The sequence below is a fragment of the Liolophura sinensis genome, chromosome 11 (genome assembly GCF_032854445.1).
Source record: "Liolophura sinensis isolate JHLJ2023 chromosome 11, CUHK_Ljap_v2, whole genome shotgun sequence".
Taxonomy (NCBI): Eukaryota; Metazoa; Mollusca; class Polyplacophora; order Chitonida; family Chitonidae; genus Liolophura; species Liolophura sinensis.
This window is the reverse complement of record NC_088305.1, coordinates 16,576,956-16,649,044: the sequence shown is the minus strand read 5'-3', so window position 1 is coordinate 16,649,044 and position 72,089 is coordinate 16,576,956. Positions and strand designations below refer to the sequence as shown.

The 72,089-nt window shown below is 40.8% G+C and overlaps 1 protein-coding gene across 1 annotated transcript; it reads right to left on the bottom strand.

Moving 5' to 3' along the window:
• Positions 1 to 26,780: 26,780 nt before the first annotated feature.
• LOC135477885 (uncharacterized) lies at positions 26,781 to 63,200 on the bottom strand. Its single transcript, XM_064758096.1, has 5 exons — positions 63,067 to 63,200; positions 33,280 to 33,334; positions 32,199 to 32,342; positions 30,763 to 31,020; positions 26,781 to 29,536 (listed from the first exon to the last, which is right to left on the bottom strand). The coding sequence occupies exons 1-5, from the start codon at positions 63,067 to 63,069 to the stop codon at positions 29,502 to 29,504; spliced, it is 495 nt and encodes a 164-aa protein (XP_064614166.1). The 5' UTR covers positions 63,070 to 63,200; the 3' UTR covers positions 26,781 to 29,501.
• Between the last annotated feature and the right edge of the window lie 8,889 nt (positions 63,201 to 72,089).

Sequence of the window (72,089 nt, the reverse complement as noted above, 5' to 3'; positions counted from 1 at the left end):
TGTACCGGCCCCGATAGCTCAGTTGGTAGAGCTCAGCTGGTTAGCGCGCTAGCGCATCGTGATGACCCAGCAGTCTCTCACCAATGCGGTCGTTGTGAGTTCAAGTCCAGATCATGCTGGCTTCCTCTCCGGCCGTACGTGGGAAGGTCTGTTAGCAAACTATGGATGGTAGTGGGTTTCCGCCCGGGCACTGCCCGGTTTCCACACACCATAATGCTGGCCGCCGTCGTATAAGTGAAATATTATTGAGTACGGCGTAAAATACCAATCAAATAAATAAATAAATCAGTTTGTCAATTCAGCGTCGGGGGAGGTTGATCAACAGTCAATCCTGGGTAGGGTCACACCTAAGGCCTTAAAAGGGGAAGTTGTGACTTCCTCGCTTTGAGTTCAGCTCCAACAGGATAGTGCAACCGCTGGTTGAAAGGTATCATTATAATGGCTCGGGTGAGGTGGTTTATTTGTCGTCGGGGATCTTTCCTGTAATTTGCCGGTGGTTTAGCATCCCCAGCCCCGGTCCCTTTCTGTTGTTTTCAGGTGATTGTTTTCTAGATCAGTGGCATGTAACAAATTGCTTTTAAATCATGCACATGACAAATGAAGTTAAGCTACGTCCGAATGATGCCATCGTACATGTGATTTGCTACATTTTACATGAACAGTTAAAAACTAAAACCCTAACTGAAGTATAGTGACAAGACATCGTATTTCATTACCGGATGTCGTGCATGACCGCAGTAATAAACATCCATTGTCCCTCATTTCCCCAATAGATGGGACATGACCACAGTGATTCACATCCCCTGTACCCTTCATTTCTTCAATAGTTCGTACATGACCGCAGTAATTCACATCTTGTACCCCTCAATTCCCCAACAGATCGTATATGACCGCACTAATTCACTTCCCCTCTCCCTCATTTCCCAAACAGATAGTACATGACCTCAGTAATCCACATCCCCTACCCCTCATGTCACCGATAGATTGCACATGACCGCAGTAATCCACATCCCCTACCCCTCATGTCAACGATAGATCGTACATGACCGCAGTAATCCACATCCCCTACCCCTCATGTCAACGATAGATCGTACATGACCGCAGTAATCCACATCCCCTACCCCTCATGTCAACGATAGATCGTACATGACCGCAGTAATCCACATCCCCTACCCCTCATGTCAACGATAGATCGTACATGACCGCAGTAATCCACATCCCCTACCCCTCATGTCAACGATAGATTGCACATGACCGCAGTAATCCACATCCCCTACCCCTCATGTCAACTATAGATCGTACATGACCGCAGTAATCCACATCCCCTACCCCTCATGTCAACGATAGATTGCACATGACCGCAGTAATCCACATCCCCTACCCTTCATGTCAACGATAGATCGTCCCTACCCCTCATGTCACCGATAGATCGTATATGACCGCAGTAATCCACATCCCCTACCCCTCATGTCACCGAAAGATTGCACATGACCGCAGTAATCCACATCCCCTACCCCTCATATCAACGATAGATCGTACATGACCGCAGTAATCCACATCCCCTACCCCTCATGTCAACGATAGATTGTACATGACCGCAGTAATCTACATGCCCTACCCCTCATGTCAACGATAGATCGTACATGACCGCAGTAATCCACATCCCCTACCCTTCATGTCAACGATAGATCGTACATGACCGCAGTAATCCACATCCCCTACCCCGTACATGACCGCAGTAATCCACATCCCCTACCCCTCATGTCAACGATAGATCGTACATGACCGCAGTAATCCACATCCCCTACCCCTCATGTCAACGATAGATTGCACATGACCGCAGTAATCCACATCCCCTACCCCTCATGTCAACGATAGAGATCGTACATGACCGCAGTAATCCACATCCCCTACCCCTCATGTCACCGATAGATTGCACATGACCGCAGTAATCCACATCCCCTACCCCTCATGTCAACGATAGATCGTACATGACCGCAGAAATCCACATCCCCTGCCCCTCATGTCACCGATAGATCGTACATGACCGCAGTAATCCACATCCCCTACCCCTCATGTCAACGATAGATTACACATGACCGCAGTAATCCACATCCCCTACCCCTCATGTCAACGATAGATCGTACATGACCGCAGTAATCCACATTCCCTACCTTTCATGTCAACGATAGATTACACATGACCGCAGTAATCCACATCCCCTACCCCTCATGTCAACTATAGATCGTACATGACCGCAGTAATCCACATCCCCTACCCCTCATGTCACCGATAGATCGTACATGACCGCAGTAATCCACATCCCCTGCCCCTCATGTCAACTATAGATTGTACATAACCGCAGTAATCCACATCCTCTACTCCTCATATCGAACACACGTCAGTTATCCACATCTCCTAACCCTCACTTCCGCAACAGATCGTACTTAACCGCAGTAATCCACATCCCCTCTCCCCCATTTCTCCAACAGATCGTACATGACCGCACTTATTCACATTTCCTGCCCCTCATTTCCCCAACAGATCGTACATAACTGCAGTAATCCACATCCCCTGTCCCCCATTTCTCCAACAGATCGTACATGACCGCACTTATTCACATTTCCTGCCCCTCATTTCTCCAACAGATCGTACATGACCGCAGTAATCCACATGCCCTGATCCTTATTTCCCCAATAGATCGTATATGACCGCAGTAACCCACATCTCCTGTCCCTTATTTCACCAATAGAGCGTACATGACAGCAGTAATCCACATTTCCTTAGTTCTCCAACAGATCACACATCACCGCAGTAAACCACATCTCCTGCCCCTTGTGTCCCCAAAAGATCGTACATGGTCACAGTAATCCACATCCCCTGCCCCTCACTTTCTCGTGTCCTCAGCATTGTTATAGATCCAAACATGTACCAGGTTTTGTTACAATAAATCTCCATCAATTCCCCATAGCATAGCATGTTTTGTAAATTTCCCCTCTCAAACAAACGGTAACTCTTAAAATCCAAGCTATTTAAGATGTTTAAAACATTAAGACTTTGACATTATGCACAAATAATTGAATTGATATTAGATACCTTTAATAAAAACATTCGTTCCAATTAAATGTGTCAAATATTCTTTAAAAATCTTACGTTTTAATCATATTGAATAATGGCATTTCTTAAGGAGTTGTCTTTTTTTATGACCACCACATCGGTCTTTCCGAAAAACACCACTGGAATAGAAAGTGTAAAATGTAAGAGAAGGGAGGACTATCGGACAACAAAAGTTCATATATAGTTCTCATGAGCATTAGATGATAAAATCTTCTTAAAACAATCACCTACCTACAGAATATTCGAATATTTGATGCCAGACAATTAATCTGTCTCTCTTTCCTATTGGATGGATGCGACCACAGATAGCTCCTAGGGTGCGGTCCTGATTGCACCAGTTCAGGGCTTGAACCACGGAATCCGGCTGGAATTCTGTATCGGCGTCAGTTGCCAGAATGTATGTCTGATCGTCCAGCCACACAGGATCTTCGAAGGCCAGTGTCCCAGATTCCACTGTGTCAGTGGTCTTTAGCACGTGGTTGCTACTGTTAGATTTGCTCATTGACGAGATGTCTGTACCTTTCTCACAACTATCTACCTTTTCGGAGCTGACAATATCCGTAGATCCATTGAAGGATAAACGTAGGTTATGCGTTTCAAAGCGACTGCCCGCCATTTGGGTACTATTTTCAATTTGGTGATTATTTTCTTTCAGCGTCGTGATGTCGTGTGGGACCGCAATGGCACTTTCCACCGTACGGTCAGGAAAACTTTTCTCAGATGCATAAAAATATGTTTCGCCTTCAAAACCTTTGTTATCTATACCCTTAATTCCGGACGGGCCACTAGCGTTGAAGACTTGATTTGCGGCTTCATCGTTTGCGCTTTCACTGTGAATGCAACCGGAAGCTGACGTTGTGGGCATTGAATTTAAAACCTCCTCGTCTTTATCCCGATGTCTTGACATGGTCCAGGCTTCTCGAAAATTTGTTCTTACTTTTTCTATGGCCGTGAAAGCACGATCTAAGCTAATAGTGGAATTTTTTATGTCATTGTTGGAGCTCTCGGTGATGATGCTATTCGCATAATCCGTGTCTATCGACTTCGAGTCAGATCCTTCAAGGTCTTGATGTGCCATGTCTAGGGTTATGGATGAATTGGTGTGGGGGAATGGCGCTTTACATATATTACTATTGGAGTGTATATTTAGTGAAGACGGCGTGGGTGGTCGACTAAAGAGTTCTTCATCTACATCTTTGTGTGTTTCGTCGAATCTGCTATTCGTCGTATCCATGGTTGCACCTGAGCGGCTTGCGCTACTCGAAAATGTCTCTGTGTTACTGTTCCCCATTTCGTCAACGAAACCGCTTGTACCAGATGATGTCGGCACTGAATGTATTTGTTTTTCATCATCAGATACAGACAGCTTTTTTGCATCTAATACTTCCGATTCGTCCCAGTCTACTAGATTCCATGTATGTCTCTTATTTAACAGTTTTGTTCTGTGGTAAATAATGTAGTTCATGTACATAGCCTGAGACCAGCGCTTTTTAGATTTTACTAGTTCTGGGTCCTTCAAATGTACAAATAAAGGGAGGCCGCCACGTAAAGTCCATCGAAACTGAATCCCGTAAGGCGTCAAGTAACACAGAGCGTTTCCCAAAGTGCCGCCTAAGGTCGTTCTGATGAGATCAAGGAGCTGCCGAGCAAACGGTTGCACTTCAGTTCCCGAGCACCCGCTGTCCATGAATACATGCACTTCAAGATGGACGCTGTGAAACTGATCACTGTAAGAAAGACGTTGATAACTTTCCAAAGCCCGCTCCATTTCATAGCTAGCCTCTCGAAACATCGTTGTGCACAGGAACACTTTGCTTTCAGACTTATCTGTCATCAACTGTGCTTTAGGAATTCTGCCAAAACCGTCACTCTTGTATCCAAGGAGTAGGAACTGATCGAAAAACACACTGTTCCACCCGTGGCTCAGAAACAGAACGTCGTAAGGAGTGCTTAGCACACGAGGACTGCGCCCAAAGTCCGAGCATTTTATTAAGAAAAGAGCTAGCCAGATAAGGGAAGCAATCGTTGCTGCAACGTAAACGTAGGGCCCTGAGCCGCTCAAGTGAAGTTCGTTTTTTAAATTAACACTAGATGATAACACTGCGCATATGAAAACAGCAATTGGTGTGGACGCAGCGACGGGGATACTGATGCCAACGAGAGGAAGACAAAGGGCTAGAGCAGCGTACGAGAGACCGTGCGCTATCAACCCACTCGCGAGATTCAGTGAGAATGGAACGATTACATCTTTTGAAGCAATTGCCAGTAAACTTGACAAAATGTGAACACTTTGGTTCTCGCTGGTCCAGAACAGATTGGCGTAAATCATTAGAGAAACCAAAAGAGCCAGAATCTTGAAACTCAGATATAGACTTTGAATTCTTCTCGATGTGTTGCCCAGGCCACACGATGAGGTCAGACATCGTATGATGAGTTTAGGAGACCACGCCAACGACACTCCCCAAACGGATAACACCAACGAAACTGTTTGAGGCAGGGTGATGTCACCCTCGATGTTAAGCAGGATTCCTAATAACAGTGGAGATAGTAAAGCTGCAAAACTGAAAACCAGTTTGTTAGAATCCGTATTGCAGGCGGCCGGGGTGCCGGACCAATGTCTACTGTCCTGGGAGCAGCTCCCTAACGAGGGCTGTGTTTCCTGAAACACAACGAGATACACTGTAAGAAAAATCTGTTTATTTGATTTGTATTTAACGCCGTAGTGAACAATATTTCTTTTATTCGTGACAATAAACCGGTCAGAGCCCGGTGGGAACCCACAGCCGTCCACTGGGATACTGACAGACCTCATGTAAGATCGAAAAGTCAGGAAGCCAGCATGAGCTGATCTTGAACTCACAGTGATCGTATTTGTGAGAAAGCATGGGCATTTCTAATTGACTGATTCACTGATTGATGCTTAACGAGACTGCTGAAGAACAACCACCAAGGACTTTATACAGAAAAAAAACCTATGATATGTAAAGGGAAGAAACAGCTTTCAACGGCAGAATGATTCAAGGAGTGTTCCAGGCACGCAAATTTAATCCAATTCACATAATTAATCTTGTTAGTTCATAAGTTGTTAATTAATCAGAATATGTAAAACTGCATGTAATTTGTATCTTAGCAACTGTTTATGTATCCAGCATGGTGATTTTCGTTAACTGGATACAGCCCCTCTAACCCTGAGACATTATGGTCACTTCGTCTATGCTGTCCCACGGCAATCGTTGGATAGTGGTCCATCGCTCACATTTTTCTTATGTTAAGCAAATACTGAAATACCCTTTGTGCGGTTTGTAGCTTTGAAAAACCACACCACCCAGACAAACCACGTGACGAACACGTAGGCTCAATGTATAAAACTTGTATTGTAACTGGTATATCGTAAACAATAAACTGTTTCATGTCCAATAAAGCAGTGGGACACAAATCAATTGCATAAATAAATAAATATCATTATTACCACAGCTACAATTAAAATGGTTTACTCTAGAAAATTTAAAATTTGAACACACCTTTCGTTACTAAAGAACAATGTTCCAACCACAATTTGAGGTCTTTCCTGTTCTGACGGTGCCTTTCTAAGTACTTGTAATTTATGACTTAAGTCTTACGTTACATAACAAAATACGAGCCCATATCCCCACGTCCTCCTTCAGTCACAAACAGATAAGGTACGACTAATGAATGGTATGGCTCTTTAATATACGATATAACTGGCACCTTGTTCCATGGTAAAAGATCCAGAAGAATGGGAAATCCAAATACGGCGTTGCGAAGAGGTAGGAAAATGTACTCTGGAAGATTTGCAGCGACCTCTACAGTGAACACAAATACACACAAGCCTTCCAGAATGCTGATGGTTATACCCTGTGAGTACAATAAAAACAATGTTACATAGTGTGTTTTTTACGACTTGAATATTGTCAGTGGGGATATTTATTTATTTATTTATTTCTTTATTTAATTTAGGGAGCTGCATTGTGTCTATAACTAACTATGTCACTTGGTAGACACAATGGAATGTTAAGTAGAAAGCGCACAAAGCACATTACCATTTATATACTTATTTTTTTATCTGTACGCCGCTCTCAGTAATAAAGAGGATAAGATACTCCTAAATGACCTACGAGTAACGACTGACGTCATCGTTATCTGTGAATGACGTCACGCTTGGCAGACCTAGGTCGCACCGTCTGCTCGTTTTGCACGAGACGAGTGGTTCTTACTCGTAATACATTTCCGAATTTATATTTGGAGGTTGAATCTGCTTGGATGTGAAATGAAATGGAAAATGAATGCATTTCCACCGCTGTTTTATCTAGTTCTGCTTTACTGAGACGACTTCCCGAAGGCAAGTAAGCCACCATTGTCCGCCATTGTATTAGTATACTATTGTGAGTAAGGCGCTAAACAACAATCAGCTGATTAAATCGTCGTAGTATTTTTATGTGAGGGTATGATAACTAAGATCATACCGCTTTGTGTTTGAGGGGAGAGGGGGCAATATTCTATCTTTTTTAACGTGTAAGCTGGTAACCCATTATATAACACTCCAGGAAGCTGGTAATTGCGATCAAATAAATGGTGAAAACAACACTACTGAGTTTGTCAGCAGAAATGAGTATAAAATGTACCCACACACACACAAATGCATGGTAAATAACACAAACAGATGTACTCACACACGTATACATGTGCTCACGCATTCATAAATGGTAAATACCACAAACAGATGTGCTCACACACATACACCTGTACTCACGCACTCATAAATGGCAAATAACACAAACAGATGTACTAACACACATACACCTGTACTCACGCACTCATAAATGGTAAATAACACAAACAGACGTACTCACACACATGCACCTGTATTAACGCATTCATAAATGGTAAATAACACAAACGCATCTACTAACACACATACACCTGTACTCACGCACTCATAAATGGTAAATAACACAAACAGACGTACTCACACACATGCACCTGTATTAACGCATTCATAAATGGTAAATAACACAAACGCATGTACTCAGACACATACACCTGTACTCACGCACTCATAAATGGCAAATAACACAAACAGATGTACTAACACACATACACCTGTACTCACGCACTCATAAATGGTAAATAACACAAACGCATGTACTCACACACATACACCTGTACTCACGCACTCATAAATGGTAAATAACACAAACAGATGTACTTACACACATACACTTGTACTCACGCATTCATAAATGGTAAATAACACAAACAGATGTACTCACACACATACACCTGTACTCACGCACTCATAAATGGTAAATAACACAAACAGATGTACTCACACGCATACACCGGTACTCACGCACTCATAAATGGTAAATAACACAAACAGATGTACTCACACACATACACCTGTACTCACGCACTCATAAATGGTTAATAACACAAACAAAAGTACTCACACACAAACCACGGCATAAATATTTAAAACCGTTTTCTCCCTAACACACACACACACACACACACACACACACACACACACACACACACACACACACACATTTACCCATACTCCACGTATCACCGTACTCAGGCATTATGACCACACTTATTCGCAAATAACTCACACAAGTATAACCGTATTCACACAAGTATAACCGTACTTACACAAGTATAACTGTACTCACACAAGTATAATCATGTTAACAAAAGTATAACCGTATTCATACAGTTATAACCATATTCACCGGAGGAGTGGGGGGGTCCCTCCGTGGCTCAGTTGATTAGCGCGCTAGCGCAGCGTAATGACCCAGGAGCCTCTCACCAATGCGGTCGCTGTGAGTTCAAGTCCAGCTCATGCTGTCATGCCTTCAGCAACCTGCGCATAGTCGTGGATTTCTCCAGGGCTCCCCAGGGTTTCCATAATGCTGGCCGCCGTCGTATAAGTGAAATACTCTTGAGAACGGCGTAAAACACAAATCAAATAAATAAATAAAATAACCGTACTCATACAAGCATAACCGTACTCATATAAGCATAACCTTACTCACACAAATATGACCGTATTCACACAAGTATAACCGTACTCACACAAGTATTACCGTACTCATACAAAAATAACAATACTCGCACAAGTATAACCGTATTCACACAAGTATAGCTTACTCCTACCAGTATAAACATACTCACACAGTAAAACTGAAATCAGTTAAATGCAGATGTATTTGTACTTGAGATTCAGAATGAAACCAAAGATATGTACGAACCAGTAAAATATGTTTCCAGTTGGGCATATGTGCACGGTTGGAGCTGCTAATGAAGGACGTGTTCCAAACCAGCTGTACGCCCGCGAATAGGTAAGGGACAAGGATAAGGATGAAAGCTGCCAGGTGCCTGCAAACCGAGAAGAAAGCCGTGCCCTGAGGCTGATTGTACAAAGGCGTCATAAGCCCAAGTAGACTGTACATGACCCCCTAACTCAAACATGTAAGGCTACTATTTTTGATAACATTTACTATAATAGGGGCATCTGAAAAAGTTTGATAAAACGTCAAGAGTAGACGAACGATGAGAAACTGAACGTTGTGAGGGAGAAGGCTCTGAAGGAAAGAGGTGCTTGGTAGGCCCTACCTCTAGAAGTCACCAGTCTGATTCCCTGATGTATTCTGCGTAACTTGAATGCAACAAAGTTTTACGCCGCACTCAAGAAAATTACACGTGCGACGACGGCCAGCATTCGGGCGGGAGGAAACCGGGCAGTTTTAATAGTCCTTCTGGTGATACTCAATTATCCCAACCTTAACTACACAACAAATTGGATGCTTCGCCATTAAATATTGGGTCTATTAAAACAAAGTAATCTTGCCAGCCACTTGCAACACCTGACACAGTGAGATTTGAGGCACGAACTCTTATGATCAAGAGCGGTCCGTCTACGACGAGAGCGACCCTGTAAAACGCTGAACCAATCAGGGCCAAGACAATTTAAATAATGTTTAGTGGGTGATTTAAAAGGACTGTGCTGTAAAATAACAAGTTAAAAAGAAGAAGAAAAATGTACACATAGATATATTTTGGGTTCCAATCTTTTGGTCGTGAAATGATACATCCACAAAATGGTTCTTAAGAACAGTCCCACAAAAATTACCTTTTCACCTCAAACTAAATTATCAACCTACCTGGTTTCTGTGGTAACGTGTGCTTGATGCAGAACTCTTAACAGCCATACGAACGACACGTGTTGTGACGTCACGCCTAGTAACATCAGGACAAAAAGTATAGCTGAAACTAGCGCCTGTAACCAAGGAAAATACACGTGACAAATTATGTTAATCTGATTACCTGTTTGATTTTTGTTTCATACCATACTCAAGATTTTTTCAGTTATACCATGGTGGTCAGTTGTAGTGGGTGGAGGAAGTCCGATCGACTGAGGTGGTCAGATGTAATGAGTGGATGAAGTCCGATCGACTGAGGTGGTCAGTTATAATGGGTGGAGGAAGTCCGAACGACTGAGGTGGTCAGTTGTAATAGGTGGAGGAAGTCCGATCGACTGAGTGGTCAATTGTAATCTATGTGGCATTGCACAGGTGAAAGACAAACGATCTTAAGTCGAAAGTTAGACGCCACCAAAAAGTCGACCACTTATTGTCGGCAAGGCCTGACAAGCAGCAAGAGCATGGGAATCCACAAACTCCCTGTCCGCGGCTGAGAGTGCACACGTACCCTGTGGGCCACAAACAGGCGTTTTAAGCACACCAACACCCCCAGAAGAACAATTGCCAAGACTGTCAATGTTAAATCAAGGCATTATAATAGATTTACGTCCACCAGTCATCCAAAATTGATGTTCCAGGTCAATAATTGCAGTTATACTAATTGTCAGACTTGGTTCAACACAAACCACCAAATAACTATGAAATTATTTGCAGTACGTCCTGTAAAAAGAACCAGTCAACAATTTTCAATGATGCCTATTTAAGCCGGATGAGGACATCTCGTTGCGCAGCCCGGTACCGTTCTCATGACGCAGCCCGCGACTCGCGGGGCGCGACCACGTGATGTTGGGCTACGTGCTTTAGATCAATAGTAGTAATCTGGAGGGCAACCCCCTGACAGAAACTGACGTGTCTGTCGGGGTCATTCTTAAACCCTGTACTAGACTTATAAAATGGACAAACTTGTAGAAGCTACCAGTAAAAGTTATACATGTACACTAGTTCTTAACTATCGTCTTAGTAGAAAATGCTTAGAAACTGTGTATAAATGTTTTATAACAGCAGCAGTGGAATATGGAAAATATAACTGGGGACAATATCACTGAAGGCCATATAAATAACATAGAAAATATCCAAAAGGACGTTCTGTGTTATCACCAGCTAAAAGCGTTGTTGCTCTCTAACGTAGTGTATGAAGACTCAGGTTTCATACAAATGCTTAAGCGACACTAGCATCGGCTGCTATTCCTTCAAAATCATATCATTGATGCATATGCAATGTGTATGAAAATAAACTACCACCATGCAACAATATATCAGCCTAACTCGCACCAAATCAGAACAACAAACCACTAGCAAACTACCACCATGCAACTAACTCGCACGTAGCTCGCAACTAACTCAGCGTAACTCGCACCAAATCAAAACAACAAACCACTAGCAAACTACCACCATACAACAATATATCAGCCTAACTCGCACCAAATCAGAACAACAAACCAATAGCAAACTACCACCATACAACAATATATCAGCCTAACTCGCACCAAATCAGAACAACAAACCACTAGCTAACTACCACCATGTAACAATATATCAGCCTAACTCGCACCAAATCAGAAAACAAACCACTAGCAAACTACCACCATGCAACAATATATCAGCCTAACTCGCACCAAATCAGAAAACAAATCAATAGCAAACTACCACCATGCAACAACATATCAGCGCAACTCGCACCAAATCAGAACAATTCAGAACAACAAACCACTAGCAAGCTTCTAAGAAAAAACAGCCAGCATTTGTTATGCCGACCTCCGCTGTATAAATGTTCCTGAGTACAGCGTAAAACAACAATCAAATAAATGAATAAATAATAAATCGATGAGAAAACCTAGCACACGAGGACGGCCATGTTGGTACAGCTATGATACATCTTTGTGAGTAAGTAGATGCGTGCACTGTTCACATGAGGTTCGTGGTCAATATTTCACTGACGAGGAACATCAGTACAGGGGTTACTGAACTACGTGTACTTTGATCTAATGGCCGCCCCTTCTCAGCACTGATTTCCCTCTTCATAGAATGAATGAATGAATGCTTAAGATTTTACCTCGCATTTAACAATTTTTCAGTCATATGACGACGACTTCATGTATATGTTTTTCCCTGTATCTTTCTATATCCTCCTATATCTATGTAATATCTATCCATCCATGTCTACGTGTCCATGTGATATCGTTCGATCTGCAACTACAATGTATGTTAATAATGAGATAAACCCAGAATCGTAATGTTTACAAACAAATGGCAAAGGTTTTTGCTTGCTATTTGCACGTGTCGTGCAATACGCATGGGTTGCCATTCTTTTAATATGAAATTAAACAGGATGTGTGCGTTGAACAAACATTCGTATACCATATGTTAACCAATAAGGACATTCAAGGTCTATAATTACAAGGATAATTCCCAAAAACGACACATAACACAAAACATAACTAAGAAAGTATATAAATTACGAAAATATGGCGGAAGCATGCAAAGGGAAGTAGTGAGCAGTTATCAGTGATGTGGGAGAGCGGCAAGGTATGTTGTAGGTGACTTAGTGAGATCAGTATTCAGCTCGTGTACCATAGTAGGATATTAGTTGTCGATAACAAAATATGTCTCACTATGTTCGATAACAAAATATGCCTCACTATGTTCATTTCATTATCCTGAGGATGCTCATTGCACACCACAGGACCACTTCCCAGCCATACGCGAAATGAACAATTCTCGTTTGGTTCGCAGATTCAACACTCGGCATATATCGTGTGTGACATCTAACGTAATGGAGAGCTAGGAAACGCCTGGCGGCACGACTTGGGATGGCTTGAGAATTTGCTTCAGACTAGTGCAAACCTATGGGATTAGAAAATATACGTCCCCCGCCCCTCCAACACAACCTGCACGGTATTAATATCAGTATAATAAAACACTTATTAACCTGCAGCTTAGTATATACTATTAATTCGGACCTGATGTTAGTCTGGGCCAAACTGGCCTGACCGAGACCTCACACACACACACACATGCATAGTATGCGTGATAGCGTATGTGCTTTTATTTATTTATTTGATTGTTGTTTTACGCCATACCCACAAATATTTCACTTACACGACGGTGGTCGGCATTGTGGTGGGAAAAAACGGACAGAGCCCGTGGGAATCCCACGAGCATCCTCAGGTTCCTGACAGACCTTCCCACATATGTACGATGTAGGGGAAAGACAGCATGAGCTGGAAGTGAACTCACAGCGACAGCATTGGCGAGGCACGCCGTTGTCACTATGCTGCGCTGACATGCTAACCAATCGGCTTGCCTGATCGAGAACTAGTAATATATAATGAAGATAAAATCGGAGAATATCGGGATACCCAAGGAAGATTCAGAGGAAATGGACATGAACTAAAATCTTTGGTATCACTAAATGCAAATGCAGACCTCTAAACAAACTGATACATTTATGGAGATGAAATTATATTAAATTGTCATTGAACGAGCTCCATCACTTTCTTAAACTAGAGAAGATTATACTTGATTTATTTATTTATTTATTTGATTGGTGTTTTACGCCGTACTCAGGATTATTTCACTTATACGACATCGGCCAGCATTATGGTGGGAGGAAACCGGGCAGAGCCCGGAGGAAACCCACGACCATCCGCAGGTTGCTGACAGACCTTCCCACTTAAAGTCGGAAAGGAAGCCAGCATGAGCTGGACTTGAACTGACAGCGACCACATTGGTGAGAGACTCCTGGGTCATTACGCTGTGCTAGCGCGCTAACCAACTGAGCCACAGAGGCCCCAGATTATACTTGAATATCGGCTACCAACATTATACCATATATAGTATACACAGTGTCTGCATATTCCATTGGTGATGTTATAAAACATTTATACATGGTTTCTCAGTATTTTCTTCTCACACGGTATTTGATAACTCTCTACATGTATATTTTTTACTTGTAGCCTCTACAAGTTCGTCCATTTCCTAAGTCTAGTGCAAGGCTTATGATAATCCCAACAAGCATATATCAGTCTCTGTTAACGGGTCGCCCTCCAGATTAGTACTACTGATTATAGAACGTAGGGGGAAAATTCTCTATTTTTCGCTAGCGGGAACGGTACCGTCCTTGTTCCCTCATGTCGCGACCCGCGAGTATCGGGTCGCGGCACGAGAACCGTACCATTCGCCAAAGATTTACTCCGTCCTCGTGCCGCTTCCACCGATCAAAGACATAAGCAATCAAGGAGCAACTGATATACATATTATATTGTCGTTATCTTATATACTAGACACAAGACACAAGCACGTTCACAGGCCCAGAGCTCCACTCTTCTTGGAACCTGTTTTGTCACGGCACCAGTGTAATGGTTGAAGGATTTCACTACGTGGGTCACACAAAGATTTGAACTCGGGGTCTCTGTAGTCGAAGTCCAGCGCTTTACCAACTGAATTAAAGTAAAATTTCTACTAGTTACTGCTAGTATAAGCACTGGAAAGCCGACCCCGTTACATACGTATACATACCCTTGAAATACAGCCCATGATTGGTCAGTTGTATCTGCCTCTGAGCCTCGTTCTGGGATGACCGTGAAGTCACCTGATCTGGAAATATATGCAATAGGTTTTTATCCCAGATCAGACAAATACTTGAATCTCCATTGAACAATAACGGTCAACTTGGGGGCGTATATATTCCCGTATCCTGCAGCCGATGTTAAATGGGTGACACATTTAGTTATCTCATTTTGCACCGTTGCGAAACCGTTGCACTGATGGGTCTTTTGCAGATTCACTTCGTAACATGGGTACTTAGTGTCAGCATACGGAAATATATTGTTTTAGCAGCCCTCATACTGGGCCAAAAAAGCAAAAAAAAAAAAAAAAATGATACTAAACCCGCTAAAAGTTCTAGAACAACACCATCGACAATATTCAGTCTGATGTTACAACAAGCAGCAAGATTATTTTCTGGCGTCGTCATCCATTGGTCAGTGGCATGACAAATTCACAGAAACTTAGTTTACTCTGCACAGGGGGCCTCCGCGGCTCATTTGGATAGCGTGCCAGCGCAGGAGCCTCTCAAGTCTGTGAGTTCAAGTCCAGCCCATGCTGGCTTCCTCTCCAGCCGTAAGAGGGAAGGTCTGCCATCAACCTGCGTGTTGATCGTGGGTTTTCTCCCACCTTAATGCTGGCCGCTGTCGTATAAGCGAAAATATTCTTGAATTCGGCGTAAAACACCGATCAAATAAATAAATTAAGTACTGTACTCAGTGAGAGCGGGGAAATTTTTTGTCCACATGCCGGTTGTGAACTCGTGTCTCCTGTATGCTAGGGATTAATAGGCAAGCGCCTTACCCAACTCAGCCACAACCAGCTCCCAGGACCATTAACCTTACTCCTCAAATTACAACCCTCTTTACAAATTTTTCTACCGCTGGTTGAAGAGTTGCGGACGGTGAAGTAAGTAGCACTGTACACCTATCCATGCCTCCTGTATCGAATTATTCCATTTAGTTGACTCATTTGATTGCTGTTTTACGCTGTACTCAAGAATATTTTCCTTGCAGGCCTAAGACGGCGGACAACATTATTGTGGGAGGAAACCGGGAAACCATTGATCATCCAGACGTTATGTAATATTGTTACTGAAGGAAATATATCAAGGAAATATAGTTTAGTTCAGAACATTTACTACCGTTTAGTCTCAATATGTAACATACTCACCAAAACAAAGTTAATTTTAGTTAATTTTATAGGGATATTCTGGAAAAAAAATTGAGAAATCGTTCAAAAATATAATACCCGCCCACCAAGACAATAGAATTTTACATTAACAATGAATTAAGTTGAGATATACAGGGCTGCTGCACCTAAACGATGAAATAGTTTTCAGGAATCTGACGTTTTTACGCTAGTTTCTGTGAGACTTTCCTCTAGAGTTGAATGTAAACGATGTCGTATACATGTAAGTATTGTAGATATTGTATCCCAGCAACAATAACGAGAATAATAATGAATTTAACTGTCAGAAATTAATAATACTTTGCCAATGGTGTAGTTACCCTACTTGAAGCAAATCGAAGGGAACTGTCCTTTGATTCTTGTTGCATTTTGTCGATTACAAGTCACAATTGCTGCTCTTACCTAAAAAAAAAATACGCCAGATTCAAGTCAGACTTCGTTCATCTGATTGACGATCGGTTTACGCCTGTAAACTCACACACACCAATGACAGCAACACAACATTTTGTGCAATTTGTTTACTCATAGTCCCGAGTACTGTATAGCTCTAGCTCCAATTAAGGTCCCCTTTATCCGTGTAAAGAGTGAACGCGGTTGAGCCCCAATCTTGAAATCTGTTCCCACGACAAAGTATTCACTCTTGTCCAACTGATCAAGGTTTGTCGCGATTCACAGCTTGTCGCAGATTATATTTGTGGCCTTCTGGCGTGCGCATTGGCAACTGGTTCAGGGTCAATTCCATGATCAGTGGAGCGTAAGTCTTGAGAGTCGCTTTCTCTACTCTAACACACAAGTTCTTAGTGCTCAGAGAACGATCCTCTCAAAACTGAGGTGTAGAACCCGGAAATGTCTAATTAACCTTCCACGTGAAAGCCAAAGCTAATGTAGAAATTTTACTGCAATGTAATATCATTTTAATATCAAAACTTTAAGCATATATGCCAATAAACCACCTTAGCACCCCACAAGTAAGATAATTACAGATCTTATCTTTTTGTTAAAGTTTAGCAGCTGAATCTGAACGAAACGAATCCCTCTTTTTCTCCGCAAGTTAGTGTCAAGTTCGATGATTTCATATTTAACGGCGGTCCAATAGGCCTATATTACTTAGGGGATACCGCTGCAGGCACAGCCCGTAGTCTCCCTGAAATACCTTGCTCTGTCGAAGGCTGAAATGTCGCAAAGCCCATCATTTTATGATTTAATCTGCAATATTCTTTTTTCAAATGTTCAGACTTGAATACTTTACGTGCAGCCTTAAGGTTACCAAAACCTCTCATGCTCAAAATTGAGCCATTTTACCATATGATTCTTCATTTTCTTGTCTATCCTCTGGGTTAAAGATGGAAATCAAATTCGAATTATATATACCATAAATTTGTATAACTTGTTGCGAACCAAAGCAGTCATGTTTTCGCAGTTCCCCATCATTAAAATGAAATTAACTCATTGAAGGGGATTTCTTGTTGTGAATGAGGTGCCTCTTCTTGCATTTGTCTGTAAAGTTTTTTTTTAACAACATTGTATTATTCTTTCTAGTTTTAAACATATTACGCAAAAATATCACAGTTTCCAAACCTTATTGAACTTATTTAAGTATTAACTTTATTAAATATAAATACGATCGATTAAGTCGATTAAATGTTGGTGTCATTGGTTATTTTTTTATTATTTCTGATTTCATTACACATCAGTGATAATAACCCCTACATTCACATTGGGCTAATATACACTGTTAATTTAACAATACAAATCTCCCAAAACAGTTTTCCAGAAACATCTAACGTATAATAAAAACCTCCAGGTGATCTTAAGTGCTCTGCCCTCACTTAGTTTTTACACTCGGTGTTCTAATGAGGGAGGTCAGCGTAAGTTTGATATAGCAGGTTCTGCATGGACTTGTTATAAAAACTCACACTGTTGACAACAACGCCTTGACAATTTGTTTCGGTAATTGTCTTGGTTATTGTGTTGGCTTTCAACCCTGGTGAGAAATCTCGACATTGTATGAGGGCAGGCCACTGAACTCTCCACCAGTTTGGTACAGAGGTGTAAGCAGCGTTTAGTATAATACAACACAGACCAGCGACGACAGTGTCACAGCTGGTAAATGGTCACACGTAACCGATGAAAAACAGCCTTCTGTCAATTTGCCTCAGTTATGGTTTTATTTCAGTTTTTTCTAACTGTTCTGGTTATTCTAAATGCAAAATGCTTATACATTAGCAAATTACACACCTCCAGGCACCATGGCTTTAGCGAAATTAGGTACAAAAATGCAGTAATGGTAATTGCAACGTATTAGACGTCAAACATTGGTCAAGGATTACTCAAAATGATGTGTTTTCATCACATTTAACATACAAAAACGCTACAACAATGCAAAGGGACAAAGACTAGACATGTTATCTATGTCTGACGGTTTGTTATCTAAGGCTGCCTCCACAAGTCACGTCACCACCTGACAGTTTGTTATCTAAGTCTGTCTCCACAAGTCACGTCAACCGTTAACAGTTTGTTATCCAAGGCTGTCTCCACAAGTCACGTCACCACCTGACAGTTTGTTATCTAAGGCTGTCTTCACAAGTCACGTCACCACCTGACAGTTTGTTATGTAAGGCTTTCTCCACAAGTCATGTCACCACCTGACAGTTTGCTATCTAAGGCTGTCTCCACAAGTCACGTCACCACCTGATAGTTTGTTATCTAAGGCTGTCTCCACAAGTCACGTCAACCGTTAACAGTTTGTTATCCAGGGCTGTCTTCACAAGTCACGTCACCACCTGACAGTTTGTTATTTAAGGCTGTCTTCACAAGTCACCAGTTGGCAGTTTGTTATGTAAGGCTGTCTCCACAAGTCACGTCACCACCTGACAGTTTGTTATGTAAGGCTGTCTCCACAAGTGACATCACCACCTGACAGTTTTTTATCTAAGGCTGTCTCCACAAGTCACGTCACCAGTTGACAGTTTGTTATGTAATGCTGTCTCCACTTGACGTTACCAGTTGACAGTTTGTTATCTGAGGCTGTCTCCACAAGACATTGTCATCAGATAACGAGACTATGTTTGCCTTAGTGGACTTTGTGGCCGTTAAATCCTCATTTGGGAAAAGCGGGAAAAAAAATAAAATATTTACACTGTTTATGTTATACACTGTTTATGTTATTAACATTTAAAGCATATGGAAAATACTATTTGGGATGACAATTACAAGAAATAGGCTACTGTGAAATCATTTCACCAGTACTTTAATTGTGTGTAAACCTGCGGATAGTCGTGGGTTTCCCTTGTTTCGTCCCACCATAATGCTGGTGGCCATTGTATAAGTGAAATATTATTGAGTCCGACGTAAAACACCAATCCAAGAAATAAATAAATAATTGTGTGTAGAACTTGAGCCGTTTTAATCAAATATAAACGTTTGTGGCTTGTCAACGATAAAAGGCCTACGTAAATGAATCTAAGTAAATTATTTTTCAACGTGTTTTAAGATCCCGCTTCTCCAAGACGTTTTCACATAATTGTTTACGATGGAGAAAATTCTGTTGGAATGTCCGTTTGGTTCATTGCTCACTGAGTGACTATAAATAACAGAAATAAAGAATATGTGAAAAGCAAATAATACTCGCCTTTAGTACCTTTCATATCATAGGCCGTTAATTCTGTATTTAGTAACACTTAACTGCTTTTATGTGCATTTTATGCATGATAAACGGTCGAGACCACAGTACATAAGCGCGGCTTCCACATGCCCTCTCCATGCGTCGTCCAGTCTTAAGCGCACTATTCCTAAAGAATGCACTCATCTACCCAATCAGCGGCAATCTTGGACATTCTTTGTCAGTCAGAGCATGCATATGAGTCGATAAATGTTGGTTTGACGTGCTTTCCACACTCTCCCTTTGTGGACGGCTTTTCGGTTGACTTGTTCCTCAGGAAAAAGACAACTGAGACCTATGACGCCATTAACCCCATGTTGAATCTCTATAACCACTGTCACAGCGACTCTTACAGGTTTACTCTCCCTGTTCAAAGCGAGACTTTTTGCGTGTCCAAGCAAGGAACCAGCTAGACAATCAGGTATCTCTCACGAAAAGACACCACTTTCTGCCATTTGAGTACAAAAAGACTTTTTTATATATTGTTCAACACCAGGACAGCGTGACGATTTTTTGTAAATCATAGCCAAGGCATGGCGAAGTATTATAGCTATAAATAAATATGGAAAGAATACAGCATGGGATAAGGGAAAGCTGTCACCTTGATTCAGGGAAGCCAGTACCCATGTGTATAACAGGGAAAATAATCTCTCCTTCCCACCGAGATGCGAGGAAAACACACCTTTGTGTGTATGTGAGGGAAAATCTCTCCTCCCTACCGAGATGTGGGAGGAAAACATGCCTTGTGTGTATGTCAGGGAAAATCTCTCCTCCCTACCGAGATGTGGGAGGAAAACATGCCTTGTGTGTATGTCGGGGAAAATCTTTCCTCCCTCCCGGGATCCGGGAGGAAAACATGCCTTGTGTGTATGTCAGGGAAAATCTCTCCTCCCCACCGAGATGCGGGAGCAAAACATGCATTGTGTGTATGTCGGGGAAAATCTCTCTTCCCCCCCCCCCAACCGAGATGAGAGGAAAACATGCCGTGTGTGGATGTCAGGCAATATCCCTCCTCTCCACCAAGCCGCGGAGAAAGTCCCCGTGTGCATGACAGGGGAAGTCTCTCTCTTCCAGCTTGCCCCCACCCCCAGAACGTTATCCAGCAAAATACACCATTTTGAGGAAAATGCCATCGGCTAGAGGAAACAAGCTGCAGCGAAACAGGGGAAAGCAGATCAAGTTATTCTGGGAAAACCTTGTTCAGAGGGATACCAGTTATCCCGGGAAACTAGACTTTGTTATTCTGGGAAACAAGACCGTTATTCTGGGAAACTAGACTTTCGTATTCAGGGCAAAATCAACCCCAGTTATTCGGGGCAAAACCAGCCACAGTTAATCTGAACAAAAACAGCGCACTGCGTGAAATAATTAGGTTTCCGAAAACGGAAAGGGTCGGAAGTATGTGTATACACTGTATAGCAGTAAAAGTTACACTTTTCACTACGTTTCCAGTACATTTCCAATACAATTAGGCCCTACATGCGACAGTTTCTATAACGTTTCAGAAACAATTCCGAAACGGCTTTTCTAATTATGCAATAACTATAACATGATCGCATGATTATTACAGATAGTTGTTGAAGGACAGGGCATATATTCCCATGCCTTTTTCGAAATATTTTTTAAACCATGGTGCATTTTGACTGTTATCATCAATGTTTTCTGAAGCCCTATTTAACAGGTTTCAGTTTCGTTAGCTGCAGTAAACAGTGGGACAATTATATGTGGCGTGCTAAAGCTAATTTATTATTAGCAGAGTCCCTGCTTCATTTGTCACAATTAACTTCATATTTCTAATCAAAGACAATATTTTCATATGATTCTAGTAAACGGAAGTCATGTAGTCTTGGTTAGATTAGGGACATCGGGCTTCGGAAGGGGGGAGTGTATTCGCGTGTACAACAGCAAGTACCCCAGATTGCCCTGTGCGGTGTGCTTCTCATTATAGAGTATCTAATTAATAGACGAGCGCAGATTTCAACGAGAGCATGCAAAGGTGTTTTAACCATGAGTCAAGGATTACAATATTTGTGCTTCTCTGCATGCAGTCAAGGTAAAATATCTCAAATATAATACAATGCAACTCGATAATGCAACACATTATACGTGAAATTAACCTTCGTATTGTGGCAATAGCTTCTGTGTGCCAGACAAATACTTTCTGCTGCTTTGAGCAGTGTTCAAAGCACATTTTTAGAGTAACACAGTTGCTCCGCTCTGCTACTGTATTGGAGATATTAGTCGCCTAATCGTTGAATACTTACTATAACCAATCGTGGGGGGGGGGAACCGTTTATTATTATTTTACATTTTGATTCTCCATTTTCTTATCTTTTCTATTGGTTAAACCATATTCAAATTATATATCTGACAAACGAATAACATACTGTTAAGCATGCCTGTTATCTTAATACTCACTGATCAGCGGGATTAACTTTCAGAGGATTATCTTCCTTGAGTACACATACTTCTGCTGGATGTTTACAGTCTCCTGCTAACATTTGCCCACAACCTGTGCACCACTGATTGTACCGATCTCTGCTCATGGAGGCATGTCTATCTTTATCCATATGTTGTGAAAAGCAACAGCATTATTCATCGGAGCGGTGGTCTGAGGGAGAGCCTAATAAACACATTCCAGCAGGTGTTTTCCACAACTATCAAGAGTTGTATCAAAAGGGAGAGGAGTGAGTGTACTTTTTGAACTAGTGTAGGGAAACTCTGTGGCAGAGTGGGTTAGCACACCTGTACGGCCCTTTATCAATGCGGTCGCTGTGAGTATATGTCCAGCTCATGCTGGCTTCCTCTGCGGCCGTAAGTAGGAAGGTCTGCCAGCAACCAGCGGATGGTCGTGGGTTTCCCCCGGCTCTGCCCAGTCCCCCCCCCCCCCCCCCACCATAATGCTGGCCGCCGTCGTATAAGTTAAAAATTCTTGAGTACGGCATAAAACATCAATGAAATAAATAAATAAATATGATGTTGTAACTTTCGTGCAAGGAGAGAGGGTGCCCTGTGGCCTTTAACAGACGGAGATATTATGTGTACGTTAACCGTAGTTCTAAAACCAGTTGTCTAACACTTTACAGTAACTTTTCAGCCCACTGCGACGGCTATGCTAGGACGCATTTGTTTTGATGAGGTCTTAAGGTAACACACTATCTCAGACACTCAGTTTGTGTGTATATTTAATACGGTATTACAATAAATTTACCAAATGTGAGAGAAACTAAATTGTTCCCAAGTGACTTGTTTTATTTTCATACGTAATGAAAAAAGCCTCTCCATCCGATGGTGGCCTCTCCACCAGAAGTGTGCACTTCTCGAGTTAACTGAACTAACACGATGCATGATGACAGAGATAATCACATCTGAACGCGAGATACCATATTAAACCATTCTGACACCTAGTTTCGCTTTATAACCTTGTAACATTTACAGTAACATTTACAGTAACAGAGATGTAGAAAATTTACTTATTCTTCGTAAGTTTCTGACCATGAAACGTAACATAAACGCTTGTTTGGTGTCCAATTCACGGAGACGTATCATAAAGCATAATAAAGATTACGCCGACCAGAAACCTGTTATAAGCACTGCGTTGAGTATCCGGAAGTCACGTAAACCTGTCTGAAACGGGGTGTTACATTTGCAATATTTATCTACGTTGTGATTCAAAGGAAGCTTAACCTTGTGAGTGCTACGTTCATAAGAATGTATTTGCACCATTTTGAGCGCTACATGTAGCGAGTGTATTAATTTACATACTATAAAACATTCCCATTGCCTCCCTATAAACACGCAATTTTGAAAAGCTTGCATTTGTTGCGTGAAGACTTAAATCAGCGTAAAGCGAAAAGGTGTGCAAACCCATGGCATATAAGATATGATTAATTAATTGCGATTTTATGGCTTTCTCGAGAATACTTAACCTTTAAGCATTTACGTTAGCATTCTATATTCTATAGTCATAAACATGACTTCTTTCAGTCGATTTTAGAGTGAGTGAGTGCTTGGGGTTTAACGTCGTACTTAACAATTTTTCAGTCATATGACGACGAATGGCATTTAGAAGTACGGTATTACTGAGCACGGTATTAGTGCCTATACCGAAACGTAGCTCACTGAATAAACAGAAGTTGTTATTCATAAATTCGTTCTGTTAGTCATAAACATGAAAATAAGTCACCGTTGTATATAAGGGAGATAACTGTTTCGACTGCACATGGCCACAGGGCAAACTAACCGACGCGGTTGGCCTGCATCCATGTTAAATCATTATAACCCTTAGCAGTCGCACACAATTCGGCAAATGTAGTGCTTTTTGAAGTAATGAATTGTGACACCTGAAATTTTACATGGTCTCGACTACACCTTCTCATCGAAAATTTAGAAAATTACACAAACTTGAGCTACTGTAAAAGTTTTCGATGCCGTGGCATTGTTGTTTGTCCCAGAGCGTGAAATAATCTTCTGAATACCCTCAATGCTATATATTCTATTTTTATACCGTGAAATGAAAGCCTTTATAATTGAATAGAAGGATAAGTGTTTCCGGTACGACTGAACTGATATATTCATTGTCAGACATAATGAGAAAGGTCCAGTAAAGTTACAGGAGATGAAAACTTAAATATCAAACGAATACCATTGAATAAAGTATGCATTTCGTAGCAGGTGCATACCATAAAAAAACTCTACTATGTACCTCAATTTGAAAAATTATAAATACATTCAGCGTCAAAATCCGCTGCGGGCGACTCCATTTTGCCTAAGATCTAGTCCTGAAGTCTTCTGTGTTAGGAGAAGAATTCCCTTAGGAAACCGCCGAACTGCATTTCGTACATTTCCGGTAGAACTCTTCTTCCCAAAAGGTAGCGAACAGTACAGTTCGTTTTCCGTTTGACGATCGGGAAACCGGAATGTTGGAACTAGGATCCGAGTTTACACGAACAAGCCGGCAGTTTTATCGACTCCAATGGCTGAGAGGCAATACACCCCCACCATAAATTACAGAGTGTTAAAGATGGAGGACGCCATGGACTTAGCGATTTATGTCAGCTTTGCCGTATTTAGGCTTTACGTGTATGGCGAGGACAAATCGCAAAATATATTCAGCAGACACAACAAGATAGAAAAAAATGTGCTCTTTTCAGCGTATAGTGCCATTTTAAAAAGTTTTCTTCTCCTCTAAGAATCATAATTTAAGCGGTAAAACAGCGTGACACTGGGATTTACGTAATATATACATTTATTAATGATCAACAATATAGTCATCACACGAAATACCCAGAGTGATTAAACGAATGCACAGAGATGCGCACGCGCACTACGTCAGAAGAACGATAATGGACATGACTAATCGAACTAGGGATAATACCTTTATACGTTGCAGTACACCATCCACCATTTCTGATATCGATTAGCTTACATTGCCTCACAAACCTCTGTATACCTTAATTAAAGAAAGAGATCCATGCATTTCTCAATATGAAGTAGCCTTATTCCTGGTTATCCTTGCATATTTTTTCTTTTCTTGTATAAGTGTCACTAGTGTAACTTTCACCGTAACTTCTAGTGTTGAGCATTTTGCATTTTAGAAGCATTTATTTCTAGTTTCATGATGTAAGAGATCGAACAAACCAGAATACTACCAATATATAAGACCACGGCGTGGAAAAAAAACAGAACAGCGACGATAGTGTGATAATTGCTAATTCATTTACCTCAGTTAAGGTTTTCCTCTTACTGTTCGTGTAAATAATGAATAGCTTTATGTCAAGGAATAAATAACAAGCTATCTGTCTAAACGGAGTACTCCAATGTAGCAGCAATATTCTGCTCATATAAACCACAAATAATTCTATTCCGAAAAGCGACACCGTTTTATTAATGATGTTTCACAGCGTAATCTATGTGATTTGACAAAATGCTATTCCGTCTTACACCTTGTAAAAACGCGACATTTTTGTTGCTTGTCATGTATCTCTTTGCTTTCTAATCTCAATGCAAAAAGTAAATTAACAGTGACATATTAAGAAAACTAACAAGAGTACATATATCACTTGGGCCGACTTGTTTCACCCGGTTTACATTTCCCATACGGTAACATAAATGGAATAATGAGCTATTGAGAGAAAACTTCTTACTGTACAATACTGTCGCGGAAACAAACTAATTAAGCATGTGTTCTCTCATATTGTTTTCATCCGACTGGTGAATAGCTATGCAGGTAAACATTTAGTATAATACAAACAAACACTACACACCAACACATCAACCAAATTGGGCTTTGAAAGTAATGTTGTAATGTTTACAATAACTTCTGTAATACACCTTTAAACATAGGTAAAGTTACACATTTAGTATACATGGTATTTACGCACTCAAAAATTGATAATGATAGTCGTTAAAACACAGAAATGTGCTTGGTTGTTACACGTTTCAAGATATATGCATAATAATGACGTTGGACCAGGGGACAGTTAAATGCAAATATATGTTGTCATTACCGCACAACGATCCTTGCGCACGCGCATTAGAGACACAGGACACTCTGGCACACTTAATGGGGGATTACTTCACACACAAGAAAATTCTCCGGAGTTAACTCCCTTCCTTTCAATACCTGGATCTGGGTGAGGATAGTCGAGCATTCCTTTCTTTCTTTTTCTTTTTAAACTGAAATAGACCTTTTTTCCTTTAAAACTCAGTACACGAGATCTTCTCTTATAAATATACAATATTCTCCCGGTCAACGTTAAAAATTAGAAAACAAATTTATGGAAACACCTTGGGGATTCACCTGCAGTCATGTCTCATTTCCCATTATATGCATAAGCTATACGTATATCGTCTGCATTTTCTGCATCATACAGCCGACAACGTGAATAAGCACATGGTGTATAGCGATGTTTGACATTACAAAAAGTAGCACAGAAGAAGATCTACTGACAAGCAATAATAATTTACATATCTTATTTTATCCCACCAAAATTTCAGTCGTTTAAAAAGCTCAAAACTAACTATCCAGAATGATGAAAAGTTCAACAGTTTCTGTTAAATCTCAAAAAATTCACCTTGGTTGAGACGTCGCATCATTTACGCCACATGCATATTTTTTCTGAGAAATGGCTGTTCACGCTCAACTTTATCATCAGACTTGGTCATTTTGGTGCAGTTTAAAGTTTATTTGTAAGTCCCGTTACCATAGAAACAATACATCAAATTCATAAAGCTGGAATACATCGATACAATTTCTACGATGAGGTTTGTTTTTCATTTTAAACCAACTGGCAAGTCAAGATTTTTTCGATCATTGTGTTTATAAAATATAACCTCTGCATAGGCTTCAGGCGACGATTTTCACGATGTTATATCTTAAGCCAAACCTTAAATCTTTGCTTTCTGCGTTTTTTTCGGGAACCAGTGAACCCAGTGAAGGTAGAATCCAGCATCAGTAATTGGGGGAAACTTTGACATCATGAACGAAGAATCATATTGCCGTACTCTTAGAGAAAATGTCATATTTTCCCTAGGCGTCAAATGGTTGTCCCAAAACCAAAGGCATGAAGTGATTATTTACAATAGTTTTGTGCGTGTGCAATAACCAACTTATTCCTAGCAGAACTCTGGTGCTAATATGGTACAAAAACAAACGGGTTATTTTAAAAGTCCCACATGAACTGCACATCAGCTGCGTCTATACGGCAAACCACCTGACATTTATTCCAAAAACAGGAGTTAAAATAAGTGATGAATTCAAACTTTTTAACGTTGTATGGTTTTTCTTGGATTGTGACATTTAACCTCCCCCCCCCCCAAAAAAAACAACAAAACAAATCAATACTTGTCAGTAATCCTCATCGGATAGCGTCTAAAAATATAGGTTAGTTTACCTTTCAGAATATGTATCACTAAAGTGAATAAAGATTCAATATCCCAACCTGGGCCAGAAGAAGATGTATTCGTATTTAAATCTAAATTAATCACACGATTCAAGACTAAGTCTTTGATATTGCACACACACCCTTTAATAGACAATAGACAACTTTTTAATAGACAATAGGCAACTTTCATGGAACTTTCAGCATCTTAAGTCAAATACTGTTAAAACAGTAACCGAATTAACCGCGCATGACTGAAATGTACAGTCAGACAGATTGACATCAAGTGTTTGCAATATGGATGTCAGATTTTCAAATTTGTTGATCTTTTGGTACTATTTTGCCTTTTGGGAATTTTCGTGAAATTTATCCAATATCAAGTGGATAATTTGTGTGTGAAATATCTAAGACTAACGATCAAAAAAATGGGGAAAATTGCATACATAAGAATATAAGAGTGCTGTTGTTTCTGACCCACATTATCTGTCAACTTCTTTCCAAAAACGAGGACTCAAAAATGTTTCCGGGTAAAGTTTAATAGTTCTACGGCATGGTTATGTGTAAAATTTAAGTACTTTTATCCGAAGATTATATTCCCTTTGGTTTTTACTTTATGCCATCTGTAAAACGAGAATTTCTCGTTATCACAGTTAAGAATTTTAACAACAACCGCATTACTCAAGTATTACATTATGGATTCTGGCTTTTACATTTGTTGGAACAGTACAAGCTCTTAAACCCGTCGCATGTCATTGATTGGTATTGCTAACACTATAATAGTGTCCCTGTTCAGGCGGGCTACTGTTTTATGAGAAGATATAAAATCTTAAGACCTCAGTTCCGACTGAAAATGTACCAGCAGATTAACAATATATCATCGATTATTTCGTAAAAAAACTAAACGCAAATTCTAAATAGCTTCGACCAAATCATCCAAACCCGCCAATACAACCATCATCCGCCATTGGGTTTCATCTTGTGTTGTACACAAGGGTTTTGTACCTAGTTGAAAGAAACAGCCGATACAAAAAATAGCATTCCCATGTTAAAAGGTCAAATGTGAAAAAACTTTTACCAGACGATCGGCTTCTACAGCTGCTTAGTCTCTTTTAGATTACGCAGCCCCTCTTCCCGAAAAGACTGACGCAGGCTCATCGCTGAAAATGTTCAGGACGATAATATGCCGATAGGCATAGCTGATTTGAATTCATCTCTATCTCCAACCGTGAAAATAAATAACCACAGATGCATTCTTTGAGACAGGGATATGTGTTAAGGCAGAAATAAAGCTGGGTCCAATTTCACAAAGCTTCACCAATCAATTCCTTGTAACTTTTTTCGTAAATCACGTGACTTCATAGCTCTATTACCTACATGTAGACAACGCGTTTCACGAAAAAAAGATACGAGAAGTATGACTGACTAAGTTTTGCGAAAATGACCCTTCATGTTAGAAGACGGTAAAATGGAATTCACAGCAGGACATCAAAGTCATACTGGCTTAAATGCCCCATTTTTGTTGAAAGGCGATATCCATAGAGGGTCAAAGGTCACATGGGGTGGGGCGGGGTTATCAGAGCAGTCGTTTATACACAGTCATGGACGTAAAGGGTTCCTCTTGGTCACAGCCCCATCCTGCGATATCACAAAATTTATCCGTCTTACGCTCTGCATCCTTCATACATGATGACACAGTGTTCATGCCGGTATCCAGGCTCAGGACTCAAGAGTTCACACAGGGTTAGGCCTGTCACAGAACGTACACGGATTGGCTGATGCGGTACGAGGGATTGGACAGCCTCTTCCGGCAGCTAACGATTATAGCTTGTCCGACAAAAATACCTCAGCGTATTCTGAAAGGAAGAAAATGCATAAATGAATGTTTACTCCGAAGCATTTTAATATATTTATTTATCTATTTGACCCTGGCCAAAGATTTACATAAACTACAAACTACGCTTACAAAACGCATAATTCTCACATCGATATATCCATATTATTACAACAGCGTAATGACCCAGAAGCCTGTGAGTTCAAGTTCAGCTCATGCTGGCTTCCTCTCCGGCTGTAAGTGGGAAGTTCTGCCAGCAACCTGCGGATGGTCGGTTTTCTTCCACCATAATGCTGGCCGCCGTCGTATACGTGAAATATTCTTGAGTACGGCGTAAAACACTAATCAAATAAATAAATAAATAAATATTATTGCAAGGAAAATGAACTTTTTCTTATTCCTAATGCTAAACTCCATAAGCTCGTTTTCGATACCAGGAGCTCATTGCCTCGAGTGACGTCATCATTATTCAAATACAAGTTGCATGCTCCGGTTATCTCCTCTTACAAATCTGACGACTGTCATATAAGTTGAAAAGCTTTCATAACGGCGTTAAGCACCAATCAACTAAATAAATAATGACAGCAGCGTAGATTTAAACCACCATGGGATGTTTCCATACATACATCAAATTTTGAAGAGAGCCCAAAACGCGATTAACTGGAAACCTACATCTGCTGATACAAAATGATCCACGAACTCAATCAAACTGGTGTTTCCTGCGAGAAGGTTTAAGTCTGAAGTCTTTAAAATGCGTGGCATTTTAGAGAGGCAGGAAAATCTGTCTGGACACTAGTGAATTCCTCTTAGCCGGGAGCCAATGACGGGGAACTCTTAACGTATGTATGTATGTATGTATGTATGTATGTATGTATGTATGCTTGGGGTTTAACGTCGGACTTAAAAATTTTTCAGTCATATGACGACGAGGAGCTCTAAGGTGAATGTATACATATATTGTGGTAGAGCGAGTCCATCCCATCAAAGTGCCGCCGCCACTGAAACATTATGCCGGCGATACCAGACATGACACTCCACCCAGTCACATTATACTGGCACCGAACCAACCAGTTCTGCTTCCTGGCTCTAACCATCTCAGTGCTGAGTGCCAAGCGAGGCAGACACAAGTACCATTATTAAAGTCTTTGGTAATGACCCGATCCGGGTTTGATCCGGGTCTCCCGACTCCGCTGCTGACGCTGGAACTCATAATGCAAATCTTCGGACGGTACATTGTCATGAACGCACCTTCAAAGCTGATTTTACCGTCACAATTTGTGTCGGCCATTTTGAAAAACTCTTCCAAGTCTTCGTCTGAGATTGTCTCCCCTTGGCACTCCACCATCTGCTTCAGTTCACTCGTGTCGATGAAGCCGTCTTTGTTGGCATCAAACCGGTTAAACTCGGCCAAAATCTCCGATCGAACGTTTCGGCAAGCCGCGGAGTGTGCAGCCAGCGACTTCAGCCAGATGTTCCTGAAATCGTCGAAGGACAGTGGGACGTTTTCTGTGGAAAGGAAGTTACTCTGTTAGGATAGCACAACAGTCCTTTCCAACAAGGTGAATTGGTGAACTTCAGATTGCAGTTTGTTTCTACATAACTGAATACGACTTTCACCACATATGCGCTATGACTACACATACACTACCTCAACAGGTAAACTATGTCAACTTTTGATCAATGACAGCACCTACATTACGTTAATCATACAATCGCCCGCAAACACAAGCACTAAACCGAGGCGTGTAAACATATGTATGAATTGTTCTTATTGGTGGCAGAAAAATGTGTACAAAGCATGGCGTTGTGGAATAATGTATAATAACTGGAAGAAATGTCTAGCTGTCGGTAATTTATTTTCATCATCGATATGCTATTCACAAAACTCATTAGCAAAGAGACCGCCGGCGTCACCAATAAAACACCAGCCAAATGAATAAATAAAGAATGAAAAAAGACCAGTGGAAATACTGGCCGACCTTGGGTGCTTCGAACTGAGTCAGTGATGAAAATCCATGCACTGCATTTCTTTTCATCACGAATACAGATATTTTTTTTTTTTTTGATTGGTGTTTTACGCCGTACTCAAGAATATTTCACTTATACGACGGCAGCCAGCATTATGGTGGGCGGAAAACGGGCAGAGCCCGGGGGAAACCCACGACCATCCGCAGAGAGGAAGAGGAAGCCAGCATGAGCTGGACTTGAACTCACAGCGACCGCATTGGTGAGAGGCTCCTGGGTCATTACGCTGCGCTAGCGCGCTAACCAACTGAGCCACGGAGGCCCCTAGAATACAGATTTTTAAATTCATGGCTAGCATATCGGAGTGCACCGTTGATGCTCTTCTAGAGAGCAAAAATAATGACTTGCTGACTACGAATAAAAAAAAATATCTGGAAATACACGTACGTCACTATCAGGCTTAATGTTTATGATCGAAATGATCAAGATGGCCCCAGTCCTATCCCTAAAAGACTGGTTATCAACAAGCTTATGGGTGTTGAAAGTCTGCAAAGTGTGTAACCCTTAAATGAAGCGGTTCTGGAGAGAGTGCTAAGTCCAAGAAGCTTACGGACGGACAAACGAACATACAGATGGACAATACCATACGCTACGATATTTCATTAACGATGGAAGTACAAAAAAGGTCAGGCGACCAAATGTATACAATCATATCTGACCATTGATGTTCATTTTCTCAAAGGTTGAGTTGATGTAGTCGACGGCTGGACACGTGATCATCTGACGCCACATGTTGATGACGTCCTTCCGGCATATCCTGCCTTCCGTCTCCTTCGTCAGAGAGTCATACTTGTCACGCAATTCTGAGGGGGAAACGAAATGACAGTAAACAGCCAAACAGTGACGAATACATATTTCTACGACATCTGCACGTTTTGCTCGCGCCAACATGATTTACTTGCCCAGGCACAGGCACGGCGGTGAAAGCATTAGTATTAGTTAAATGTTCAACCACAGATGAGCTTTGCCTAAAGCAACCCAAGTTTAACTCCAAATATTGTCATTTTTCGGTAATCTGTATTTAAGCACACTTTGTTGCTGTTGTCTGAAATAAATACTTTATTGGTGTCTGACCCGCGGATGGTCCTGGATTTCCCACGTACGTGTCCTCCCATCCATAATTTAGACACCATCGCCGTATAAGTGAAATATTCTTGAGTATGGCGTAAAACACCAAATTAATAATCATTCGTGTCTGTACAATAAAACAATTTATACTCTGCAAACCCCTTGTACATTTCTCACCAAGCCTTCGCTAATGTCTACCATGATAGGATTTTGTGAAATGTCTATAGGCCTATAGTTAGTATATATACACTTTCATTGGTATATATACCATTGTATAATGTATGGTGCGGCGAATTTTAGATAAAGAAAACGTGATCTCAGTATTGGAAGTTTCCATAATTTTGTTAACTGTTTAGCAGGTAACTGATTTCTGAACACTATTTATTTTTTGTAAGCTAAATATAGGTATAAAGACTGCGTACCTATAGTGTATATAAGTAGTAGCAAATAAAGTAATGATTGTCAAATTTCACTATGTACAACGACAGCTTGCCTACATGTCATTGTCCCGAAGGCGTTAAATCTACTTTAGGCGAGATCACGTCCAGCGTGAGATTTGCATGTTATCATGTGCTCACAAAATCCAATAATTTTGAAGAAAAATAAGATGCGAAATTTCCCGTTAAAAGAAGTAAATGCCAAGAACTGTATTTCCCTCGTACTACGTTTTACCTTTTTCTTCCTCTACAGATCTCACTTCAAAATGTTCTTCCTCCGTTTTGGATTCCTGAAAGCAAAGAAAAAGAAATGAAATATTACTACATTTGCAGTACATGCTTATGGATTTGTTGCCATCGATAACAACAGGTCTTAGCCAATAAAACATCGCCCCCAACAAAAGCGTATCTAACAAATTATTTCAAGATTATTTTTCAAAATTAGACGTCAACTTCCACTCAGATTTTTGTACTGAACACCTTTAAAGATAGCTTCTTTCGAATTTAATTTTCATATTTAAACATATTTTCATATGTATGTATGTATGTATGTATGTATGTATGTATGTATGTATGTATGTAAGTATGTATGTATGTATGTATGTATGTATGTATGTATGTATGTATGTATGTATGTATGTATGTATGTATGTATGTATGTATGTATGCATGCTTGGGGTTTTACGTCGTACTTAACAATTTTTCAATCATATGATGACGAGGGGTCAATATGAGCGTGTGCATACGTATGCACTGAAGTACCGTGCCAAAGACCCAGACTCCCCACCTTACACTACACTGACACCGCGCCAACCTGTCCTGTTCCCTGTTCTAACCTCTCAATGCTGAGCCCCAAGATCGGCGGCAAAAAGTGCCATTTTTGAAGTCTTTGGTGTTACCCGACTTCGAGACGGACGCTCTCACCGTTAGATCACCGAAGGGGTCTATTGTGGGGGGGAATGAAATTTTACAAAAATTAATCATTAAACAATTTAGAGACTTAGCATAGTGACATTTTCTGCAATCTGGACAAATATATTTGAATGTAGAGATCAAATTGTGGTGTTTTTTTAACACAAAGTATAAAATGATAAAAAAGCAAATGTCAACCCCCTCGCATCATCCAAACCAAATGTCAACCTCCAAAGCTTATAGGCCCATTTCCACTAGAAACAGACTGAACCATAAACCAAAACAGGAATCACCTGCATATTCCCAGTCGACGCCATTAACAAAGATTGTCAGAAAGGTTTATTACGCTTTTACTGGGACTAACAGATTAGGTTCTGATTGTTTACAATATATATCTGGCATCTCTACACCAAGAGTTAAAATCAGTCAGATGCAGGCCTCAGCTTCACGAGGCTCTCAACGTTACGCTCGCAACTACCTTGACAACGTAATGCCTACAGTACTGGTTGCCGTGGTAGTTCAATGAAGGTTGAGAGTGGTTGGGGAAAATGGACTCTGGTCTTGAAACCATCAAGGCATTATTTAGTGATGTGAGTTCGAACTCCACAACAGCCAGTATTTTCATTGCCCCACATTTAAAACTAAACAATTTCACTACCAGTTTTACACGTTTTGTTGTAGAAAGAATGGGTGTTTTTTGTGAAATTTCATATTACAGGTGATGTCTGATAAATATAAATGAACCGAATTTCCTGTCATGACAAGTAAGGGTCTTCAAATGACACGCAGTCTGATGTAAATAAGACGTGAATATCTGTAAATGAGTCGTGACAATCTGCAAATAACGCATCAGGTCTTGGAAATAGAATCTTATGTCGGGTAAATCACATATAATGTCATTTTCCTTTAAGATTTCCCGACACCGTGTTTGTTTGGTTAAAATAGACGGTAACATATTAAATACGTTTGCTTGGGATCACATTCTTTCCACTAAGATGATGTACAAATTGAGTTCGCTCTTCGGTTAAAAGTCAGTGCGCCATGGGTTTTAGGTTCAGTTACATTCCAAATATCGCTGATTTAATCCTGCTCGAACTTGTCCGCCGTGGCAGAAATACCAATCAATCAATCAATCAGTCTACTATTTCTTTGATTGGTGTGTTTATCTGTCCTCAGAAATTGTTGACTTATGGTGACGACGGTTTATGGTGATATCATAGCATTGCCACTCCTCTCCATATAGATTCCGTACATTCCGTACAAACCACATGACTTAAGGCCGCTGCCGGGATAGATCTGTCGATAGGAGTTATCCCAGGTCCACTTACACGCCATTAACCATGTGTGCATAGGTCATGCTAAGTCAAGGCAAATCTTGATTATCATAAATGAGCACGTCCTGAGTAGTGGGTAACCTGACATAGAGCTTTCACGCGATCTGCACGTGGTTCACCCTGTAGGACTTTTTCTGCCCTTGAACAAAAGCTCCAAAATCACTATCCTAATAGTACTTTCACTTCATTCAGGCCTTTTTCATTTAAACAATCATCTCTGTTCTGTACTTTTGTAACTACAACGCAGTGTTTTCCACAGAAATATAGTAATAGGAGCGGTTAGGCTAGTGGCCTCAGTAAATTGATAAGCTGAATGAAAGATGTGAGGTACACTTTGCAGAATCTCCTACGTCTGCACTTATTGACAGGGCATTCAGGATATTGAGCTCTGTATAAGATTTGCAGATATGATCATTTTGACTCTTACATGGCCGTTTTTGGCGTCTTGAAATCGATACTTACATTAATATGCACTAATTTGAGTAACTGCAACCGCTGTAACGGCCATGTCTCTGGACATCCTCAAGGGAAATTCATGAAAATTTGCAGAGATGCTCATACAAGATACATGGACTATGCAGGAACTGAGAGTGCAGTGGTTCTGTTACTACCTTGTTTCTATAACCATAATTGGATGACACAAGCAAGTGAAGTAGTGTTTATTTAATGTAAATGTTGAGTATACACTGGAAGACTCGAGAACGAGCTTCGTGTGCACAAAAAGGTCCAAATCACACTAGAAGGAATCATTTTCTTCTGTGATGTTGCTGTGCGTATGTATTTCACATGTGTTTTATGAGCACGCATACACCAGTGCTTGTGACGTAATACCGGAAAAAACAAAAGAGTTCATAGCTTTGGGCAGTCTATCTACAGACTAGAAGGAGTTTGACAAGTTTCCCATGGGACACGTCAGAATATCTGAAACTGAAACATAAAGTTCTGATTGGAAAACTTAAAGACAAACAACGTAGAGGTAGTTAAAATGTAAATGTGTTTGATGATATGGTGATAAATCAAGTCACCACAGCAATGTTCTATTTTATGCGCCTGTATAGAGTGAATGAATGAAAGTGGCTTAACACCATTTAAGCAATATTGCAGGTGTCTATCGAGGCGAATGCATAAGTAGATGGAGCTGGAACCGGCTGCGGTGACGTAGTTTCTAGCGCGTCTGTCCGGAAAACGGTAAGTCTGAGATGAAATCCCCATTAGAGTCACGTCTAAGGCTTTTACATCGGTAATTTTGGCACGCACTCAGCATGAGAGGAATGGACCTATTAAGCGCAAGTCGTCATGATGTCAGTATAGTTCGAGAGGGTGGGACGTCGTTCCTGGTGCTTTGAATACAGCGATGAGTTATGTTTCCTTTATAGAATCCGTTCCTGATCCCTGCTTGTTAACACTGACGCCAGAAAGGAAGCTTGACAGTCACACAGCAGAGGATTATCGCTTTGATGTTTTCAGGTTGTGTTGTTTTATCTCCAATTTTCTTCTTCGTGATTTAAGAATATGAAAATACAGGTTAGCGTGTCATTCGCTGGAGATGGTGTATGTCCCATTTATACCTCAAAGGTAAAAATAAGTCCCGGAAGAAACAAATGTCCTGGGGGGAGGCCGGATCGCTGTATAGAACCGATCATGTCCGATTTTCTTTCACGCGAGAGGGCATTGATTTTTGTTACTATTTAAGTAGACAATTTGTCTTCAACTTCAACTCCAAAATTATGCATCCCAAAACCATTTATGCCCCAAAAGTTTAACAAAGCATGACTTCCGTTTAATTAAGAGTTGCAGTTCCAAGTGAATAAAGTCAAAAAACTTTATGACCGAGCTTGAGGTCGCCTCTAGATCGGGAGGACGTTTTATGTTTTGCCCAAAACAGACGAAATTCTAATATATTTTAACTATAGGAGTAAAACATCAATATAGAATTCTATAGGTAAAACAGTACCTATAAACAATAATAAGTAATACTCATTGGATAAACAATATCCAATCAGTGACCACACATTTCAACACAGAGGCAAATGTTGAGCCTATAATTTCATGAATGGCGACTTGAGTAACTCATAGATTAGCATCTTTTATCCGTACATGAAATGAAACAATAAAACTGCCCGACGTGAGTTGTTGTGTGGTTGTTTATATGACAATCTCTGGGGCTATGGGCCTTGTGTAGAATATTAGACGTTATTAGAGATTAACGGTACATATACTCGAGAATTCTTCCCCAGGGATACGTAAGTGGTAAAATTAACAGGTGGTGGAAACGGGAGTGACCACAAAGAAACACGAACCTTTAGCAAAGGAACAGACATTCGAGGACTGGTAATAGTTAATGGACATTAAAAGTACACAGAACAATGGAGGCAGAGACATAAGCCCGGTCGGCATTTGAGAGCCTCGCGAAACTCAGTTGAATATACATATACCAATAACACCGTTGACACCTACCGTAAAATCACGTTCTTTAGCCACGGTAGTTGACTAGAGCCCCCCCCCCCCCCCAACCCAACCGTATCGCCTAAATCTCCTTGAACTCCCGAGACCCCTGAAATACCAAATGGGCTGATTTCCGAAATTTCCTGTCGATTTTATGATTGGACCAATAATGTGTTCAAGTATGTCGTATTCACCATGTGAATGCATGTATTAACATATACTTAGTGCGAGCCTTTGTTTTAAAGCATAAAAGAACTCTGTTTGACAGAATGAATAGTTTCGTATAACACAAAAGACCTCTTGGGCCGCCATATAATGGCTTGTGATCATTGCTGTCAATTGGTTGTTATCACCGTTAATAATTTATGGTAACCATTGTGATAATTACTGATTGTCACATTTCCCAGTGCTCTTCCAGATAAAGCATTGTTTGGCGTCTGATCTGTTTAGAACTATTAATTAGTTGGTCTCCCGTAGGTTAAAGGTCATGAAACGGGCATCGGGACGTTATTGAAACATAGCGGTCATTATCTGCGAAGCGCGGTACATTGATAATTGGTGGACAACAAAACCATAGACACCCAATGTCATTCCTTGTCTACACTGTACAAAATAATAAGATACAGTTCCGGTCATGCGCAATCTTCATAATCTGGAGTAAGTGATGTTTCATTATAATGAAATTGACTGGTGATCAGAACAATGCAAAACTACTGGCATTTGAATACTTTCATACCACAGAACCTGTGTAATTTTAGATCAGGTCTAATTGTGCTGTTAGCATATCACCAACTTAATTATCATTGCTCACCAATTCAGTACCTCTGACTACAATTAAAACTCATGTTGGCTTTCTCTCCGGAGGTATGGGAAGGTATGGCAGCAATTTGTGGATGGTCGTGAGTTTCCCCTCAGGCTACATTCGTTTTGCTCCCACCATAACGCTGCGTGGCCGCGGTCGTACAAGTAAAGTATTCTTGAGTATGGCGTAAAACATCAATCAAATAAATAAATCATAAATCATAGCAACAAGTTTTGACACTACATTTTTACCACACGTTTTACTATTCTTACAGCTTCACGCCATCAGTTTTAAATCGGATATATTAATATGCGTTTATAATTTCTATATAAACTTAGGGCCATCTTTAATTGTTGCCTGCATGAGTAGACCTAAATTTCGGATCGTTTTGTCGCTGATTTCATCAGTGTGTACGTAGGCGCACGTGTATTATGTTTGTGTTAGGCCTATATTGTGGTTGAATTATATATACATGTGACATACAGATGTTCCTTTCTGTTGCAATGGAAAGCACATGTACATCTCGCCTGCTAGTCTGTCCGGTGTCTATATCTTTTATTGACAGCTGCTCAAAATAAACCCTAGCGGAAGACCTCCAACAAGAAGTGAGTATTTGGCGCATCAAAGAACTGGCCTTGATCCCCTGACGAACCTCTCACATTTGACATTCGCCTTTTTTGTCTGATTATACGAAACCGTTATTTTCCGTCATCAGCCGACTTCGAGATCTCGCGATAAATCACGCCGCCGTGTGGTTTGGGCACGCGGAGGTTATCATTATACTCATAATGACATACTATAGCTTCCTCAAAAATCAGCCAGGATTCTTGAGCTCGTTTGCCAAGTCACGTGGAAGAATTTGTGGAAGCTAGCCGCGTTATTTGTGTGTGTACAGCAGTCAGGTGCAATGCTGAGATAACACGCTCACGAGATTTAGACCCCGAGTAATGACCGCGGGGTAAACACACACGTTCTCGTTTTCATCCCTACCTAGGGCGTCCTAGCTGTAGCCTTGTTTCATCATATGAATGAAATCACCACGTTAGACATATGAACAGCTGCAATAAGAACACATCAGAGACACATAAGTTTACTTAATGACATCCCATATTCCAGTGTGGTACCCGATTTGGAATGAATGGATGCTTATGGTTTAACGCCACATCGGCAATATTTCAGCCATTTCGTGGCGATACACGATTTGAACGCCAATCACATATTTATATGCCTAAAGCATTCTTTGAGTCTTCCCGGCAGTGTTGAAAACTGTTGATTGCTTTTGTTTTAGTTCTTTGGTGGTTCGTGTTAAACGTTGTTTTTGAAGTTTGTCTTGCGATTATTGGCTCGAAACGTCAACTATGGATGACGGCTGATACAGGAATTCTGAACATCCCTCTAGCTATAGGGCAGGCAATATGACATCGAACTCAGTGGCAGTAGATACGGCACTCACACATGGGAGACACACAGGCCTACTTATGCTGTACACTATATGGACTAAGAAACATTTAAGTGAAAATGTTTGCCTCCAGAGAAATTTACACGTTTGACACGTTATCAAGCGATCAGCGCTTTCGCCGAAAGCAAGAAACAAAAAACAAAAGTGAAAGGAGCGGGAATTCTCTTAAGACGATAATTAATTGTTATTCCCAAATATTTTCTGTTCTGTGTGCGAATCAAATGGCGCAATGTTCTACACGCAATTTCGGAATTGTTTAAGAACTTATTCTAGCTCTTCTGATGCAAACAATTTTCACCCACGTCTTTATGGTATCTGACAGGACAGAAGATCGTTACATCTTTACAAGCTCATTACATAACACCATGGATTCATTTCGTCAACAAGAGATCCATTACACCTCACAATCAGGCATTAATTCCTCAACGACGATACTGTAGTTATACGGTGATGCGCCGAGACGTCTGATGATCAGCGATTGATTATCTATTGCCGGGTGGTGCGTAAGCCACCGCCCTCCCAAACCTCCCCTCTCAAGCTTGCCCTCAGCCATCATCCTAAGGCATCACACGCCAGCTCAACGTGAAGTCCAAGTAAAACAGCATAAAGCTTATAGTTCAGGCCATCAATCGGCTCCATGAAAATGAGGGTTTCTATAAATACATCGAGCCGGAGAAATCGAACTTTCACTGCCTGCAGCCCTCTAACGTCATTTGGAGTTTTATTACCAAACAAGAGGGTGTCTTCCTAAGGTATCTCATTGCATTCCATTTCTCCTCATTCCCAACGACGCAACCCCTCCCCCCTAACCTCTGCCCGATTTCCCTGCCCCACCGTTCTAACTCTTTAATCCTTCCCACCTCATTCTGAAATACCAACTTTCAACATCTTCCTGAAGACGCTGTTCCTTGGTCCATGAACTCTCTTCCTGTATTCTGGAAAGCCTTGCAGGCATATACATCAATTTCATTTTTCTTTGCCTTTGAAAGCTTTCCTGACACTGGTAAGGTATCTTCCGTTTTATTGTTACCTGACAGGATGAGGCTGTATCGTGTCGTTAGGTTTGTCTACGCCAGCCAGTGTTGAAAGGAAACCATCGGTGTGCACGCATAATAATCCGGAAAAAGTAAGGTTACCCTGAAATTCTCGGTTATACGTCAAGACAATTGCTGTCTTCATTAAAGCTTCGATAGTCAATGTCCCTGTGGGGCCTTGCCTCGCTGTCATGTAATACCATAGACCGGTTTATCACAAATGGTTATGCGACATACATTACCTCGGCCACAATAACCTTGGAGAAATCCCACATCTGCCGTCTGGGGCTGACTGCAGATCAGTATGACTATTTCTGAATTAAGTAAAAATTTGAAAGGCAATTTTCAGACGCTAAAAGTTAATTTATACTGTGATAGAGGCCGGTAGTATAATATCCAATGTCAAGTTCCCGAAGACCAGTTCCATAAAAAGAAATTGGCATCAGAACCTCCGAAAATTTTATGCACATATATCAATGTTACAGAAGATTGTTTTCTTGAATTAGAAGAATGTTCGTTATATTCGACTCTGAAAGCCTGCGGGTTTATGGACCTGTTGAAAATTGCCACTCAACCCTGCAATAAGAAGGTTAGAGTATGAGTGATTCTTAATTGGAAGAAACAGAAAACATAGCAATAATTTGTGTCACCAATCAATGGAACAGAACTGCTGAGTTGTTTGGTAAATGATGTGAATATCATGTGAGGTTCAGAACAATGCACCATGAAGAGGCAAATCAATTTTGGACGTCTTCCTACCTCACTGGAAATTTGCTCAGATTTCTATCTAAATCTCGCGGGTCCTTTTAACGCCAAAGCATCGCACACATTCACTGTTGCAGAAAATAATCATGTTGAGCCTTTCAAATGAGTTGCTCGTTATTCGTATTTCTTTCGAATCACTCTCAATCGATGTCCCGCTTGTCTTTCCCACGGCAAATCCATGCGGACACTTGTGGGCGGAGACATGAGGGAACGGTTATTATATCCTCTATGTAAAGTGCATGTGTAGTCTTTGAAGGACAAGGAAAAGGCAGTGCAGAACGTACTATACACGCTTCTTCTAAATTGTTGATTTACTTGGGCATGGGAAACGGATGGTGATAATGAAATAGATTTGTGACCTTTGACTCGTTTCATTTTTGGCTTAAGCCATACCCAAGAATAATTCATTCTTGTGAATCTTGCTCTGAAAGTAGCACAAGAAGAGGCAATACATTATAAAGCTGGCTAGGAAATTAGACCTTTTAAAGGAATTTGTCTCATTCAGAAAGATTTTTTAAAAGAATGTTTCTCATTTGGAAAGGGCAATACGTCAAAAAACATATACGGAAGCACTGGGATAATCTTTCCTATATAAGAACTATAAACGTGAATGATTCCACATAACTCTGATATATGTTGTGTCGTAGTCAAAAGCGTCAGTCCACTAAATGCCAGGGTAAAAGTGGAAAACGTACCGGTATACAAAATACAGACCAGTGACAATCGATCCATAAATACTGACCGTCATATTTCCCGAAAGGAAACTTATTTTATTGGTTCTAGATTAGAAACTGACAGCAAAGCTGATGACCTGAGCCACTGGGATCAACACGGTGGACAATGTAGATACACTACAAATACGGAAATGAGAATGCGTGGCAGGAAGGAATGAAACCAAATGCATTGCTGATAGCCTGTACCCAAATGACTTTGTCAACATATGGCGTGGCTTGGTATTTGATAAAATCTGCGGTATATTTGATGCATTCGGCGCAAAATTGCTCACGGTACCGAGGGCAAATGAGATGCGAACAAGGCGTTCATATTACAGACAATGGTGAAATACTGCAATATAAAATGGACGCAAATGGGACTCTTGTGCAAATATGATCTAAATATGAATGGGAGTGTGTATCATCTCGGTGTGATGATAGGGTACATGTATCAGTTGTACCCAGAGGACGTCTGGGTATGTCCTTCACGCCCATGTCTGTATAAGCCATTCAGCACAGTTTCGCAAAAGTCATTCACTAATCCTTGCAGGAAGAATGTAAGAAACATGGACAATCATGTTATTAATGTATCGGAGAAAATATCGAATCACTTACATTAATTTCACTCATGCATCAGGCTCATCGTTGTTCTTAAGATAAAATAGAAATACTGTCATAAATAGCAATAAGCAATACATACTGTTATGGACAGTGGTAAGTGGAAAGAACACATTACTAGTATTCAAAACGGTGCTGTGCAAATATAGTTATCGGGCTTGGTTATCTGACTATACAGTAATTTGTACTGGTAAAGGGAAACTCGGTTACCTAAGTACTGGGTGGAAAAATATAATTGTCACCCGAAAGTAGCAAGGTCCGCTATTTTTTTTCTTTTTTCTTTTTGTGTCTTTCACACATCTGGGCAAATTTTACCCGAGATGTTCCAATGATGAAGAGTTCATACAATATGTTCAAGTTGAACGATGTCGTTGTTTTCATTGATTTAGAGCGATACCTTTGAAATTGAGTGATATTCTCAGGTCAGCGTTGGTTATGGGCCACACGCTTCTTCTAAATTCATCAACGTAAATGTAGAACGATTTCGCCAGCGGCGTCGAGACTCCCATGTGATTGGTGGCCAGGATCGCCTTCACTGCGGAAATTGCGCGGCACTTCCGTCGGCTGAGGCGTCCGTATGTTGTTGGCCGGGAGAAAAAGCTCCCATCTTCATTTGTTTCACTTCAGTGATCGTATGCTTTCTGGTGTAGTTTGGCATGGAAGATGCCTTCTATACAAGCCTTTGACATACTTGTCAGCTGAGTTCTGGAATCAATACCTCACAGGGTGTGGCTAGCTGTAGGTTCTAAGATGTTGTATCCACCTACATGCGGAACACTTGTCCTACACGTTGTATCGATCATCTCAACAAGATTTATTTCTGCGGAGGGTGGACTTTGTTTCACTGGAAAGTCCAACTGACTTGCACCGTTCATTAATCCAGAAACAAATCATGCACAACACGTCTTAAAAACGAAAGAAGACTCCCTGGCCTCCGACTGTGTCGCCTGCAGTACTCCAGCTTTTGTCTATCACGAAATCTAGACAGACGCCTATTGACGGAGAAGACCCTACAAATCTGTGAGCGTGCATCATTGTTTGTTTTTCTACATGCTGAATTTGTCAATTCGCTAAACGTAAACAAATGAAAGCATTATCCATGACTTCCCCTTGAATTATTTTGTGGCTTTTTAACATCGTATAGTTTGATGCTGAAATAGATGTGTACTGGTGTAAGATATATACATTATAGCTGGCGAGTATGTAGATACATGTATACCTGGTTGTTTTGCACTAACAACTTCTGCCTGAGTTACACTTTTATGAATAAAAAAACCCCCATAGCTACATGGTATAAGGCTTGATTATACCATGTAATGCCACCTCCGTAAATTCCACCATGTCTTTCGGAACCTTACAATGTTTTCCTTTTTTGTGTTCAGACATCTTGTACTAATCAATAGATTAAAAAGTTTTAATAGATATGGCCAGGTATGATTATATAGATCCTAGGAAATCCGTGACGTGCTAAAATTATTTCTCGCATTTATAGTTCCCGTTTTCTTGTTACAATTCCAAGTGTGAAGTGACTATGTAGAACAGGGTCCGGCATCAAAGATTTCCCATGTCAGATATGATGTAGAAGTAGGAGATATAGTAGGTCAATACAGCTCACAGCGTTCATGTAACTGAATATTGTGTTACAAAGTATCATAGAACAGGTCTCGGGTGCATGACTTAAGATAAACAAAGGTCACGGGTGATAATGTAAGATCAACAAACGTCACGGGTGATCATGTATAATAAACAAATGTTACGGGTGATCATATATAATAAACAAAGGTTACAGGTGATCATGTATAATCAACAAAGGTCTCGGGTGATCAGGTATAATAAACAAAGGTCTCGGGTGATCATGTATAATAAACAAAGGTCACGGGTGATCATGCATAATAAACAAAGATCATGGGTGATCATGTATAAAAAACAAAGGTTACGGGTGATCATCTATAATCAACAAAGGTCTCAAGTGATCATGTATAATAAACAAAGGTCTGGGGTGATCATGTATAATAAACAAAGGTCTGGGGTGATCATGTATAATAAACAAAGGTCTGGGGAGATCATGTATAATCAACAAAGGTCTGGGGTGATCATGTATAATAAACAAAGGTCTGGGTGATCAGGTATAATAAACAAAGGTCTCGGGTGATCATGTATAATAAACAAAGGTCTGGGGTGATCATGTATAATAAACAAAGGTCTGGGTGATCAGGTATAATAAACAAAGGTCTCGGGTGATCATGCATAATAAACAAAGGTCATGGGTGATCATGTATAATAAACAAAGGTCTCGGGTGATCATGTATAATAAACAAAGGTCTGGGGTGATCATGTATAATAAACAAAGGTCTGGGGAGATCATGTATAATCAACAAAGGTCTCGGGTGATCATATATAATAAACAAAGGTCTGGGGTGATCATGCATAATAAACAAAGGTCTCGGGTGATCATATATAATAAACAAAGGTCTGGGGTGATCATGTATAATCAACAAAGGTCTCGGGTGATCATGTATAATAAACAAATGTTACGGGTGATCATGTATAATCAACAAAGGTCTGTAATGATCATGTATAATAAACAAAGGTCTCGGGAGATCATGTATAATCAACAAAGGTCTGGGGTGATCATGTATAATAAACAAAGGTCTGGGTGATCAGGTATAATAAACAAAGGTCTCGGGTGATCATGTATAATAAACAAAGGTCTCGGGTGATCATGTATAATAAACAAAGGTCTGGGTGATCAGGTATAATAAACAAAGGTCTGGGGTGATCATGCATAATAAACAAAGGTCATGGGTGATCATGTATAATAAACAAAGGTCTGGGGTGATCATGTATAATAAACAAAGGTTACGGGTGATCATTTATAATAAACAAAGGTTACGGGTGATCATGTATAATCAACAAAGGTCTCGGGTGATCATGTATAATAAACAAAGGTTACGGGTGATCATGTATAATAAACAAAGGCCACGGGTGATCATGTATAATAAACAAAGGTTACGGGTGATCATGTATAATCAACAAAGGTCTCGGGTGATCATATATAATAAACAAAGGTCTGGGGTGATCATGCATAATAAACAAAGGTCTGGGGTGATCATGTATAATAAACAAAGGTCTGGGGAGATCATGTATAATCAAGAAAGGTCTCGGGTGATCATGCTGGATAAACAAAGGTCTGGGGAAGTAGACTGCTGCTGGCCACCTCGCTGAGAGATGCATTCACAGAGGATATTATAGTATCGTTCGTCTGACAAGATCTAATGCAGTAGAATATTGATATATTTTCAGAAAAATGTCACTTATACGACGGCGATCAGTATTGTGGTGGGAGGAAACACACATGTTCCAGCTAGGCCTCCCCACGTCCGAACGAAGAAGGACTGCTGTAGCCTATATAGCCATACTATGGGCATAATGACCTCTTTCTTATGTGGGTTGTATTAGATGATATTAGTTTTCCCCGAACAAGAAGGAACAAGTTGCTTGGTGTTTGTCGTCAAGAGACAAACCAAAGTGTGTATGTGTTGATGTTTCGGACAATCCTGTCAGCTTTTTCTGGGATACATCAGGCAGTTTGTCAGCCTTTTTGGGATACATCAGTCAGATTGTCAGCCTTTTCTGGGATATATCAGGCAGTTTGTCAGCTTTTTCTGGAATATATCAGACAGTTTGTCAGCCTTTTCTGGGATACATCAGTCAGTTTGTCAGCCTTTTCTGGGATACATCAGACAGTTTGTCAGCTTTTTGGGGTATACATTAGACAGTTTGTCAGCCTTTCCTGGAAAATATCACAGTTTGTCAGCCTTTTCTGGGATACATCAGACAGTTTGTCAGCTTTTTCTGGGATACATCAGTCAGTTTGTCAGCTTTTTCTGGAATATATCAGACAGTTTGTCAGCTTTTTCTGGGATATATCAGACAGTTTGTCAGCTTTTTGGGGGATACATTAGACAGTTTGTCAGCCTTTCCTGGAAAATATCAGACAGTTTGTCAGCTTTTTCTGGGATACATCAGACAGTTTGTCAGCCTTTTCTGGGATACATCAGACAGTTTGTCAGCCTATTTTGGGATATATCAGACAGTTTGTTAGCCTTTTCTGGGATACATCAGTCAGTTTGTCAGCCTTTTCTGGGATACATCAGACAGTTTGTCAGCTTTTTGGGGTATACATTAGACAGTTTGTCAGCCTTTCCTGGAAAATATCACAGTTTGTCAGCCTTTTCTGGGATACATCAGACAGTTTGTCAGCTTTTTCTGGGATACATCAGTCAGTTTGTCAGCTTTTTCTGGAATATATCAGACAGTTTGTCAGCTTTTTCTGGGATACATCAGTCAGTTTGTCAGCTTTTTCTGGGATACATCAGACAGTTTGTCAGCCTTTCCTGGAAAATATCAGACAGTTTGTCAGCCTTTCTGGGATACATCAGACAGTTTGTCAGTCTTTTCTGGGATACATCAGACAGTTTGTCAGCTTTTTCTGGAATATATCAGACAGTTTGTCAGCCTTTTCTGGGATACATCAGACAGTTTGTCAGCCTTTTCTGGGATACATCAGACAGTTTGTCAGCCTTTTCTGGGATACATCAGACAGTTTGTCAGCCTTTTCTGGGATACATCAGACAGTTTGTCAGCCTTTTCTGGGATACATCAGACAGTTTGTCAGCCTTTTCTGGGATATATCAGACAGTTTGTCAGCCTATTCTGGGATACATCAGGCAGAATGTCATAAATATAAAATGACGTAGTAGAACACTTTGAACATTTAACATTTGTAACTTTATATTTTTTCACGCGGTAAAGATGATGCATATTTATACTTTCATTTAGCTCCTCTGTAGGCCTATTTGGGCAGCTTACAGCCAGGCCTATAACGTTGGTCATTATAAAGCATAGCTTTTAGCAACGCCATTTAAACACAACCATTCATTAACGCTCATACATTGTACTTATAAAGATCACTGTTGAGAATTAAAGAACATTTTTTTGCAAATGGTCACACAATGATCTAGTTGTATGCGGCATACACTTGCCATGCTTTGTACTTTCATCAAAATAAAATATATCTTTAACCTATCCTATATAACCTTTATACTCTTATGCAAAAGGGATAGAATGATTTCTGATTCTGTTTCTGCCTGATAACAATGGTCATGTTAGAGAAAAGACAACAGTTTGTTTCAGATAAGCAAAAGGCAGGCTACTTAATTCTTGCAGAATGAACAACGTGTTATGGTCGTTACTGACAGGTAAAGGACAACGTGTGCTCTGATTGTTAGAGGCGTTTAGAGCACTACAATGTGATCTAATTGTTATTGACAGGTAAAGGACAACGTGTGTTCTGATTGTTACAGGCGTTTAGAACACTACAATGTTATCTAGCTGTTACTGACAGGTAAAGGACAACATGTGCTCTGATTGTTACAAGCGATTAGAGCACTACAATGTGATCTAGCTGTTACTGACAGGTAAAGGACAACATGCGCTCTGACTGTTACAAGCGTTTAGAGCACTACAATGTGATCTAGTTGTTACTGACAGGTAAAGGACAACATGTGCTCTGATTGTTACACGCGTTTAGAGCATTACAATGTGATCTAGCTGTTACTGACAGGTAAAGGACATGTGCTTTGATTGTTACAAGCGTTTAGAGCACTACAATGTGATCTAGTTGTTACTGACAGGTAAAGGACAACATGTGCGTTGATTGTTACAAGCGTTTAGAGCACTACAATGTGATCTAGTTGTTACTGACAGGTAAAGGACAACATGTGTTCTGATTGTTACAGGCGTTTAGAGCACAGCAATGTGTCAAGATTGTTACAGACAGGTAAAGGACAACATGTGATCTATCTGATCGATCAGGTTAGTATCACTTTTGTGTTGTAGACCTACAGATTACCTGATTACAGTTAGACACGCATGTAATCCTTAACGTGCAATCTGAGTTAATTATCCACGTGACCGCCGCCGTTTGTTGTCATCACATGCCATATCCACCACCCCTGGGACAATCTTCAGTGAAATACAAAATTAAACGACCAAAAACAACGGCTCGTTGCTTTTGGCTTAATAGTACTTTATTGTGCAAGGAAGTACGTCAGCATCAATGAGATTAGCGCAGCATCAAACACCACGAAACATACATGAAGCTACTGACATGGACCCTTGAAAGGCTTTCCCCCTTGTCCAATGCGGCATAACAGAGGGCGATATGTCCGGTGGTTTACATGACTAATGCCGTGGAAGACAAACAATTATCAGTAACATTAAATAAGTGCAGGTTATCAAAAACATTAGCACACAACAATTAACATCTTAATGTGTTTCTGCAATGGACGTTATGCTCTGCTGCGAGGAGTTTCGTGTCTATATTGTACACTCTCTTGTATTTAATGTAGATCTAACAACAGTATATGTGCGTCTGTTCTCCTGCAGCTTCTCTCACTCCATAAACGTGTTATCCTTAGTAATTAAATCGATACGTTTTGCAAATTAAACGTCACACGGATTTCTTCTTGCAGGAAGTTTAGGGAAATTTAAAAACTTTTTATCAAAGTCACACTTTTTTTTATCTAGATTAATGTTTAAAGCAACAAATATGATGAAAACGCAAGCAAAAACAGCAACTGAATGGCCCATGAACGTCTCACCAAACCGATCGCCGAGTGTTCAAGTCCAGCCTATGCTGGCTTCGTCTTCCATTCGGGGCTACCTGCGGATCGTCGTGGGTTTCCCCCGCTCTCTGTTCGGTTTCCTCCCACAATAATGTTATATAAGTGAAATATTCTTGGGTATGGCGTAAAACTACAAAGAAATCAATCAAACAGTAAAACGGGTATACGGGTTAAACAATCATGGAGATTTATTCGCCTTCATTCATTTCCCTCACTAACAGTTAGGATGTCCACGGTTGAGAAAAATTATCTCTTCTGCGCAAGATATACCCCTGATATAACTGGTATACAGGCCTTCGATTAGGCTTTATTAATATCACAGTATTAGTTTATGTCTACATTTGATTCCGTAGGACTTATTTTCACATATATAAAACCGAATTACATGGAGCACCAATCATTAAAGCTCAGGTATAATTAACGAGTCATCATCCAGAATTAATCTGGCTGAACAAAGGCAAGGTTGGGGCTTTGTCACATGTCAATAGCTATTAGAGCCAGCCATGTGCTACAACAGGGAATCAGGTCAGCTTATATATACATATACCCGTGACGCGTGATCTTGGCAAATTAGGCACATAGATGGGCGTTCACAAAACTGTGTACAGGATTCAGTGTGAAATTCATGTAAGGCGGAATCAAGTTTAACAGCTGCTGCTATCAGGTGATAGGCTCTGAATGAAGTACCTTATCCCTTTCAATGACAATTCGGGTCCAAGCTGGACTAGTCTGTGTTCTTTGTAATGGCTTAGATTGCTAGCTGCTTATTAATAAATATGCAAAAACTGTTGTCCTCTCTAGTCGTACGTGTGAAGGTCAAACATAAATCTGCGAAAGGTTGTGGGCTTTCCGGGTTTTGTCTCGGTTTCCTCCCACCGTAATGCTTACCGCTGTCGTATAAGCAAAATATACTTGAGTACGGCGCAAAAACCAATTGAATAAATAAACACGGTAAATAAATGAATAAAAACTTGTTCTGGACATAAGCTGCTCTGTGGAACTTTTCCCTGGAATAAAGAAAGACATGGAAAATCATGCCAAGCCACAGGAGTCAGAAAGTCTGGTGAACAGACGTTTGGGCAGTTGGTTATCGTCCATGACCCGGAGCTCTCCAATGCATAATGGTAATTAAGTCAGTACGGCCCATAAACTCTAAACTGGGACGTGAGCCGACTTGACCTGTCGTTAGTCATCAGAAGTTGGCACATAGGCCATCTATTTTGGGCCATGGATGTAACTTGAGACTGTCACTTTTGGGATAATTTCAGTGGCTTTAGACTGATGCCAAGCTTGTTAAGAAAAAATAATATTTCAAAACGGTATTCAGTAGCTTCTTTTCCTCAAAACAGTCGAGGTCCAGGCTTATAGTGCTCTGGGTTAGTACTGTGTAATCTTTTGATCAGTTTTGCCTTTGCGATGATGTTTTATTGCCAAACTCTCAATGTGGCACATTTGATGTTTTGTTGCCAAACTCTCAAAGTTGGTACATATGATGTTTTGTTGCTAACTCTCAGCGTGGTACATAGGGTGTTTTCTTGCCAAACTTTCAGCGTGGTACATATGATGTTTTGTTGCCAAGCTCTCAGCGTGTTACAAATGATGTTTTGTTGCCAAGCTTTCAGCGTGGTACATATGATGTTTTGTTGCCAAACTCTCAGCATGGTGCATATGATGTTTAGTTGGCAAACTCTTAGCGTGGTACATATGGTGTTTTGTTGCCAAACTCTCAGCGTGGTACATATGATGTTTTGTTGCCAAACTCTCAGCGTGGTACATATGATGTTTTATTGCCAAGCTTTCAGCGTGGTACATATGATGTTTTGTTGCCAAACTCTCAGCATGGTGCATACGATGTTTAGTTGCCAAACTCTCAGCGTGGTACATATGGTGTTTTGTTGCCAAACTCTCAAGGTAGTATATATGAATTACAGGAGAACACTTGACAATTCTGGACCCGAGGCATCATTGCGCGAAGAAAGGTACACTTATATAAACACCCTTAAATCGTCGTGTGTGTTCCACTTTTAGTTTCATCAGAAAATGTGTGTATTTCTCAGTTATAAGATTTAATATTAACGCCAGTGTACGCTGAATTAACTAATGCATGATTGAAAATATATTGGTTCTATGAGCAAAATCAATGATTCATTTTCCATCTAGGATTTTTTAATCGTGTTTAATTTTTTCATTTCTGGCTGTAGACTCGTTTGCTGTGACCTCTGCCAGGATTCCAAATTAACCAAGCAGAAGCGTGACGTCACTAGTTTCTGTGGACCTCATACCACTCAAATGCTTTACTCGCTTAATTTAAACTTGCACACTTCTAAATAGTTTATTTAATTATTTATTTGACAGACGTTTACGCCCCACTCAAGAATATGGTCACTTATACGACAACTGTCTATATAATTCATAGACGGCTGGTTACAGATTAATTGAGCGTAATGATGCCTTAGTTAATTCATCTTTTTATTATCCCATCCATGTGTAGAGGCGGAGGGGGGGGGAGTTGGGGACATGTCGTTGAATCACCGATGTTTTACCACGTGGGTTCGATACTGGACGATCTTAGTCAATATCTGGCTGTAATCTGCCCCTGTTTAATCTGGTTATCCTTCACATGCCGAACATGACAAGGCAGCCATTACCGGAATTATCTTCAGAAAGCAAAGACGAGCGATCGATGATACAAGAGATGGTAGTTTGAATAGCACATATACTGTGTACATATTCTCAACGTCTCAGTTACATATTTGATCGACTGCAAGAACGTACTGGCTGTTCTGAGATTTCCCAAAGCGATGACCATAATACGTTGCACTGAGCTGGCACTCAGACAAGACACAGTGCCCCACGTGGAGGTAATCGATTAAAAGCTGTTGATACAAGAAAAGATTGAATATCATTTAGCAGGATGATAACTATCGGTCCTAATATATACCCACATCTCACAACGCGCAATCTGTTTCTTCTTTAAAAGGCATTACCCGTTCAAAAAGATGCCATAGTACATGAAGTACATTCGCGTTTTCCCGCTCGGCAGCGACTCGGGTTAAAGACTTATTGGCCACTGATTTATTGTAATAAATGAATGTTATGTTACTTGTTCGAATCGCTATCGACACGGAAGCCTGATGCGGCCATGATTTCTTTCACTATTTACTCTAAACCGATATTTGAACGACACTGTGAGATTAAGTCGAGATAAGGATGACAACGCGACATTATAACGAGATTCCAACGAGACTCATTCAGCCGAGAATCTCATGTAAATCTCACGCCTGCGTCTGGATGTCGCGCTTTCGACTAAATCTCACGCAATCCTTCGAATCTTGATTTTCGTTCATTTCTCGGCCGAATCTCGCCTGAATCTCGACCAAATCTCGCACAGCGCATTGGTTATCGATGTAATCTCGACCGAATCTCGCATAGGTTCTTAATCTCGACAGAATGTCGCCTATGTTTTTAATCCCGACAGAATGTCGCCTATGCTCTTAATCTCGACAGAATGTCGCTTAGGTTCTTAATCTCGACAGAATGTCACCTATGCTCTTAATCTCGACAGAATGTCGCGATACCCTCGAAATAATTGATCGGTTTGTCCATGCTTAAATTGCAACTCCACTCAAAAAGAGCGACATTCGGTCGACAATGCGAGATTATACGAGATTCAGAAAACAGGGCGACATTTTAACGAGAGTTTGGGGGGGGGGATGTGTAGCAGAAAGCATGACCGCACCCGGCTTCCATGCATCGACTTCAGACAACGCAGCTTTGGTCCGAATTCCATTAAGCTAGAGAGGTTCCCCATTGCAAACACGTTTCTGTCGAAAACTGATAGCAATACATTAAATATCAATTGTTTAAGAAGGCCAAACGCATAAACAGTTTACCTGAAGCGAGATAAACGTGGTCACGCTGTGAATGGGCTATTCAAAGTGATGGTTGTTGCCAATTTGTAAGCGAATGTGAAGAAACCCTTTCACATTACACTGTAAAAAGTAATCTGTTAAACTAACAGAATGTTATATTTTCTAAGTGGTAGCAGAATATAAACTATTATACCATACATGACAGACTCCTCTTATTGTAACAGAATATTTTTGTTGGTACAACGCGATATTGTTGTGGAGTAATATAACCCATTCTAACCTCACTGATAGTACTAGGGTTAACGTAACAGATCAACCCAATAGCTGTTTGTGTTTAGAATACGAGGTTATTTCTGCTCCCCAGCTCAAAACCCGACAGGAACTAACGTGCGCAATATGTCAGCTATAAAATGTGGCTTTGCCTGCAGTAGTATCGAATATGGTTTTATGGAAGACTTTTACGGTCTACACAAACAATTTCAAATCGCAGTAAAACCACATCTCTGTCCACTGTAAAGCTCTAGTACTCGTGTACCACCCAAGTGTTTTATGAGCACACATTCACACTTATAAAAACTTAATTTACCATAAAATCTTATAGCCGCCATATAAATAAAAATTCAAAAAAACTGATTTTAAAGTTAATCGATTACGTAAACGCAAATTTAAGATCCACTGCTTGTGGGGTGACTGTGAGCTGTGACAACCTTAGCGTGGGTTTTTGCACAGTCAAACGTTCGTTAAGGCCACTTGTCCTCCACCAATAAAATCCGTACATCTGTAAAACATTAATGGGAGATATAGTCGCTAATTTTTGGTCAGGATCTACAGGACTTTCTCACAGTTTTTTGCGCCAGATTTGGAGGCAGGGCACCTATATTGAAAATATGATAAATTCCAGATAGGGTAAACAATTGTCGCCTTAAATGGAGACCATAAAAACAGTGCGTCATCAAAATTAAGGCCGTTTGGATTGATCCAAACACATTTTGGCTTACAGTTTGCAATCGGATAGTCACATGTACTTTGCAAATGTTCGCAAAGTATTCGAAATCCAAAGGGCTCAACCCTACTGTTATTTCCTATGCAAATAATCTGCAAATTGCTTTGAGACATATAAATCACACGTATTCACAGGTTCACAGGGATTGTCTAAAAACAATTTATGCAAGAATAACCAGTAGATGGATATCATTGTCACTCCTTCTGATTAAACCATGTCCTTACCAAAAGTTCTAGTTCCGATGAATTGATACAGTCGTTCTGTACATAACTATGATTTAAATTATGAATAGATAAGGCTCGAATTTTTTTTTGGGGGGGGGGGAGGTAAGTTTTTTTTTAATTTTTATTTGACCTTAGCAGCATCTAATTGAGTCAAAAGTCACCCGTTGGTTTTGTTCTGCTTGGCTGCAATAACAAATTAGTTAATGAGAAACACCAATAATAGCGAGATAATCTACTTATAAATAATGCACACCATCTGATTGGTTTGAAGCCTTTACTGGGCACAGTACATTTCCCTAATGTTGTGTAGTTCCTGGTCAAGTCATTGTTACTGTGCCAACATGTACCATCGAGCCTACAGTCAGAAATTCGCTCAGTACTACATTTTCTGTACCGGCGCATTGAAATCACCCGTAGATTGCATAGATCTGATAGGCTGAACACTTGACATAAATTCTGGCAAACACATCCGTGGAATATCATATATGTCAGATGAAAGAGCATTAAATATTGCGCAAGAAAATAGTTCGAATTAATTTATTTTTTTTAATTCTGTAAAAGTACCAAAGTATTTTACTTATAAAAGCAACTTTAGAACATCGAGATTCTAGGGCATATATAGCTGTCTGTGTACATTCATTTTGAATAAAGACGTTATTAAGAGGCAGAAACGTCTGCTGAGATCACAGTGTTTGCAGAAAAGTACACTCCAGTGTTTCAACTGCATTAGTTCAAAAAAAATAATAAACAGATCCAAATAATTTTCTGTATAGTGATTCATCATGCATACATTTCATATTAGAAGATTTCTTCGACATAGTGCAAATAAAACACTGAAAAATTTATTTATCTATTTATTTGATTTCTGTTTAACGCCAAAAAATGATTAACACGTTTTCATCACTATGTAATTCCCAGTTTTAATTCACTTTGTCAGAAGCTGTTTGTGCTTTTCACCTATATAACCATGTGAAACGGCAAGTCTAGTGCTAGATAAATACTTTAAATCATGAACATGAATTTTATTTCCAAAACTGACAAGGGGTTGTGCTTGTGTTGGTGTGTGTTAACAAAAAACCAACCAATATGCATTATGACTTTGAACAAAACCAACACAAAAAACTGCCGGAAAAGTATTCATCAGAAGAGTCCGTTAACGAGAAGGGAACGATCGTGGCCCATTGCATACATTCAACCGGAAAATAGCGTTAAGGGTTTACGTCACACAGTGGCCGCCAATCAATAAGAAGAAAAATCAACAATATTAAGGTCAGTATTTCCATGAAGTAAAGCCACAAAATCGATTTTTTTTTACACTGTACTGTTAAAGCGGATGTTTCCAAGGCAGACATAATCAGCGGAGTTCCAGGCCACGCTGACCCGGCCACTCCACGAAATGTACACCAGGTGAGCAGTGCATAGACCAGGATCCTAGTGCTAGATCATACATCCCCGAGCCATGGTCAGTTTGTGTTGTTTTAATGGTATTATGTGCTAAATGTGATGACAACACAGCGTTTTGAGTAATTTTTGACCAGTGACGTCAATTAGCTGGCAATTAACCTCACCCCATTTATTTCCTAATTGTGCTTAAGCAATGATGCTAGGGGGCGTGTAATTTGCGACAGTTTCAGAATTAACATAACCAGTTAGAACAAAACCCTGACCTAGTTAAAATTACAAGAGGTCGTATTTCAGCGGTTATGTGTGACCATTTGCCAGCTATTACACTGTCATCGCTTCTCTGGTTTTCACCTCTATGCTCTGGTATTTTATTACATACTATCATAAATTCTATGCATCCACAACAACGATAGTCAGAAAAATTCATATATAACAGTGGCTCTGTGGCTACTGCAACAACAATTAACTTATACACACGGTTTTATATCGACCAATGTATTCATAACAGGGGTTCTATATACATTGTAAGAACAATGTACCCATAATTGTGGTTCTATATACATTGTAACAGCAATGTACCCATAACAGTGGTTTTATATACATTGTAACAAGAAGGTATCCATAACAGTGGTTCTATATACATTGTAACAACACTGTATCTGTAACGGTCGTTCTATATACATTGTAACAGCAATGTATCCATAACTGTTCTCTGTCGATTACAACAGCTTTGTATGCATATCAGCACGGCGTTATGACCCAGGAGCTTCCCACCAATGCGGTCGCTGTGAGTCTAGCTCATGCTGGCTTCCTCTCCGGTCGTACCTGGGAAGGTCTGCCAGCACCGCGTGGATTGTCGTGAGTTTCCCACTGTAATGCTGACCGCCGTCGTATAAGTGAATACCTGAGTACGTCGTAAAACAATGATCAAATAAATATCAGGGCTGCCTGACTGATTCATACACATACACACTAATGTATTCGTTGCGAATTCAGTGTCGAGACATGAACCCATTCCTCACAACCCACCCACCTCATGCCTACCCTCCCGCCTTTCCCGCGTCTGCAGTAACTACCCTGGCACTTTCCTATCCTGTTTACACGGACGCGTGTCTAATGTCAAATATCGATTTGATAAAACAAGTCTCGTCTCTCTCTCTCTGTCTATCTCTGATGTCCTGGGATGTCGATGTGAGCCGCGGACTCGGGACTGGGGACACCCTGCAGGGCGACGTAACACCGCACAGTGAGGGAGGGGGACAAGGGAGATGCCACTCAACTACCACACCACGGGGAAAAGGATATTTCCACACAACAGAGGACATAGTTTGGACATTGGCAGTCATGTAAGAGACCACTCTCTTGTCACAACTACCACACCACGGGGGAAGGGATATTCCCACACAACACAGGACATATTTTAGACATTGTCAGTTATGTAAGAGACCAATCTCTAGTCACAACTACCACACCATGGGGGAGGGGATATTCCCACACAACACAGGACATATTTTGGACATTTTCAGTTATGTGCAATCTCTAGTCACGACTACCACATGATGTAGGTTGGACTACATCATGTGCAGGTGACAACGGAATGTGCTTGTCAGCTACATATAAAGTAAACAATCTCTTATCACAACTACTGTACAGAAATTATCTACATGCATCTGCAGTGTGTGGTGATAACTATTGGTGGTATAGCGTGGCTCCACCTGGACGTGCTCTATGATTACGCCCTGCCACAAAACTTGGGGTGTTAGACGGACCAAGAGAAGCCTTTACTATCTTGCTTGTCCTTTTGAAGGAAAAGTGGGTCAAAAAAGCTGAATGCCAGCGGAATCATGGCAGGATCCAAGAAACATATGGGTAAAAATCCATATTTATCATTGTCGGAAATCTTAAATTGGATAGTTGTGCAAGATATGTGAACCCCATCAGCGAAGAGGACACGCAATCGCTCGCCTTGCCATGGAATAAGATGCTGCTGTAAATAAGCCTTTCCCTGTTACTACGGCATTGTGTGTGTGCGTGTGTGTGTGTGTGTGTTTGTGTGCGCGTGTGTGTGTGTTTGTGTGTGTGTGTGAGTGTGTGTGTGTGTGTGTGTGTATGTGTGTGTGTGTGTGTGCGTGTGTGTGTGTGTGTGTGTGTGTGCGTGTGTGTGTGTGTGTGCGTGTGTGTTTGTGTCCGTGTGTGTGTGTTTGTGTCCGTGTGTGTGTGTGTGTGTGTATAATAATATGCTTGGAGAAAATTCGTTTATTTTCTTCAATCTCCATACGCTTTATCTTTCCATACAGTGTAAATATGTATACAGAGAAGTCACTGCTGAATCACCAGACCACCAAACAGCGTAGGAAGTCATTGAAAAGTCAACTCATCTATCTTTGCACATTAACGCGTACTAACTTATCTGCCATACCAGCTTTTGAACCGTTAATGTGTTCTAATAGATATGGCCGCTGGGCATCCAGAGATTTATCTCCTTGGTGCATCGAGACCAAGCCATCAGACCCCTTCTCCCCACCCCTACTTCCCTGACCCCGCTTCTCCCACCCTTAACATACTACTGCTCTGTGGAACACGACAAGGAGTTGATGCAATTTCTCACAGTGCACAAGTTAGAGTAAAACCAGTCTATATGATACTATATGTAAATCGCTCAAAGGCGTAAACGAGGCTGTACAGGTGCAATGCAAGGTGCAACTTAATATAGTCCTATTATACACAGGTCTACATATATCAAGGGGTATTTATCATTTGGTCAGACCTACGCCGCCAGACTGAACTTGCATGTCTCGCATACAAGGCTAGGTTTACTTACACACTGTATCTTCGTGATACTTCGTGGAGAACGAAGCACTGCCTGGGACAGTCAAAACGAATTCTTCATTACGTGTAAAACATTCTGTCTTGAGCAATCATAATTACTTCGTTGAAACGTGTGAAATATTTTGTCGTGAGAAGTAATTATGATTTCACCATTGCGGGTGAAACTGTTACAACAACTTCATTATTATTTCGTGCAAAACGCAATGAAATGAACAGATTAAATGAATTCATTGTAAACTATACTGAAATGAACATTCACATGACTTCATTATAACGTGTAGAACATAGACTTACCGCAAAAGAACAGTTAAAATGAAATGAAGGTTATTCCACAAACGCAGTCACTCTGGGTTTCTTACGTTTTGCAATGGGCATAATTCTCCTGGAAGTATAGACAGAGCGTCACGAGTGCCATGAGCGTCACGCACTCTGCTTCATGACCGCGTCTTATACCGCTTAACCCGGGCCTAGCGGCGATGTATTCATGGTACTGAATTAAATCGCCACGCTGGAAGTATGAACTGTTGAATCTACAGCGCAACTGAAATACACGCTTTATTATCGACAACTTATATGCTATCATGGTACATTATTTGAATACTGATTTCACTCAGTCGCCTAGTACATTTTTTTGCGTCTTTTCAATATCATTGAAACTGTTGGCTGCTTCTCTTTGAATGATTCCGTCCTTATTTCGTACTTTATATACTTTCTTAGTTCTTTGGTAATTTAAGTTAAACGTCGTTTTGGGAATTGGCCTTGCGATTATTGACGAGGGACGTCCATCTTCGTTGACGGCTGGTATACGAATATCTATTTCGACGCATATATTCACCACATGTTGTGAAACACAGGTCTGCTGATATGAACAGTCAAAATGACTAAACATATATGTATGCCTACTGCTATGAAAAGCCAAAATGACTTCATCATAATGTGTGAAAGATATGCCTCCTTTAATGAACAGTCCAAAATTACTGCATTTCCACGTAGGGAACATAGGCCTCCTGCGATGAACAGTCCAAAATAACTTCATTATCAAGTAGCAAACATGCGATGACCAGTCCAATTTGGCTACATTCTCACATAGAAAACATAGCCTTCCTGCATTGTACAACCAAATTAACTTCATCATCGCGAAAGAAACATAGGCTTCATGCAATGAACAGTCCAAAATGACTGCATTATAACGTACGGAACATAGGTCTCCTGCGATGAACAGTCCAAAACGGCTGGATTATCACGTAGGGAACATAAGCCTCCTGCGATGAACAGTCCAAAATGACTGCATTATCACGTACGGAACATAGGTCTCCTGCGATGAACAGTCCAAACTGGCTGCATTATCACGTAGGGAACATAAGCCTCCTGCGATGAACAGTCCAAAATGACTGCATTATCACGTACGGAATATAGGTCTCCTGCGATGAACAGTCCAAAATGACTGCATTACCACGTACGGAACATAAGCCTCCTGCGATGAACAGTCCAAAATGGCTGCATTATTATGTAGCAAACATGCGATGAACAGTCCAAAATGGCTGCATTATCAAGTAGGGAACATAGGTCTCCTGCGATGAACAGTCCAAAATGGCTGCATCATTACCTAGGTAACATAGGTCTCCTGCGATGAACAGTCCAAAATAACTTTATTATCAAGTAGGAGACATGCGATGAGCAGTCCAAAATGACTGCATTATCACACAGGAAACATAGGTCTCTTGCAATGAGCAGTCAACAATGACTGCATTATTACGTAGCAAACCAGTCCAATTTGGCTACATTGTCACATAGGAAACATAGGCTTCCTGCAATGAACGATCAAAATAACTTCATCATCGCGAAAGAAACATAGGCTTCATGCAATGAACAGTCCAAAACAGTCCACGTAGCAAACATGCGATGAACAGTCCAAAATGGCTGCATTATCACGTAGGAAACATAGGCATCCCGCGATAAGCAGTCCAAAATGACTTCATCATCGCATAGGAAAGATAGGCCCACTGCGATGAACAATATAAAATGGCTTCATTATCACGTATAATGATAATGACAATGTAGCATACGTAGCGTTTCTCTTTTCTTCATCATAGCACTGCAGTCACGCCAGCATTTCCATGTCGTTGGCAACAACAGTGCAGCATATGCTGGTTTTGTTTGTGGTTCCTTTGTGGTTGAATTGTACTTCAATTATCACCTCATTACACATTTATTGCAAGAGACCAATGGTCAATTCAGATTGGAATCATTCGCATTTCTGTAAGAAATGGTACACATTTAACACACTTCCGTTTTTTCTTGAATTCAAGCCTAAACGACAACTGTCTTAATGTGAAATGAGTTTTAGTAACAATTAGACCCGGTCATCATTGTTAAGATAAACCGTGCTTTTTGACTGCTCCAGTGCAAGCAGTGCAATTGGGTGCAAGATTTGCCTCCAAAATTGAAGAGTGCCGGGAAGTGGGTACTGAATGGATAATACTGCCAAGTAGATATCCTATAAATTTCTGGACTGTTATTTTGCACCTAGTTTAAATATATCCAAATTTTATCTGGTTTACATAGAAATGAAATATTGTTGGCCAGGGTCACTACCAAGAAGACAAAGTGCTATGACTTCACTCTAAGCTGCAACCGCTGTGACACAAATTATGGCTATGCTAAGTTGATATTTTGGTATGTCGCAGAGAAAAGTGCTACCCGCATGTGTTGGTATGGCATGGCACCGGGCGACTGACAGGGTACATATCTTGGGTGTTGAAGTTGACAGATGTCCTACATAAAGAAAATCAACACGCTCACGTAACCTTAACGCACAGCATGGTTCAACCCAAAATTGTTTTGACATTAACAACAGTAATAAGGCATCACTTAGCCGGATGTAGGATCCGTGGGAGCAAACCCTAGCGGTGAAGTGCAGAATTACGCTCAAGTGTGTGTTCAGAAAATACACACTTCGACAAATGAACCGCGATATTTACCGCTGATGTGTAAATCTTCTCAAATTCATGGAGAAAGGGTCAGGAGATAAGGGGTTTGAGTGCGGGGGTGTATATCATGAACATATCTATAACTGTACAAATAGGCAAGTTTTCTTAGTTGAAATGTTTTTCTTATTAAAAAAAAAGTTTCATCCTAACTGGTGACGTCTTATGAATTATTATCTCTGCATTTGGTTTTACGTAATTCTGCCATGGTGCTAAAGGGCGTGTACGTTGCAGCTTTTTACACATATACTTAAACGGTCAGAGTGAATGAGGTACATTCACAAGTGCCAGGATTTCGCCGGTTGCGTGTGACCATTTGTCAATTATCACACTGTCGTCCCTGCTCTGGTATTCTTCTATATGCCGTAGTGTTTTTTATTTTGAGGTATCGTCACAGAGGGAATTGCTTGTTAATGTTACACCTCTTTGTTGCATCTCCTAAACCGAGTGTTATACATCCAAGCCAAGCCGTTCTGTTCGATATTTTAAACGTTTTTAGTTCAATCTTCCGTCAACCCCAACCAAGGCTCAGTACGATGGAGATGGGTTGGGCAGCTTGGTGGGATGCCAGTGTTGTATTTTCTGATGTGGAGTATGATATTGGTACACAAATTGCTTTAGATGCTGCTGGCCATCTCTGGTCGAGGAGCCTCGAACGTTGAGAGCTGGTAAAGCATTCGTATTTTTAAGCTTCTGTTCAAATGCCCTGGCTGATATTATTGAGGTTTACGTCTCTAAAGCCTACTTTCCAACAGTGAATCAACCACCAGTTGCCGCCTTAACCGTATATGTCTACCGGCGTGCACACACAATAGTATCACGCCTACATCCTTTGAACAGCAGAGTGTTGGAATCTATCACGTATCTTCCTGAATGAATTAAAGAATGAATGAACGGATGGATGGATGAATGAATGAATAGATGGTACTCACCATGATGCTGGAATGCTGACGGTAGACCAGTCCGCGAGTGATGTGCTGCGGCTAAACTAACAGATACTGGACTGAGCTATCTGTAGCCTACTCTCTGCCTGCCCGTTAGAGTGACAGAGGCATCGTGGGTTTTGCAGTATCGAATAAACCCCCCGCGTAAGGTGTGAGCGCAAAATCAATACTCAGTAGCGAAAACGCATGGCGATTCTTGCAGACCAATAGTTTTGATTTAGTTCGACCTTTCTCTGATAATTAATGCGAAGAGTCCTCTCGGTCTCACCGGGGTTGACAGGGCGGAGTTTCAATGACACCGCCCGAATTCCTATATTCGTGTTTATTTATTTATAATTAGGGGTTTACTCCGTCCTCACTATACATTCACTGATACGACGGCGCTTATCATTACGGTGGGACGAAACCAGGTAGAGACAGGGGGAAACCCACCTGGAGAGTTTCTCACGTACGACAGGAGGTGCAGACAACATGAGTTGGATTTGAACTCACTATGCTCCTGAGTCCCCGATGTACCCTATATACGAGATGATGACAACCCGGATACCGACGAAACGTTTCTCGCAGTTGCGCCTTAACCCTGCACACGAACAATAATATCGGCCTGAAAACTTCTGCATCCGTTTTCAAAATCCATGATAAAAATTTTCTGTTTTTCCTAACGTAATTACAGTTCATTCAGCCAAAGAACTTGTAACGTAAACGATAATTTTACTTCCAGAGAGATGAACATTCCATTATAACAGAAAGGTGTACACTTGAAATTGTGTATAGTACATTGTATGTAGGCTTATTATCATTCTTGGACGTTATTTAGCTTTATTTGCAGACAAAAATGAATTCTGTGTATATTTAGGAGCAAAGTATTCTCCCTAGATGGAACAATTTGACTAGCAGAAGAAAAACTCGCGAAGTCACGCGAGAACAAGGATGATTCTGCCACAGTAGAATACTTATGTGTTTGGCCACTCAGACCCCGGATCTGTTAAGTTTGAAGCGCGTGACAGTGTAACGACGTGGAAATCGCGTACATATGTTTGTTAAATTTGGAATTAAATTATGTCCATCATATCACGACGGTGTTTCGTTTTAGCAGACCATTTCGACCTATGTATAGTACGGTCTCACTGGATGGCCATTTCGAAGACACCAGCCACATTATACTGACACCGGACCGACCAGTAAATGGCCTGCTCCTCTTATGCGGAGCGCCAAGCCATGAAGTGCCAATGTTACATTAGTTAAAGTTTTAGCTGATTGACATGATGGGAGATCGAACTCCCGGATATATCGTTAATGGAGGAGACGCTCCAATCACTACGCCAACGCATCCAGTGAAATGGCCTACATAGGCTCCTCTACATAGCTACCACCAGGTCCGTACACAAAATAACAAATAAAAACAATGAACCTACTTCTGTTGACCGGTAAAATTATAGAATCAAGCAGCAAGCCTGTCTGGTGATCTAGACTTTTGTGAGATAAATCAACCGAGCCAAACCTTCCCCAAGCCGCATTGATAAAGCCAGACTTCCTAGCTCGATTGTAACTTGGGGTCTTGGTAGGGAATCAGCCGGGTTAGGTTGGACTGCCGAAGGGTACCATTTAACCAGCCCATCATTTTGCACAGCCAAAACACTCCGAGCAGTAAAGAGGCTGTCGACTGAGAATGACCCTCAAAGTTAAGTGTGTCTCGTAAAGCTGACCTATAACACATCAAGGGAAAGCTGTTTTTACGAGGCCAGACTCAGAGCCTTCTGCAATCTGTCAGGTCATAAAATCTGATGCAGAACTACTGGTCCCTCACACGTGTTCAGCGCGAAAATTACAAGATAACAACTATTCGATACGGTGGTAGGTTACTCGTCCACAGGAAAGAAGATAAAGGCTTCCCATTTCCACAGTTGGTTGCTTTTTCAAGAACAATGTAAAAATTTCAAGGTAAAAAATCCCAAGGTCAGGGCCTAACCACGAAATGCTTTCAAGGTTCCATAAGTCAAGGTCATATGCTGACCACATTATACTTTCAAGGTTAAAAACGTCAAGGTCAGATCCTAAACTTGTTATACATTTATAAACTGATTATTTCCTGTGTATCTTCATCTGGTTTTTTTTTTACCTTTACCTTTAAGCTCATTATTTATACAACAAATGAGTTTGTGGACCTGATGACAGATGTCATAAACTTTAAATTTTTTACTCTTGTTTAATGCCATAGTCAGGAAATGTGCGCTTATACAATACAGAACAGTCTTACTGGTGAAGAAAACCGCTGTAAAATACCAACATGTACCTTACAGGGAAGTTATATACAGGCAGACTATGCTGTACAGATATGCAAGTCATACCAAGGGGAAGACAATGAAGGTAAGGCTGTACAGACACGCGAGAGTCGTCAACCGCTTGTCACCAAGGTCCAAAGAATTGTGAGAGCGGGGAATCTACAAATTCGGATCCCTGGAGCTGCCCAAGGCCCGGACTGAACTACCGCCTCGTGTATCCCAACGGCTGAAAGACATTTTGACCCCCATTGCCACGAACTGTTCCCAAGAAAGTACTAAATTAGAGCAATGTAGCAAAATATCAGTGAATATAAATGTAAGACGGCCACGCACAAATATGAAGCGTATGCGAAATGTTAGATGCAGAGTGCAGAATTTGTTGTACACGGTGGGCAAAATTAATCCGGAGAGTCTGTTACTCATTCCTGGCTTTGCGTGTGACATTTTTGTGGCTAAACTTGTAACATGTACAACTCGTGGGTAACGTTTACAGCTCATGGGTAACGTTTACAGCTCATGGGTAACGCGTACAACTCATGGGTATTGTGTACAACTCATTGGTGATAAGAAACCAAATGTCAAGTCAGCTTGAACCAAAATCACCATAGCACCTGCTCGAAATGGTACCCCAGGTAGCATAACAAAAAAGTAGGTACTTTTCTTTCAATTAAAATAGTTGTACCGCTATGAACCTATATGTATCATAAACAACAGAGCGTTTGGAAATCTGTGTATGTTTAGCGCAAGTGTCTAAATTATCTGGGCGTGGAAACAGATACCCGCATACAAGTCGTCAACCAGAATGGGCGTTTCAGGTGAATAAGAGCAAAAAACAAAAAACAAAAAAAAAAACGTTCAGCACTAAGAAAGTATATACAATAAGAAATTAGAACGGATGCACTAAAATGACGCGAAGATGAAGTGAGTATTTTATTATATTATATAATATAAGTATTCTGATAGTATATAAGTGGCCGTTCATCAAAATATGTATATCAGTTGCGCTTTGTTTGCGACTGTTCATAAATCCATCGCGATGATCTTACCCAACGTGATGAGTGTGAACACCCTGATCCTGGGATAAGCGGAATTCGACACAATTATGAAACAGAGCGCCAGAAATTCTGAACACTCCGCGCAAATACATTTACAAGAGAACTGTAGTTGTAACATAAAACATAAGCACAATTTGTACCCATTGGAATTCCCATACCAATGATGATGAATGGTTTTCCCGAATTTCACATGGTTCTGATTGGTTGAAAATGGGATGTTCTTGATACACACCGATCACCTGGGGCGGTACACAAAATGTCTAGAAGTGGGTGTGACATCACTTAATATTTTAGAAGAAGTGCATGTAACACCGCTACAAGGCTGCTGACGTTTGTGTTACTAAGAATTTGACATTTTATTAAACTTCCTCAAACCATGACTTCCATGGTGACATTTGAACGGTTGTGTTACGTTAAAATCTTGTGGGTAAACGGATTTTATATTGTCAATATACATAATTTTGCCATTTAGGCCATAACGAAAAAGTGAACTGAGTTCCTGGATCCAGTTCCCTATCACAGATCTTCTACATGTTCGAAACATACATTTTGTGGAAGGATAACTCATGTCTATTATTTGAGTCCTGAAGTGGTTCCAGCCATGGCAGAAAATAAGAGGTTTAAAACAACAATTTAAAAAAAAGTTTTAAGAAACATATCTTCAGTGATATATCTGGTTAAAAAGGAAAGTTTTCAAAAAGATTTTGTTTAGCACTATACAGCAAGCTAGAATGTAACACATTAATTATCATAATTCCGTTATTATCAAACGGTTATGATAGCCATGATAGATTCGTTGAAGCACCAAACTGACAATTGTTTCATCGTGTGGTCTACTCTATTGACCTTCGAAAAACGTTTCACTTCGCCAGCCATAAAATATTAATGGACAAACCTAAAATATATGGTTTTATCGATAGCGCGCTATAGAATTGACCAGGTCGTACCTCTCTCATGGAAAGCAATCCGTTTATTACGATAATTGTTTTTCCGACAATATGACCATGTCAACTGAGCTTCCCCAGTCTTATACTTTAATGTTGATAGAAGATATGCCACTCTATGCTAATGGCAGTCAGATGAATGCGTTTGTTGATGACAATACATTGCACTGCGTATCAGTATCTGTGGAAGAACACTGTCTGAAGGACCACATGTATAACTAATTCCTGGGGCCTCGTTCACTACGCCATTTTGGGCGTCCAAAACTTAATTCTTCTTGACAAAACAAAATATTTGAAGTTGGATCTCCCACATGATGGACATCAGCTGGCAACATTTTATCGGTTTGATCGATATATTTGAGAGTTTAATTTGGGTTTCAAGATTAAACGGTGAAACCGCTTTCTGAAGGGTGTCCCCGGAGTAAAAACCACATGGTCAGCGTTAAAGCTTAAACGTGCATTTTAGGATGTGTCCCAACATACGAAAGCTTTCTGGGCTTTCTATTTGGTGTGTACAATTGCTTTAACTCTTATGTTTCTAAAGCCCCAGTGGTCTTTCCGGAACTTATCGGCCTGCAGTCATGTCGCTAAAGGTTATACGAGTGAAAGCAATTTTGCTAAGGTTGGGGGCTGGGGGTTGAAAGAGAGAGACCCTTAAGTTGGTCCAGCGTTCCCAATGAGTTCATCGATGACGTCATCTCCGAAAATATTTGACCAGTGACGGAGATTATGGCTATAAATAAAGAAGTTATTAAGTGGTGATAAAATATGACTTTTTCCATTTTTTTTTTCATTACCATTAAGGGCATAATCTTCTCTTTAGAGATTCTTTGAATGTACCCTTTAAAACAATACACATCACATGCTTTTCAGTACCCAATGGATACGTAGTCGTCAAAGTACTTGTACACTAGCTCTAAGGTCAAACAACACCTTGGCTCATAACTGACGGTAAGAGTATCGCTTCTAATTTACTTTATGCCCTTTCAATGATAATGGGGTAAAAATGGAGAAAGTTAAATTAGATCTCACGAATAAGATCAAGTTGTGCCATGAGACAAACGTCACTTTATCAACTCATTTATCCTGTACCATCTAGATTACTGACTGTTTAGCAACGTTTCAACAATAATGACTTAGAGAGGCTGGATATAAAACTACTTATTCAGGGCCCTACGCTGCCCTCTCTGGTAGTTGGTTTGACGCGGTTCACAACCTTGATCACTGACATTGCCTGTCCGACTAACTGCTGGCAGCTAATTAAACCATATTTGTATTACACAGTAAATAATTGGTACGCTTATAAGACACTTTCATAAGAAGGTTGAGAAGCATATATGTATTTCTGCATGTTTACAAGAAACTGTATGTTTCGCAAAGGAAAAGTCACTTGCATGGCCCGCGACGAGTAAGGAGTTGGGGGGTTGCGAATTCGCATTCCAAGGCCTGGTTTTAACATACACCTCGTGTGTCTTGGCGATTCGAATCTACCATGGCTTAACGACTTTGCTCCTTACAGATAAGTTCTGAGGGGACATGCCCTCTGGACAGAGTGAAGCGAGGTCTCCCAAACTATGCTGTTCTAACACATTCAGGACGAGTTATAAGTGTCGGTAAGACGCGTGTGTCCTGTAACGTTTCTTGTAACAATTGTGACGATAATTACTGGAGAACATTGCGGGTAATGACCTTGTCAGACCTTGACTGACCTTATCCTGTATATTGAAGGATATTACCCGTATATAGTTGCTATTAATATGCCAGTCCTGATGCAAGCAAGCACGCTAAATTCTCGTTACTCATACGTTATCGTATGCTCGCTGGCACAGGCTAGCCTGCATGTACGGTTAAGAGACGGTAATGTCTACCACAGCTCGGAAGCGTTGTGTAAATGAATCAAGTGAATGAATAGGCCATAATTAACTATGCTCCTTTTGAGTTGTTTGTGGTCAGAAGACGATATATTTTCCCATTCTGTTTTACCTAATTCTACTTACGCCATGGTGCTGGGAGGGGTGGGGGTGGGGGGTAAGCGGTGGGGAAGTATAAGCTATTACTACTTAAGCATTACGATGGACAGTTGGAGTCAAACTGACAAGAGGATGGATTTTACTAGTAACATGCTTTACCGTTTTCTATCTATCATACTTTCGTCACTGCTGTGGTTCTACTGTCTTTTATAAACGAAAGTAAGCAAGCCAATTTTTTATTTTCAAACGGAATAAAACCCAAGACACATAATGGACATTAAAAACATGAGATCAAATATACCAGTTTTTGGACAAAGGATTTATTTATTTATTTGATTGGTGTTTTACGCCGTACTCAGGAATATTTCACTTATACGACGGCGGCCAGCATTATAATGGGAGGAAACCGGGCAGAGCCCACCGGAAACCCACGACCATCCGCAGGTTTCTGACAGACCTTCCCACGTACGGCCGAAGAGGAAACCAGCATGAGCTGGACTTGAACTCACATCGACCGCATTGATGAGAGACTCCTGGGTCATTACAGCTGCGCTAATGTGCTAACCAACTGAGCCACAGAGGCCCCTTGGACCAAAGTAACGAACAGGAGAACACCCTAATTATCCAAAATCACTCGGTAAATTCCAGAACCATGTGAAAATTACGAAGAAAATTATAACTAGTATGCATGAAAAAAAATTTGACACTGAAGACACAAAACGTCTTTCGAAAGCAAAACAAAACAATTTCCACAGCACCTAATTATCACCAGTGGAAGTGTCCCATCACCGTTCACTGCAAGCTTGTCTGATCACCCCCTAGATCGGCCAGATTTCTTTAATCTAGAAAAGCCAAGTCTTTAACCCTTATGGCTTTCGCTTAAAATTGCTTGTCCTATCTCGGTTGGGAAGTATATCAAGTACACTGTGTAAATCTGTTTCTCTATTACATGTTCCGAGCTTTAATTACTATCTACATATAATATTCCTTACACATTCCTTTTTCCGTTTTAGAGAAACGACTATTGACTAATACTATTATCGAATTGGAACACCTCTTCGTGGTTTACGACTGGCATACGAATGTCGGACTTCAGATCTGGATTAGACATGCCCCAAGGCTGAATTAAACCCCGGTCCCCAGCACATAACATTCATTCGTTATAACCAAAAGTTTGATTTGATTATAAGGTGGTACATATTAAGATGCTTGGGGATCTAATGGGGATTCTTTCCCACCACGTGATTCAAGCATCAGCCGTATAGTCTAGTGTTCAATACTGTCTTCCTGACGACGTTTAGTGAGAAAATCGGGAACATATTATTCAGGCAATGCAAGAAAAAATGTTGTCAGTTCAGTTTGGATTTGAGTCGAAAGTTGTGAGGGAAATGTTCCCCATTGCCTTCAACCACCAGATGCGGGCTCAAATTTGGCCTTGGACAGTGGATTTGCATACACGACCGTTTGTGAAGATGCTAGCAGCCACCAGATGTGGGCTCAAATTTGGCCTTGGACGGTGGATTTGCATACACGACCATTTGTGAAGATGTTATAACAACCACCAGATGCGGGCTCAAATTTGGCCTTGGACAATGGATTTGCATACACGACCGTTTGTGAAGATGCTATAGCAACCACCAGATGCGGGCTCAAATTTGGCCTTGGACAGTGGATTTGCATACAAGACCGTTTGTGAAGATGCTAGCAGCCACCAGATGCGGGCTCAAATTTGGCCTTGGACAGTGGATTTGCATACACGACCGTTTGTGAAGATGCTATAGCAACCACCAGGTGCGGACTCAATTTGGCCTTGGACAGTGGATTTGCATACACGACCGTTTGTGTAGATGCTAGCAGCCACCAGATGCGGGCTCAAATTTGGCCTTGGACAGTGGATTTGCATACACTTTTGTGAAGATGCTAGCAGCCACCAGATGCGGGCTCAAATTTGGCCTTGGACAGTGGATTTGCATACACGACCGTTTGTGAAGATGCTATAGCAACCACCAGGTGCGGACTCAATTTGGCCTTGGACAGTGGATTTGCATACAGGACCGTTTGTGAAGATGCTAGCAGCCACCAGATGCGGGCTCAAATTTGGCCTTGGACAGTGGATTTGCATACACTTTTGTGAAGATGCTAGCAGCCACCAGATGCGGGCTCAAATTTGGCCTTGGAAGTGGATTTGCATACACGACCGTTTGTGAAGATGCTATAGCAACCACCAGGTGCAGACTCAAATTTGGCCTTGGACAGTGGATTTGCGTACAGGACCGTTTGTGAAGGTGCTAGCAGCCACTACATGCAGGCTCAAATTTGGCCTTGGACAGTGGATTTGCATACACGACCGTTTGTGAAGATGTTATAGCAGCCAACAGATGCGGGCTCAAATTTGGCCTTGGTCAGTGGATTTGCATACACGACCGTTTGTGAAGATGTCCCAGCAGCCACCAGATGTGGGCTCAAATTTGGCCTTGGACGATGGATTTGTTACAAGACCGTTTGTGAAGATGTTACAACAACCACCAGTTGCGGGCTCATATTTGGCCTTGGACAGTGGGTTTGCATACAGGACCGTTTGTGAAGATGCTATAGCAGCCACCAGATGTGGGTTCAAATTTGGCCTTGGACGGTGGATTTGCATACACGACCGTTTGTGAAGATGTCCTAGCAGCCACCAGATGTGGGCTCAAATTTGGCCTTGGACGGTGGATTTGCATACACGACCGTTTTTGAAGATGTTATAGCAGCCACCAGATG

What these genes read in the sequence shown, in the direction of transcription:
- LOC135477885 (XM_064758096.1), bottom strand. An exon ending in ATCTGTAGAGGAAGAAAAAG is followed by an intron (nt 32,343 to 33,279) that starts GTAAAACGTAGT and finishes TTTCCCCCTCAG; the next exon opens with AATTGCGTGACAAGTATGAC. An exon ending in CGGTAAAATCAGCTTTGAAG is followed by an intron (nt 29,537 to 30,762) that starts GTGCGTTCATGA and finishes TCTTCCTTTCAG; the next exon opens with AATACGCTGAGGTATTTTTG.